The sequence below is a fragment of the Heterocephalus glaber genome, unplaced genomic scaffold, assembly GCF_053883595.1.
Source record: "Heterocephalus glaber isolate CG9 unplaced genomic scaffold, H.glaber_assembly_v1.0 deba00001745, whole genome shotgun sequence".
In the NCBI taxonomy this organism is placed as follows: Eukaryota; Metazoa; Chordata; class Mammalia; order Rodentia; family Bathyergidae; genus Heterocephalus; species Heterocephalus glaber.
Genome location: NW_028258451.1, coordinates 1 through 60,827, shown reverse-complemented (window position 1 = coordinate 60,827; position 60,827 = coordinate 1). Strand labels below are relative to the sequence as shown.

Genomic DNA, 60,827 nt, shown 5'->3' with positions numbered 1-60,827 from the left:
GAACTTGCAGTGATGCTCCTGCCTCAGCCTCCTGAGCGCTGGTATGACAGATGTGCACCACCACTGATCCTTCTACTACACTGTTGAACCCAGTTTTCTGGTATTTTGTGGAGGATTTTGCACATATATTTATCAAGGACATTGGCGATAATTTTCTCATGTTATGCTGTCCATGCCTGGGTTTGTGAAGGTTGCCCCCCTCTGTGAAGGTGACAGCACCACAGTGTGACTCTCAGAAGTGGCAGCTGTATCGGCCCTGGGGGAAAAGAAGACAAAAGAAGTTGCCTATGTGGGTACCTGTGGGCTCGGCATGGTAGAGCACACCTGTTATCCCAGCACTCTAGGAGGCTGAGGCAGGAAGATCACATAGTCAAGCCCAGCCTGGGCAACTTAGAAACTTAGCAAGACTCTGTCTCAAAGTAAAAAAAAAAATCTTTTAAAGAACTGATGCAGCTCAGTGCCAAGGCCCCTTACAGCCCATGCTGTAACTGTCTGCCTGCATCCTTCTATAAAGCTAAATAAATATAGATTACTTACATTGAAGAGTAATCTGATTTCCAACTTGCCAACACAACGAGGATGGTTGAGTGCCATATTTTATTGATTCGGTTTTCTTCAATTTTTCTATTTTTACCAGTACATAATGATTGCATTCCTCGTGGGGAGTCGGAGCACGGACCTAGCACACTCTTTTCACATGCTTAGCATCTCACGGTTAACTGAACACCGTGGTCTGGACATCACATCCGGGCATCATGCATGATTAAATCGGCAGCTCCTCTTTCTTTTCTCAGTGGCACACAAAGTAATAGCTCAAACACAATCAGCCGCATTTTATGTATTCAATGATGTAAGGTGTAAAGGAAGCTACATGTAGTGAGAATGCCTTGAAGAGGTGGTCAGGTTTCATCAAGTGCTCTTTTCATGATCTACCTGCACTGCTATTTGCTCACCTAGTTTATTGCTCCTCATGGCCAGAGTCCTCCAGATGTGTGCTGTCCAATGTGATAGCCATGTGAGGCCCAGTATGGTAGCCACTAGGTCTATCATGTATGGGCGTTAAGTTTTGACTAAAATGTGCTAAAATAGGATACACTTTAAAACTCCATCCTTTAGTCATTCTGTATTTCAGGCGCTCGGTAACTCTATGTTACTCATGGCTGCCATGTTGGATAGTGAGATGCAGGATATATGCATCATCTCTGAAAGGTCTGTTGAGTGGTACTGTACTAGGTTATACCCTTCCTTCTCATAGTGTGCTCCAGGGAGCACCATCATGGGAATTGCCTGGAGCTTATCAGAAAGAAAAAGTTTTGGACCCAGATCGACCAAGTCAAATCCGCATTATCACAAGATCCCCAGATGACTCCATGTGCATTAAAGTTTGAGAAACACCACTCCATGGGGTGCATCTACCCTGTTTAATGACTTGGTTTCCCAGTGGTATGCATCTAGGTTCCCTCCATCACCCAAGCAACAGTGCAGTAATTTCTCCTTCATGCACCACCTAGGCATCTACAGAAGACTCTGGAATAAAGAGACCACTGAACCAACAGCCTGCTTTTAATCAGTTTCACTAAATATTGTCAAGTTTTTGTCTAGAAGAGTTCCTCTGTCCTCACACCCTCAAAGATGCCTTCGCTCATTCATTCAGCAAATATTTGTTGACTCCTCTTGCATGCACCAGACATTGTTCTAGAAACAAAACAGTAAATCATTTCTACTTTCCCTCCAGGAGCTTCTTTTCTTGAGAAGGCAGACAAGAAACAAACAAAATAAGTACAACATAAAATAGGAGAAAGCAAATAAGTACCACAGAGAAAGAATAAAGCAGAGGGTAGAGAATGTCAGAGGAGAGCTGGGATTTTTGGTTAGGTGGTCATGCAACCCAGCAGGCCTGAGTTGTCCAAACCCCACACATTACAAAGAAAGGTGTGGCCCTAACTTGGATTCTGGAAGAGAAACGCTAAGTCTCTGAGATGCCCTGCCTGCTAACAGTGCTGTTGCTTAGTTGGAGACCTCTGGCTGTGCCAGATCATCTATGCTAAAAATGTGACTTAACTGTGGGGACCTAGGGATATGTATACATTTGGCTTCTGGGGGATCCAGAGACTAAGGTGGGTAGCTAGGCCCACGTGACCACCTCCCAAGAGCAATCCTGGACACCAGTCCTTGGGTGGGCTTCCCTGGTTGGCAAGTCTCTCCAGATACACATCGCTGCTGAGAGACTGAAGACCTGCCCCCGTGACTCCACCAAGCTGAGACCACTGGGAGATCACACCTGGCCTTTCCTAGACTTAGCCCACACACCTTTTTTCCTTTGCTAATTTTAATCTATATCCTTTCATTGTAATGAACCAAAACCGTGAGTAGAGCAGTGTTTTTGGAGTTTTGTGAGTCCTTTCAGTGAACCTTTGAACCTGTTCTGGGAAGTCCTGACTACACAGACAAGAAAGTCCTGATAGAGAAGATGACAAGAACAAAAGGAGCCGTGCAAATGCTGAGGAAAGAGCCTCGAGGTGTTGAGAAAGGCAGGTGTGAACGCCCAAGATGGGAGTGTGCCCAGCACAAGACAGAGGGGGGAGAGCAGAGGGTGGGTGGCGGCCTTCCAGGGAGAGAGCCTCGTGGTCCAGGACCTTATACCACAAGGAAACAAGACTTTCATGCTGAGTGATGGGGGAATCACTGTAGGGTGCTAAGGGGAGGCGAGACCTGCTGTGACTTACGTTTTAAAAGGTCACTCCATCTGCTGTGCTAAGAAGAAAGTTCAGGCAGATGGGGACCCAGGTAAGAAACTTGGAATAATCCACCCGAGACATAAGCGTAGCTGAACGAGAACAGAGGGACAAGAATGAGAAACAGGGAAAATTGTCAGATTTTGCATTGATTTTGGAGACAGAGCTAAACAAAGTTTGTAACAAAGTGGATGTGAGCTATAAGAAAAAGGAATTTAAGAGTGACCCCAAGGTTTTGGCCAGAAAATTAAAGGATGGTGTGACCACCTTCTAGAAGACAAAGGCCCTAAGAAGAGCACATCTGCAACATGGAAGGGGTGCAGAACAGGAGTTTGGTATGAACATGGAGATGCTAAGTAGGCAGCTGGATGTTAAATCAAAAGTCCAGGGACAAGGTCTGGCTGGAGACATTAAATATGGGAGTCATCAGCATGGAGGTGGTATTTAAAGCCACGGGCTCAGATGAGATCACCAAGGGAGTGAGTGCAGGCAGAAGAGAGAAGAGGTCCCAAGAACAAGCCCTGGAGTGCTCCACCATGCAGAAACTGGAGAGATGAGGAGAAACCAGCTCCAGATATGCCTGAGGAGCAGCCAGTGAGTGATGAGGAAAACCAGGAGGCCGTATTGTCCCAGAAGACAGGAAAGAAACTCTGAGAAGGACCAGGGAGTGATCCACTTGTTAAACACTGCTGCTGCTAGCCAAGTAAGAGCAACTATGAGAAGCCGGTGTTCGCAGCCAGCAACATGGCAGCCCTGGGGCCCTTAGCAGGAGTACAGTTGGTGGAGCCATAGAGCAGGTGCAGGCAGCAGAGGAGGAGAGGAGCTGCAGGTGGGGAGAGTAGCCCGTGTTCTAGAGAAGGAAAAGCCAAAGGGAGCAGGAAGTGGGCCAGGCGCCGAAGGAGAGCACACAGGCCCAGAGAAAGTGGTGTGGTTGTTTGCAATTGTTGTTCTTTTAATGAAAGCTGGGAGAAATTATAGCATGGTAGAGTGTTAATGGGACACTCACTGAGGGAGAAAAAAACTGATGATACTGGCGAAAGGAAGCTGCTGGCTGGACGTCCTTGTCCTTGAGAGGTAAAGGGCTGGACAGCAGCCTCACGGAGGGCTCCATCTTGTTTGCCTGTGCAGACCTCAGCGAGGGGGAGGAGAGAGGAGGCAGAGAGCACAGGCACAGACCCAGGTGGGTGGCAGATTGGCCTTTCTCATTTCTACTGCGCTGATGAGGGAAGAATGCGGTAGCACTGCTGCATGAGGGGACACAGCTAACCCCGCTCTGAAGCAGAATCCGTGACCATCCACCCCACCAAGGGCCTGGCTTCCGCCTGGGTGTCACGGCCCTTCCGCCTGTGTGTGTTTGTGATTGTGTCTCCACGCACCCCGGCTGGCCTCTCCCACCCAACCTGCCTTCCACTCTCTGTCTTTCCCCTTTTTTGTTTTTCTACATCTCCCCCTCCCTTCATGTTTACGTGGGGAGGGGGCCTCCTCAGGCCTGGGTGTGGGGCCAACTTTCCCGCCCCAGCCCTAACTTCCAACTGGAACTTCCAGTTTCTGCTTAACAAAGAATCCCATTCTGAAGCCAAGCTAGGGCGGGGCCTCTCCAGGAAACTTGGCTGCCTCCATCTCCAATTTTGCTTATTTAACGAGTGCGTCTGTGGCCCTTGGTCCATGCCAGGCCCTCTGTAAGCACCTTCCTATGTCAGTTCATTTCACCCTTCCCCGCCAGTTGGGTGCTGTGGATCCTGCCACTTTACACCTGGGTACGCTGAGGCTCAGGGCGACTCCCTCACCCGAAGTCAGACACCCGAGCCCAGAGTCTGCGCTCTGAAGCACTCCCACCACTGCCTCCTTTCCTAGGCCTTTCTCCTTCTTTCTCCACCCTGCTCTCTGCAAACCTCCATTCATGAGAGAGGACACCTGGGTCTGGTCCAGCTTGTGTGTGACTTTCAGCCGTGGGCTCCTTGCTGCCTTGTTAATCAAGTGAGGGGGAACGGGGAAGGCACCCTGACCTCCTGCCAGCACACACGAGCCACCCAACCTGAGTGTCGCCAACTGTGAGCCCTAACATCAACACTGACCTGGCACTCACCCCTCAGCGAAGGCTAGAGCCAGCCACCCCCAGCCAGGCCCCAGCCCTTCCCAAGTGAGAAAGCGTTTCTGGAAGCCTGAATCCAGGCCACAAGAGGGCACAGGCACCCTGAATTCCCACACAAGCCTGTCACCTCACTTCACCCTGCTTCCTCCCTCTTGTTACCCCACCTGCACCCAGCTCCACTCAGGAGGATGAGCTCAGCATGTGCTCTGGGCCCTGCCCTTCCAGGTGGTGGGAGCCCAGGGTGGGGGAAGGACTGTGGCTTCACCTCGAGAGGAAATCGGTCCCCCCCAGACCTCCACAACACTCAGCCTCTCGTCCAGGCCTTGTCACCCACCGCAGCCGTGTGCATCTCAACCCCAACCCACTCTATCTGAACACGCCCTCACTCGGCACCTTGCCTTGTCTCCAAATCCAGCCCCAGCCTCACAGGACGCCATCCGTGACCTCATCCCCATGTGTCCCGTCTACAGCCCGATCCTCTCCCAGGACAACCCCACTGCCATCTAAAACCCGACCCCACCCCAACCAGCTGCCACCCTCCAACTCACTGCCTTCCCGGGCCACCCCCTGCGACCCCCACGCCTCTGCTCAATTCCTGTGTACACCCAGCTTCTCTGCAGATGTCTTGTCGGGGAGGGAGCTCTCTGACTTTCTGGAGTCTCTGCCTCTCTTTACCTACAACCTTTGAACTATTTTACAACTTCTGCATTGTAGATAGCCGATAGCATGGCAAATAATCCTGGTTCCAAACCACACAAGTGAATTTTGTCAAATGGAAAGACAAGCACTCACCCTGTCCCTGTGTGCAATAAGCCACTTGGACGTGTCTTTGTGAATCCATTTCATATTCCTGATTGCCAGCCTGTATGTGGCGCTTTGCAACATCTTACTGTTAGGCATTTATGACTGAGTCGAAATAAAACCTTTTTTTTTGTTTTGGAACCAGGGATCAAACTCGGGTCCTTGTGCTTGTGAGGCAGGCAGCAGAACCACTGAGCTAAATCCCTGGCCCAGAATAAAACCTTTGACGTGTTTGTTTTGTAGATGTTGGAGCCGGGCGGGTGGACCCTTTTTATACAGCACCTTTTAGCACTAGATTTGACCCCTGCCTGCAGGGCCTAAGGCGCCAGGGCCTCTCCAGTTTTGAGGTGAAGTCTCAACCTCCCCACCCCTGTCCCCCGTTTTCATGATGACATCACTCGCTCTTTCTCTCCCAAGTGGCTTCCTTCCAAATTCTGACCCCACCTCTGGGCTTCTCGAGGCTTAATCCTACCCCCTCCACCCCCTGGGATTAAGTGGGGGCCCCACCCGGCCACAGTTCCAGAAGGGCCTGCTCATCCCCCCAACACCAGCGCTTCCTCCTTCCTCTTCCCCACTCCCACCCAGCCCCTGCCCAAGCCCAGCAGGCTTCTGACAGATGCTCCGCCCGCCCGTGAACTCTCTCAGCCGTCGGACTCTTCCTCAAGGGCTGTTTCTCCTTTACTGGTGTGTCATCCAGGAGCACAGCCCTTGTCCCCAGCGAGCCTGAGGCCAGCAGACACACTCTGCCACAGAGCTAGTTCCGTGCTTGGCCTCATGGGGGCGGGTGGGGGAGTCCTGGATGGCACCAATGTGGGCATCTTTGTGAATTTCAGAAGAAAAAGGGCTGGTGGTAGCTTAGGAATTGGAACCTGGGTGGGCTGGCTTTAATGTTGAGAGATAAACAAGAGATAAATTGACCCCAGGCTGGCAATGAGATTGGAGGTGAGGGGCAGGTGGGCTGAGGGAAGGGGCGTGGCTAAGTGGCAGAGATGCTGTCATGGGGCAGAAAAGGCCCTCGAGGAGCTCCCGTACCTAACAACTGTGCACACTTCGTAGAGGAGGGAGGACCGGGATGGAAACAGGTTGAAATCAGAGATGGCCAAGGAGTTTGGGAAGGAAATGGGTTTTCCCCTTCCCCTCGGTTGGGCCCTCGTGCCCGGAAAGTTCAACACGGGTTCACCTCGGAATGGGCGGGGCCAGGTCTGGGTCCCAGCGCATCCTAGAAGCTCCGCCCCACGCGGAGGGCCGAGCCCAGAGCCGGGGTGCCCGTAGCCAGCCTGCTGAGCCACTGGGGGTGGAGAGGGGGAGCCAGCCACCGGGAAATGCTGAGCGCGCTGGGGGAGGGCGTTGAGGGGTTAAAAGCCATGGGTCGAGGCTGAAGTTGTAAGTAGCTGGCTGCCGAAGTTGTGCGCCGGGACCCCTCCCTCAGGTAGGGTCGCCTGGGGGGGCGGGGCGGGGCGGGGTACTGGAGGGGAAGAAGGGAACGGGGCGTAGAGGAGGGGGCTGAGGGGAGGCAAGGGATCCCCAAGGCGCGAGAGGCACGGGAAGAGAGACCTGCAGAGACCAGAGACGGAGGAGGACGAAGCTCACGGAGTGGCCCGAAACTTAGGGGAGACCCAGGGTCCCCAGAGAGGGGCGAGAGGGTCTGAGCGGAGCATGCAGGGCAGCTTGGAAGTGGCGCATGCACTGTGAACCCCGCTCCTGGTGGGCAGGGGACCAGGGCTCGGCCTCCTTGGGAGAGGGGCAGCCCGCAGGAGCCTGGGGGTGCACGCTGGGACCGCCCCCCCCAAGAATGGAGTTGGGGAAGGGGCAGATTCTAGGGTTAGGGTTTCCACGTGAAACCAGCATGAGTGGAGAGGAAGGCTGAAGACTGGAACTCGCAGGAGCAGCGAATTTCAGACAAGGGGGATCCGGGGTCACAGCCCAACACCCTTCGCCCTCTCCCAGGTCCCGCCCACCCTGTCCCCGGGGCCCCGAACCCGCCATGTGGCCCCTGGCCGCTGCCGTCGCCTGCCTGACCCTGGCCCTGTCAGGAGGTAGGTATGCGCGGGGGCGAGGCGCGGTGCCCACTCGGACAGCGGTGGGAAGGGCCAGGCCGGGCGAGGGGGCGTGGGACCCCGAGCCCCGCCCCCACCCACTCCGCCGGCCAGGCCAGGCCCGCGCGGGCGGCCCGGGAGCCTCCTCCGCTCCCCGTGTGACCTGGTTTTCGGCCTGGGGCCGGCCCAGGGACCCTAGGTCCTTCCCCTCTGACCCTAGGAACGACCGGCTCTGGGCGCCCCCCACAGCATCCCCTCGCACGGTCCCCCCTCCCTCCGGCCAGGGGCTCAGAGGAACAGGAGGGCTGGTGCCAGTCTTTGAGCAAATGACTTCAGCTTCCTTGTGCCTCTGAGTTTTCGTCCGGAAAATGGGACGGATGTGTGGTCACCACCGAGGGCTCCTGTGCTTGGGGAAATGGGGACACGGAGGTTGGACCTTAGCTTCCATTCCGAGACCTTCTAGGTTGCCCTTCCCTTAATCCTGGAGGGGGCCCCACCCAAGCTTTGTCCCCAGAGAGTCCTCTTCCTCCACCGTGAAGGCCTCCTCCCCGGCCTTTGCAGAAGAGTTCTATGGAGACTCCACTCGTGAGGCATTCATTCATTCATTCATTCCATAAACAACTGCTGAGCAGCCAGTGCTGTGCTTGGTGCTGGACAAGCAGAGACACAGTCAACACCCAGTACTTCGCTGGGTGGGATTATTCAAACGATTACTCAAATAATTAGCTAGCAATTAATTGCCACTGGGAGGTAAGAGGAGGGCCCAAGGAGCCACACAGAAGCCCAGACACCATGGCGATGCCCAGCCTGAAGACCTCCCAAGGCCTTTGCTCTGGAGCGCAGGCCTGGAGGAGGGGTTCTCCAGGTGCCTGGCACCCAGACCTTCCTGGCCTGCGGGTGAGGTGGCTCCTCTCCCTTGTTGACACTCCCAGGACTCACACTCACGCTCCTTCTGGGTGCGGCACCCCAGGATTAGAGCCCCACATGCTACGTCTTGTGAGATCCTCAGCAGTGATGAGGTAGGTCCACTCTGGCCCACTTTCAAGCTGGAAAGCCCAAGACTCAGAGAGAGAGGAGAGGGTCCTGCCCCACAGACATGGGCCGTGCTGGGCTGGGACGGGGACCAGGTTGTACACCCTGTCCAGATCCCAGACTTCCGGAGCCGCTCACTGTGCTCATCACTTGTGGCTTAATGAGCTTCTTAACCTCAGTTCTTATTACAAAGTGAAGTTGGCGAGGCAGTGGTGGCGCAGACCTGTAATCCTAACACTGTGAGGCTGAAGCAGAAGGATCACAAATTCATACCCAGACCGCGCAGCTTAGCAGTTTAGGGAGATCCTGTCTCAAAGTAAAAATGCAAACAAAAGAGCTGGTGATGAAGTTCAGTATGAAGGCCCTGGGCTCAATCCCCAGGGATGCAAAAATTAAATAGAAAGATGATAGATGATGAGATGGATAGATAGATAGATAGCTAGATAGATGATAGATGATAGATGGTAAGGGGGACCCTGCACAATGAAAACAAAACAATATGTTCATTGGGCTGAGTCACCTGAACTTGCAGCTGGTGACCTCTCTGACCTCTCTAAAGTAGCTACCGCAGATGATTCAACTTTGTGAAGGCCAGGTTGTCTGCTGAGGGCTTCTGCTTTTAAAAGTGAGCTCAGGGAGGACCAGAGAGGATAGAACTCAGAGATGATTGGCATCACCACGAGATGTTTACGCGCGAGAACTGGACAGCGGCTCCCTTTCTGAGTTTGCAGTGTAGTGTCACTTATACCTCATGTCCCACCTAAAATGATCGCCTGCCCCCTCTTCATGACTCCTGATCCTAACTTTAAAAGCCATGGAACCAGTTGCAGTGCTCAGCTGTGGGTGGAGGAGGTCCCGGGGAGGAGGGACTCGGGTTCATCACTAGTAAGGACTTCCCTCTTGCAGAGAACCAGGCCTGTGCTGGCTGCTGCATTGCAGGTTTGAACCACAGGTCTTACTGAGTCCTGTAACCACCTTGAGCGTGAAGAACTGGCCCCTTGGCCCTCTGCTCCCACAGTTCTCACACTGGTTCAGCTAACTGTGGGCCAAAATTATCCAGAAGGACGCTGCATCTGTACTGAACTTGCAGACTTTTATGTCACGATTCCCTAAACAGTATAGTAGAACAACTATTTGCATCACATTTTGCATTTTGTTAAGTATAAGTCCTCTGGAGATAACTTGTCCTACAGAGGAAGGTTGCATAGGTGATGTGTAAATGCTTCACAGGTTTATGTAAGGGACTTGAGAGTCTCTGGATTTCCCATGCACACGGAGGGACAACTGTACTCTTCTTACTTGACAGCTGGGGAAACTGAGGCTGGTGACCTCAGGTACAAGGCTGCATGGTAAGACACCAGCCAATTCAGGACTAGATTTTCTGTCCCACTGCTATGCAGGCAATGCTGAGTACAATGTACGGCACACATACGGTTGTTTATTGAGCACTGAGCATGTGCCAGGTGCTGTGCTAGGTCTGCAGGATGGGGCTCTGAACAAAATAATTAGGGCACCTGTTGTCTGGAGCTCGCAGTCAAAGTGGGGAGATTTTTTTTAAGGAAACATAAAGGGGAACAAATAATAGTGATTACTATGCTGATGAAAGTCGGTTGGGGGTGTCATGAGGTGTTCCTGGGACCCAGGGGTGGGGGCAACATAGACCAAGTGACGAAGAGGACCTCTCTGAAGAGGTGACATTTGACCTGAGCTCCCAGAATCAAGGAGGACCCAGGTGCGTGGCTTTAGATGCTGGGTGCCGTGCAGTAGAACCCTCACATGTCTCTGTCTGGACTGCCAGGCATGGCAGCCACTGGGCACCCAGGACACTCGAGCATTTGAAATGTGGCTGACATCACTGAAGAACTGCGTTTTTAATTTAACTTAACATTGTTTTAGCTAATTTAAAAATTAAAGAGCTATGTATGGCTAGTGGCTACCCTATAGGCCAGCAAACAGCGAGAAGTCCAAGGGTCTGGTGTGTTTGAAGAGCAGGTGCATGAGGCTGGAACAGAGTGAGCCAGAGGACAGAGGCAGGGGAGGTGGACAGAGGCTGCCAGGTGATGCAGGGTCCTGCGAACTTCAGAAAGGCTTCAGGGTTTTGTTTCACAGGGAGTCAAGCCTGGCAAAGATATTGTCTAACCGTCTGGTTTGAAAATTCTTTAGGCTGCTTTGAGAAGCCTGGATTGAAGGGATGTGAAAGTGAAAGCATTTAGGTTGCCATTGCAGTCATTCAGACTGGGGAAGACAGGACATGGGCCAAGATGGTGGCAGGGAGCCAGAGAGCACTGTATACTTAGCAGCTAAAACCAACAGGACTTGTTGGTCATGAGTGACTAGGAAAGAGGGGAAGCAGAGATGGTTCTTAACCTTAGGGCTGAACTCCAGGGTGGAGAGACTGAAAGGAGTAGTTTAGGTTGAGAAAAATCAAATTAGGGACACAAAATTTGAAGATACATGGAAGACATTCAAGTTGACAGGGTTTGAGTTTTCAGCTTTAAAAAAGAATTCAGAACTAGAGATGTGAATTTGAGCATAGTTGGACTTTAGGTGGTATTTAGAGCCATAGAGGCACCTGTAAAACATGGATGGATGGATGGATGGATGGATGGATGGATGGATGGATGGATGGATAAATGGATGGGTGGATGGATGGATGGATGGATGGATGGATAAATGGATGGGTGGATGGATGGATGGATAAATGGATGGGTGGATGGATGTATGGATAAATGGATGGGTGGATGGATGGATGGATGGATGGATAAATGGATGGGTGGATGGATGGATGGATGGATGGATAAATGGATGGGTGGATGGATGGATGGATAAATGGATGGGTGGATGGATGGATGGGTGGATGGGTGGATGGATGTATGGATAAATGGATGGGTGGATGGATGGATGGATGGATGGATAAATGGATGGGTGGATGGATGGATAAATACATGGATGGATGGATGGATAAATGGATGGATGGATGGATAAATGGATGGATAGATGGGTGAGTGGGTGGGTGGGTGGATGGAGGCTTCCAGGTGGATATGAAGGTCTGTCTCGCTTCCATCTCCTGAAGTCCATTTCCATGATAGAGTGATAGAGAAAATGCAGGAGGAAGAAAGTCAGGCTTCTGCTTCCTATCACCAACGTCTTCATTGCCTGAACTCCTCTTACAGTCCACATTGGAGAGTTTGGCACTTCTATAGGAAAGAAAAAAATGTTTTTCCTGACTCATCTCTACTGAACAGAAAATGCCAGCTCCCAGACACCTCCAAATGAGTCATCAGCTCCTTGTCACCCAGACCCATGGTGTGACCCTTTCTCCAAGCACAGGGACTATAACTCTAGCCTCCTCCTCACCCTGGGCCTGATTCTCTAACAGTTTCTCTTCTTCACCAGGCATCTCCCAGGAGTATCCTAAGATTCTGAATGGCACCAATGGGACCAGTGGGTTTCTACCTGGTGGCTACACCTGCCTGCCCCACTCCCAGCCCTGGCAGGCAGCCCTGCTGGTGAGAAGGCGGCTCCTCTGTGGGGGAGTCCTGGTCCACCCGAAGTGGGTCCTCACTGCTGCACACTGCATGAAAGCGTACGTGGGGTCTTGGAGTGTGGGGTAGGGATGAGTGGGCACTGGGTGGGTGAAGTTGGCCCAAAGGAGGAGACTGAGCTAGGGCTGGGGTTGGGCGTCGGGTTAAGAATGAGGTTTGGGGTAGGCAAAGGGGAAATATTGGAATAGAGTCAAAGAAGGTCCAATGGGACTGGAGCTGAGGGTGGGAAGAGAGATAGTTGGAGAAAAGGCCCACGGGATGAGACGGAGGTTGGATTAGGATGAGGAAGAGGCCGGGCCCAGGAGGGCTGGAGAGAGGCTGACTTCCCCTAACCCTCCTTCCCGCCCCGCAGCGGGTACACAGTTCACCTAGGCAAGCACGTCCTGGGGCGCGTGGAGACCCGCGAGCAGGTGAGGGAGGTGGCCCGCTCTGTCCCCCACCCCGAATACCAGGTCAGCCCCACCCACCTGAACCACGACAACGACATCATGCTTCTGGAGCTGGCGAGCCCGGTCCAGCTGACAGGCCACATCCGCACCCTGCCCCTTTCCCGCAGTGACTGCCTGCCCCCCGGGACCTGCTGTCGGGTGTCGGGCTGGGGCACCACCACCAGCCCCCAGGGTAGGTGACGAGCTCCCCACAGCGCCCGAGGTCTCGGGGTGGGGAGGAGTGCGTGGAGGAGGATCCCCTGGTAGACAAAGATGCAAGCCTATGTGAAGGGACGGGTGTCCCATACACGCCTAGATACACATCTATGAATACCTAAATATAACTATATCATCTAATGTCTGTTGATAGTGAGACATATAAATATATGATTATGAGTTATATAAATTATTTTATAAATCATATATTTAAAATATTATAAATCATAAGTCACATATTGAAATCGATTATATAGATTATATAAGAATATTATGTCATCTATAGTGTGTGTATAATAGTAAACAGCATTCAAGTATATAGTTTATAGTACACTTAAACTATAAATACTACAAAACAATTTAATACACTAATGAACGTGTGTTTACTAAGGTGATGAAATGTAAGTCTATCCTTCGTGTGAGCTCTGTGTGCCTTGGACACCTGCACACCAACAAGGGCACTTTGCATCTCCATAGCAACCACTCCCTTCCCCAACCTCTTTCCCCATCCTCTGCCCCAAGCCACCTCCCCAGGACACTTCCTCTTGCTCTGCTGTCTCCAGTTCTCCACCTCTCGCCATCCCGCCTTCTTCCTGTTCCTCCTCACTCCCCCTCCAGTTTTCGCCCTCTGCCTCTGGCTCCCTTCACTCCTCATTCTCCTTCTCGTCCCCGCCCCGGCCTGGCCCTCCCCTCCCCCTCCCCACTTTGCTCCTGCCTTTCCCTCCGCCTCTCCCTATTCCTTTCTTTTCCATCACTTTGCCCACTTACATGACTCGTCTCTTCCCCTCTCCTCCTTGTCACTGCTTTATCTCTTCATTTCCACCCTATAACCCACCCAGGACAGACATGCTCAGACCTCTCTCTCCTCCCCAGTGAGTTACCCCAAAACCCTGCAGTGTGCGAACATCCCACTACGCTCAGACGAGGAGTGCCGTCGGGTCTACCCGGGGAAGATCACTGCTAACATGCTGTGTGCTGGCTCCAAAGAGGGGGGAAAAGACTCCTGCGAGGTGAGACTGGAAGTTATGGGCTTTCACAGCTGGGACAGGAAGCCTGAGTGGGAGGGGGGATTTGCTCCAGGCTTTGGGGAAACCAATCTATAAGTGGGGGGGGGGGTTCTAGCATAAGGTATGCAGACAAAAAAGGGAGTTCCCAGGGATGGCAAATATAATTCATCTTGAGCTTCAGCTTTGACTGAGTGGCTGCCCATATCTCTGTGTTGAGAGGCCTGAAGGTTGGGATTCTTTTAGTTGCAAGTGATGGAAACCCACTTCCAACTGTCATAAGTAAAACACAGCAACAAACACCCTGGCAGACGTGATGTTAATGAAAATCCAGACGTGATGGCTTCAGGTACAGAGGGATCCAGGTGTACAGGTCATGTTTTAGGAACTCTGTCTCTTTCTAACTCTCAGTTTTTCTCCTCTGTTTGGGCTCTATTCTCAACCAGGCTCTTCAGCAGCAGGTCAGGGCTTAACCGCTACCCTGTAAGCAATGCTACTGGAAAGAGAGAACATCTCTTTCCTAATAGTTGACAAAAACGTCTTGGGCATGATTCTCACTAGGCTGATCTGAGTCATGCATATTGAACCATCACTCTGGCCTGAGCTGTGGGAATCTGAGACCCAAGATGAACCACGGGACTGTGGGAACCAGAGTAGCCAGACCAACTGCATGGATTGAGAGGGCCGAGAAGTAGTTCCCCAAACGGAAAACTCAGGAGGCCATTTACTAAAGTAAAGGAAATGGCTTCTGAGTTTTGGTTTAGTGAGAAAGAGCATGATCATGAGTGAAGGATCTGTGCCGTGCTCGATTAGCGATGTCTGCTCAGGCCAGGGAGAAGCGAAGAGCATGTGTATTACACACACAGCCTGTGTGCAGTGTGTTGACTCAATAGCTAGATGGCACAAAGGAGCTGTCAAATCAGAACAGGCCCAGCTGGTGGGGAGCTGGGGGTGTAAGCTGGGATTTGGTGCCCGGAAACCAAGATGGGTATAAATTGTCACCACTTCAATGAGACTAAGGAATGGAGAACAATAGAGAGACCTGGATGTCAGCCCCGATCCCAACGTCTCTCTGGATCTAGCTTCGCTGTTCTGTTCCTCTTTTCCTGTTTCTCTCTGTGGTTCCTCTTATCTGTTTCTCAGTGTCTCTGCTGCTCTTTCACACTACTTCTGTGTCTGGCTCAACCTTTCCGACTCTCCATCTCTCTGACTGTTCCTGTCTGCATGTGTCTCTCTCCATCCTTCACTCTCTCCCCCATCTCTGCCTTTATCCAGCCCCAGCAAAGACCCCATCTCTCTCTCTCCCCCTCAGGGTGACTCCGGGGGCCCCCTGGTATGCAATGGCACACTCCATGGCATCATCTCCTGGGGAGACTTCCCATGTGGACAGCCCAACCGACCTGGCGTCTACACTCGAGTCTCCAAATATGTCTCGTGGATCCATGAAACAATCAAAAAACACAAAACCCAGGAGCAGAAATGGACAAAGGGCGCACAATAAAAGCTGGGTTGATTTACCTACCTTCCTGCTCCCGCCACGTCCCCCTCACTTTGCTGAGCCCTTCTCTGCCCTCCCCTGAGTGTCCTACTGAGACCCTGATCCGTGATCGCAGCATGTTCAGTCTTAGCAATCTTCCATGTTCCAAAAGCACTCAACCATCCTCCTGTCGTCTCCCAGGTGTTGCAACCTAAAAGGCCCCAGTTACCTGAGTGTCCCAACCCAGACAATGGCCTAGGTCCCCCAGCCACCCACCGTGGCCATCACAAACCCAGATGGACATCTGCATTTCCTGACTTTGCCAACAACCTCAAATCCTCCCATCGGCTATGGCAAGCATCTTCTCTCTTTTGGTTTTCATCTTTTGGTGACACTGGGGATTTGGATCCAGGGCCTTTGTGCTTGCTAAGCAAATGCTCTGCCACTGAGCTAAACCTCAGAAATATTCCAGTCTGAATAGACCTTCCTTGATGACATCTGAAAACACTCCATGTATTTATTCACTGCCAATATTCTAGGTCTCGCACGATTCCCATGATAATTCATCGTGAAAATCTCTTGTGCCCAGAATCCTCTCCCCACCAACATCCTGCGCACCTTTGAGTGATTTATCACGGCTAACTTTGGGTCTTCAGAATGGTTCAGTGGCACAGCACCTGCCTCATAAGTGCAAGGTCCTGAGTTCAATCCCTGGTACAGGAAAAAATAATGGTTCATTCTCCCACTGTACTGAGTCCGATAGACATCTCGATCCCACCTACCTCCCACATTCCCTCTCTCCAAGTCCCATTCCCACTAACCATTGATGTCACTCTAGTCTTGCAGTAACAGGGTTCAGTATCCCAAGCCCCTGTATTGAACCAGTATTCTGTCCTATATCTCTCAGTCTTGTATCTCTCCCATGAACATCCTTGTCCACTGTTTCTTGCTATTATCTCTTTGCCCATCACCCCAAACATAGTAGCTAAGTACTTAGCTACTGGAGTCCCTGCTGGATGCAAATCCTTGCTTTGGAGAAGTCATCAGACTCAGAGCCTCTTTCCTTTCTCATCTGTAAAATGGGCCCACAATTTTCCTCATAGCTTTATTACAAGGATAAACATAAAGCACTCACTATCATTATTATTTACCTGGCTCTCTGTAAAATACTACATGCAGATGTGGATAACAAACCCTCCGATTTGCCGACTGTTCAAGGAAGTTTCACGCCTTTATTCTCAGCCAACATTTGTTCAAGCTGGCCGTGCGTGGCACCTTCTTGGGTATTTATTTATTCAACAAATATTGCTAACTAGCATTAGCCAGGCACTGTAGTAGATGCAGGTAATGTGCAGTGAATTAAACAGAAAAAATGTCTGTCCTCGTAGAACTGATGTTCGTTTTGGAGAGAAACCATGAAAACAAAGAATAAAGAGATAGGTTGTCAGGCGGTGCCATCAGCTGTGACGGGGCCACTCCTCTGGTGCTGTCCCTGGCAGAGTCACGTTTCTGCCCTTCCCTCCTTAATCCTCTTGCAAAGCTGAGGTCCCCTCCCTTTTGTCCAACATTATAAACCCTAAAGAGAGCCCCACCTCCGCGATGAAGGTGTTAACTGCTAGATCTTTCTCAGATTGACAGGAGCCAGAGCATCTGATGGCCTTCCTGACACCGCTCCAGTCTTCGGCTTAGTGAACATGTCTGGGAACTCAGGAGGTTGAGGTCGCTTGCTGCGTCCCTGAAAAGAAAAAGGGAGACGTGTGCCACAGAGGACAGAGACCTCACCGGGCACCTGGCCTTCTGGCCCTGCGCCTCTTTCCCTCCCTACAGAAGCCCTTTGTGCCCCTGACCAACCCGCCCCTAGGCAGGGCTTTGAAAAATGGCTTCTCCATCTTCTTCAAGGCCGGCTTCGAATGAAGCTAATTTCATTCCATCAGCTCTTGTCTCCAGGGTATCAAGCAGTGAGCAGCCCGGACTTAACAAAGTCATAAAAGGAAAGGGGGAGGATGAGGGGTGGGAGCAGGAATGAAGGAGAAGGGACATTAGGTTGGGGAGGGGACTGGCAGTGTTATTTTAAACCAACCAGACACTCACAGAAGATGACTAAAGATAGTATTTAAAGAAAGGAGCCAGCTGCATGTTAGCAGATCATCATCCCAAGCAGCTAGTATAACAAGCGCAAAGGGCCTGGGGCAGGAACCTGTTTGGTGTGTTTGAGGATCAATGAAGACGCTTGTGTAGCTGCAGCTGTGTGAGCCAGCCAAGCCGGGAAGAGAGGGTGGGAGCTGATAGGAGAGGGCGTGGAGCCAGCTGCGATCTGATCTGACCAACAGGAAGGATGGACCTGCCATTTACTAGAATGGGAAAAAACAGGTTTGGGGGAAAGAGAGCCGTAGTTTTTAAATTGAAAATAAACTCGATCCTTGGGGAAATTCCAGAAAATAAAACCACAAATTAACCGCAGAGCATGTCGGTTTCTCTGTGGTGTGACAGTAGTGAGCATGCTCATTCCCCTGGAGGACATAAACGAGGTTTTGTGTTAAAGATCCAGGGGGAGGAGGTTTTGCAGGGAATGGACACATTGTAGGAATGAGGTCCCGGCTGCTGGCTGCTCAGAGGCCAATAATTGGGAGTAGATTGGGAAGAGTCAGGTTCTCTCAAGGGCTGGCGCCGAGAAGATGCAGGGCGTCCATCTCCAGGGGTGCCTCCTGGGGCACTGGGGCTCAGGGCTTTTAGGGAGGTACAGGGAGCTAGTGGGCAGAGAGGTCCCATGCTGGGTGGGTCCTCCTCGTACAGGGTGTGTATCTCCTTTCTCCCAGGGTTACTTCCTCTATTTTCTTAGAACAAATATACCACTTTTCTGCAAATTGGATCTCACAGCAATTCACATGCCCCGTATTAGTTGATGCACACAACTAAAGGCTGAGGAGAGATGTTATAGAGGTCATTCACCCACGTTCTGGGTTCTGGAAATCCAAAGAAAGATTGTTTACCAGTTAACACCGTAGGTGAAGCATCTTTTCAGAATGTAGAACGCTGGGAAAAGGAGAGGGTGCTGTAAGACAGTGGACCCTTGACTTACAAACTCGATCGGTTCCCAAGGGAGGGTTGGTTGTAAGTCAATGCCGCTGAGATCTGGATATTTACCTGGGTACTTGCTATAGATAGCAAGAGGCAGATGAGTCTTCCATTAACCTAGTTAACCCAAGTTGTTCATATGTCAGGCCAGTCTTAACTTGAGGGTCCACTGTAATTGGAAAAGGGTCAGGAAAGCAAAATAACCCTGGGGAAGGGCAAAGGGAGGGGGAAGTGAAAGTAACTCCAGCAAGGACTTCCCCCAAAAGAGCAGCCCTGGTAGGGTCAGCGGGGACTTCTGAGGGGAAAGACCTGGAGGCTGGAAGGGATCAGGATGGTAAGACGTGGGGTAGGTGCCTCTGCAGCGGAGACAAGGGGCAAGTCCCAGAGGTGAGCCTGTTGTGCGATCTGAGGGAACACAGAGCAAGGATGGGGTGCCGGGTAGGGAGTGTGGGGTGTTGAAATAGGAGGCTAGGCCACGGCCGCGTGGCTGGGGCAGTTGGGCAGGACCTGCCAATTGAGAAGACTCGGTAACCATGGGCACAGAGCAGCACGAGGGATGGGCTGAGCCCTGTACGCGGTACCAACCTTCTGATACGAGAACACCTGGAACCTGGCACCTGATAGCCATCTTGTGACACGAGAAGAAGCCGAGCCTGGTGCCTGATGCCAATCTTCTAGCTTGAGAGCAAGTGGGACCGCCTGGATCAACTGTCAGGGGACACAAAAGGGCCGCAGCCAGTGACTGCAGCGCCCGCCCGTTCTGCTTGCAGGACGTAGCTTCTCTCTTCCCTTCACAGCTCTCTTCTCCTTGAGCACTTCTTTTGTGCTTCTTCCCTTTCCTTCCTCTTCTTTCTGCTTCCAGATAAACCGTAACGTTTTGCCTTCGCCAGTTGTCCCAACCAGGGCATTGAAGGGGAGGGTAAGAACCCAGAAACACTGCTGGCCCCTACTCCGCCCGTAACAATGTTACCATGAACTAGTCGGTCCATGGTTCCTAACTCGCTCCGATAAACCCGCTCTCCCCTGTATGAGCAGAGCCACAAGGATGTATGGCCTTTGTCCTTGGCCCCTGAAGCGGTCCCTGAAGAGCCTCCCAGCATAAAGGTAAAGGTCAGTCTGTTTTCTCTACAAGCCCTTTCCAGTGCCCCTGAATGCATGTTATTCTTTCTTCATATATATTTAGCAGTACGGGGGACTGAATGCAGGGCTTTTCCACTGGGCTACATCCTCAGCTCTTTTCTTTCTTTCTTTCTTTTTTGAGGCAGGGTCTTGCTGTGTAGCTCAAGCTATCCTTGAGCTCACTACGTAGCCTAGGCTGGCCTTGAACTCACAGCAATCCTCCTGCCTCAGCCTCCCAAGTGCTGGTGGTGAAGCCCAACCAACCTCCATTGCTGCTTGACAAAGTTCCAGCCGGGGGAAAGAAAGGGTGGAACACATCGTACCCTCGTGTTTTATTTTTTCTTGCCATAATTGTTACTCTGATCACAGGAGTCATTGTGTTTGTGACTAACAACAAACTCTCCATGAGGCTAATTGGCAATGATATACTGAAATCTGATCTGGCTCACAAGTCCCAAATTCCTGTTTCTCTTAGTTCTATTGCCACATCCACTCCTAAAGAAACCTCTCCTAAAACCCCCTCTGTTTCCCCCACTACTATGACTCCCCCTCTTATTGCTGACATTCTTTTTACTAAAGGGGTCTTATGAAGAGATGAAAGGACAGACTTTAGATGTAAGAAATAGTGGGAAATGGGAAATAGAAAGAACGTTAAGACAGGTAAATGCATTAAGGAGACTAGTTACTCAATATTTCTCAAAGTGTTGTAAATATCTCCTGCTCATAGACTATGAACCCAAATGACATTTAGTTAAGATGAATAGAGGTATAGAAAAATAGAGAGCTAATAGCAAACTATATTAACCATTGTGCAGTTTCTCAAGGGCCAGCTGGCGACCACAAGTTTGACACCTAGTTGATTAAATCTTGCTTGTACTCCCACTGATATAAAGATTTTGATTAAGTTACTTTCTGTTCTGCTTAGGTGTGGGTAAATAAAGGGACAATTGTAATTTTTAAATATGTATTCGTGATGTTCAATGAAATGAAACAGCTTAGAGGAATTGTACTTTGTTTAACAAAAAATAACCTTTACTTCAATAGAAATTGCTAAGGCAACTTAAAATGTAAACATGTTCCGCCCAATGCCTCCCAGCTATTGGTTAAAGATATAAAAATAAATCAGACCCTGAGACTTGTCAGAAGGAACCTGAACATTGCTTGTGAAGGTTCTTTTCTCATCGCCGGCCCAGGACATCTCCCCTTCCTACCCTACATCGACATCGACTGCAGCTGGTCTGCGGCATGCTGGGATTACAGGCATGCATCACCATACCTGGCTTCAGCTCTTTTCTTACTTTTATTTTTTTATTTTATTTCTCCAAGGATTGAACTCAGGACCTCGCACTTTTGAGGCAGGCGGTGTCACCACTGAGCTAAATCCCCTGCCCTGTTTTTAATTTTTTTGAGAAATCATCTCTCTAAGTTACCCAGGCTGGATTCAAACATGATCCTCCTGCCTCAGCCTTCCACAGTGCTGAGATTACAAGTGTGTGCTACTACACCCGGCTCTGAATGTATATTAACAAAGTGATTGTTTGGAAAGTCCCTAGAAAACCAGTTGGGGAAGGCTGGTTGCCAGGGGAGCCAGTGACTGCTCAGAGGGAGGACTAGGATTCCAGGGAGCAGAGGGGCTGAAGGTAAAGTCAGTCCCCGATGGCTAATGGTTTCATCAATCATTCAAAACAACGACTTTCAATAAAACCTCAAAAGACTGAGTGCAGAGAGCTTGTGGGTAGCTTGGTACATGGAGGCTCCCAGAAAGGTGAACGGGAATACATCCCTGTGCCGGAAAGGGGTGCACCCCAATTCCACCGGGACAGCCAGGGTGTCAGAACCCAACTGAATACGAGGACACCCGGCCGCAGACTGCTCCGGTATTAATTTCTTCCTTGCTGGTGAGGAGAAAACCCCACAACCTTTGGGGCCACAGAAGTCTTCTGTGTTGCTTGTTGTTGAACAGACCAGAGAAGAGACTGAGTCTGTTTTGCCCCTCTATTCAACAGAATGAGATGAGAGGCAAATATGTAAAATGTTTTTAGGCTGTGCTAAGAGGATTCAGTGCATTGGGAGGCCCTGCCTGAGGATTGAGGAACAGGGGGAGAATCCTGCCTGAGATGATGTCACCACGCTGGCTCCCAGGTGAGGGGCGTGGATCAAGAGGTGGGGGTTGGGGAGCTGGGAGATGAACCTGGAGCCTGGAGCAACTAGCTACCAGTGGCAAGGTGAGGGCTCGGGTGGAGCAGTTAAAGAGCTGTGCATAGATTGGAGAAGTTCTGCAATAACATCAAAGAAACTCAGCAACAGAGCCAATTCTCATTGTAGTTGTGTGCTACATTGTCACCTTGAACACTAAATTTAGCAAATACTGATCCATTCATTGCTCCTGGGGGGAAATGCAGAGTTGGGTTTCTGCAAGCCGCAGTGTTTTTGTCAACTGATCAAAGATGGGTCGCGTGAGTATTTTTGTTGAAAAATACCTCATTTCACAGACACTGTTATTCATTCACATTGAACTCACAGCCGAAGTCACTGTGGCTCGGTGTGAATAAAGCTTATCTAATGCATGTATTCTCTGCTGGGCACATCACATTTTTTCTTTTCTTTACTTTTGTATGTGTTTGAAATACATAGTAAATGCACTCTACTCACCGTGGGGAACTGATACATGTTCACACCACGTTTTAATCCCTTTTGCTTCCCCTTCCCCTTCCCACCACCCTATCCCCCGCATCCCAGACAGAACTTCAGCACCGTGCTTGGAGCAGGCGTTAAACAGTCAAATTGCTCCCCCTCAACAGCCCAAAAATGTGGAAACCCGGATATCAAAGAGACCAGATAAAGGACACATGTTTACAGGACAGTAGCTGATAGGAGAAGGCCCATGAAAGCCCCAAGATTATCAGTTCAGGAGAAAACCTAGTGTTTATGGAGTTGGTAACTTTGAAAAGACAGAACTAATGAATAATAGGAATCAACTGTCTCAGGTTGGGGTAAAGGTGAGAGCCAAGGATGAGTATCATCATCCCTGGGTGTTATGGGGGAAGACTGTTACACTGGCCCTCTGTTCCTTCCAGTTCTGCATCCTCAGACTCATCCAATGTCGAGTTAAAAATAATTGGAAAGGCCGGGGATTTAGCTCAGTGGTTTTGCTGCCTGCTGCGTAAGCACAAGGACCCAAGTTCTATCCCTGGTACCAAAAAAATAATAATAATAATAACAATTGGAAAGAAAATTGTGTCTGTACTGAACATGTACAGACTGTTTTCTTATTTTTCCTGTTAGGAAACACCTGTATAAAACCTGTTAGAGATATGGGTATAACTCAATAGTAGACTGCATGGCACACGAGGCCCTGGGTTTGATTTCCAGCACCAAAAACAACACATGCTGTAACACCTACTTACACAGATGAACACTATCAGGTATGCATAAGTCATCTGGATGTGTTTAAGGTACACTGCAGATGTGCACAGCTATACCCTCCTATAGAAAGGACTGCAGCTTGTACAAATTTTGATATCTGCCAGGGTCCTGTGACCAACCCCCTTGGGTAGGGAAAGGTGGCTAATTTAGTGTTCAAAAGAGGGTGGGCCCAGAAAGACCTGGTTTTACCACTTTGTCTTTTGGGATCCTCAATTCCATCACCTCTAATAACAGAACCTGCTGCTTAGGGCTGTCAGGGAGACAGAGTAAAAGACTGGCACTTAACAGCTCTGCACGCAGAGCTCTCTCCTTCCTGGGTCCTCCATGGAGAAGCACACAGCAGAGTAGGGAAGGCATGCAAGTTCTGGGGCCAGGCAGACTAGGTCCGATGCCAGCTCTGTCACTCACTGAATTGGGTCACCTTAGAATCACTTGCTGTTCTTGAGCCTTCACTCCAGTGGGTGTAAGACAGGTACTTAGCACCACCTGGTTTTAACACCCAAAAGCCAAAGGTCAGACTACAAAGGAAAGGGGAGAAAATGGGAGAGGCCATTTTTGAGACTGAGGCATGAGGAAGGACATTTTGAAACTTCAGGAGGACTAATCTAGAGGCCAAGAACTGTTTAATTTGATTATATTGAACGTAAGCATTTGTATTCAACAAATGACTCCATGGACAGAGTAAATTGATGGGGGACAGCCTAGTTAGAAAACATTTGCTGTCTATAATAAATACTGACATGGGGTTGCTATCTTGACTATTTAAGGAAATTCTGCAAATAAATGACAAAAATGAGGAAAAGATGTGAAGATGTGAAGGAGATTTAGAGAGAAAAAAATATCCAAACTACTCATATGAAAAGATGTCATTCGTTATCTAATAATTGCAACTACAAATAGTGTATCACTTTGTATTCATTAGACAGATATTTTAAAACTTTGAAAGTTAAATAAGCCCAGGCATTAGCAGGAGTGCCGAACACCGGAATCCCCATGCCTGGCTAGTGTGACTGTAGATCAGTGTTGTTATTCAGAAAGGTAGCAGGGTGCTTCTTGGCTGACTTCAGTACAGACAATCCCCAGTTTGCAAGGGTTCAAGTTAGACTTTTTCAGTCTTATGATGGTGCAAAAGTGATACAAATCCCATGGAAACCACACTGCGGTTTTCCCAGGCTAGCAGGCAACAGTACGATTGTTTCTATGATGCTGGACAGCTCCTAGGCAGCCCGGGGATCAAGAGGGGAAGTGACATCCCACAGTCTGCTGTGTTGCTGAGCTATGGTGTGCTAAGCACATTCTCAATGTTTCAACTGATGAGGGGTCAATCAGGATGGAGCCCCACTACAAACTGAGCATCTATTGTTGAGCACCTTTGAGCCCAGGAGCCCCACTCCCGGGTGTCTAGGCAGGGACAATGGTTATGCAGGTCACAAAGGGGAAGTAATATGTGACTGTTGCAGTGGGGGAAATCTGAGTGCTCATTCATGGGGGAGCAGATAGGAGAATGTGTTGGAAATCCACCATGGATGATGTCACAGTTAAAAAAACAAACTAGGGCCAGGGATTTAGCTCAGTGGTGCTGCCTCCTGTCTTGCAAGCATAAGGTCCTGAGTTCAATCCCCAGTACCAAAAAAAAAAAAAAAAAAAAAAGAACAAACTAGATGTTCACAGGGCAACATGAATCAAATCATAAAAATTCAGTGCTATGGACTACAACGCGGGAAGAACAGAGCTCCAAGCACTGCTGCTGGCGATGCAAATTGGTCCAACCTCTTCAAGAAAACATTTGGCAACTTCTTATGTAGTTAAACATGCTTCTATCATATGATCCAGCAATTTCACTCCTGGGTGTTTACCCGAGAGAAATGAAAACATATGTCCACACAATGATCTGTACATAAGTGTTCATAGCAGCATTGTTTGTAATCGCCAGAAACTGGAAGCCACCCAGATGTCCAACGACTGGTGAATGGATAAACAAATTGTGGGAGAGCCACGCAACGGAATACTGCTCAGCTGCAGGGAAGAATGAAGTATGGATCGATACTGGCAAAAACATGAGGGAATCTGCAATGCACTGCGCTGGTGAAAGAAGCCAAACATATAACTGAAATGCAAGGCAAAGCCATGGTGGCAAAATACAGATCAGTGGTTGTCTAGGACCAGGGAGGGCAGGGGCTTGTGCAAAGGGGGCACGAGGCAGTGAAAAGACAGGGAGGGAGGAGGAGGGGACTTGTTCATGTCTGGTTACAGAGTTGGTTATATGATTGCATCCAGTTTCCAAGATTCACTATAGTGAGCACCAAGATGGGTAAAAGAATAACTTACTAGAATGAAAAACAACAAGCAGAGTTGAATGACAAAAAAGATAAGAAAGGAAGAGCACTACTGACAAAAAAATACAAGTACATAAAAACACAATACAACTTCTAGGGGCATACAATAAAAGAGGATAAAATAGATCTACAATGTTATGAATCCACTACATACCACCAAATTATACATCTTAAGTGGCTAATCATCTATGAGAACTTCATCTTACTAAAATAAATTGTGACAATAAATGCAATGGCAAAAGATACACAGTAACAAAGATAGTAGCAAAGTACACACGATAACAAAAACAATAGCGAATTAAAAAGCAAACAAGACACGTTAATAAAAATAACTGAAGATATACAATGATAAAGACAATGTCAGAAGGAAATAGGGATAAAAGGAAATAAAATAAGGAAAACAAGAGTCTTACTCTAGTCAGTGATAATGTACCACCAACTAATTTGACTGAGGATCAAGAACTAAATTTAGTAGTAGTAGTAGTAGTAGCAGCAGCAGCAGCAGTAGTAGTAGTAATAGTAGTAGTAGTAGTGTAGTACTGTAATAGTAGTATTTGTAGTACTGTAGTAGCAGTTTTTGGTGGTGCTGGCAGTTAAACCCAGGGCCTTGCACATACTAAGCAAGCTTTTTATTACTAAGCTCTCTCCAGGGCTTTTTAATTTTATTTCCAGACAGGGTCTCACTAAGCTGCCCAGGCTGGCCTCAAACTTGCTATCCTTCCAGGTAGGATTACAAGCGTGCGCCACCGCACCCGGCTTAATAAACATTTTTAAGTTAAAAAAATACCACCGGCTCTAGAGGGTTACTGGGAGGATTAGCAGGATTACTGTGTGGACAGCCCCAAGAACACCTTGTGCAGAGTGAGTGCATAATAAGTGGTAGCTGTCAGCGCGATTGTTATGGTGCTACGTGCTCCTGTCATTGACATAATTGGGATGATGCTATGTCTCCAAGGTCGCAGTGCCACAGCCAGCTGCCTGGAGTGACAGCTGGGGATTTGAGGGAGTAGGAGGCAGCCGCCCAAAGCCTTCCTGTGGAACAGAAAATAATGACAGAGCTGAGCTGGAGATTCTGAGTACCAACAACACCTTAATTCAGAAAACCCGGCCAGGAGGTGAGGCTCCTTGGCTTCCTCCCTCCTCCCTTCCTGAGATTCCTCAGCCACCTGCCCTCCTCTTCCTGTTTTCACCCAGGGGACTTTTTCCTAACAATGGGAGGCTGTGTGGAACAGGTGGAAAGGGCTGGCTCCCAGAGAGGCTTTGTCTGAGGGACATCCGCATGTCCAGGCATGTCCTACTCACTCAGCCCAAGGAGGCCTTGTGCCTCCTTCTCCCGAGGTGCCATGTGGGTGGAATGTGATCGCGCCCACTTTACAGAAGTGTGGATCTAGACTGAGGCAGATTGGCAGCGAGTTGCCCCTCCCCACCCAGGTTGAGAGGGACACATTTCTGAGCATCATCCCCACCAGCAGCCCACTGGGAGGCTTGTGCGAGGGACTAGGTCGGACATTTCAGGCTAGAAGGAACAAAAAGGCCCTGTTTTGCTGGGTGTGGTGGCACACACCTGTAAGCCCAGCATTCTCGGGTACTGAGCCAGAAGCGTTGCAAGTTCGAACACAGCCTAGTCAACTTAGCGACTTAACAAGACCCTGCCTCAAACTATAAAGTTTTGACAAGGGCTGGGGATAGAGCTCTGTGGGAAGGCACTGGGTTCGGTTCCCATATCATAAAGGGAGGGGGGCGTGTTTCCATTCTAAGAGGTCAAGAGGTAAGATGAGAGAAGCCTACAGGTTATGGGATCCTTGAGGAGCCCAGGAACCCGGGTGAGGCTTTCTGGAGGGGCACTGAGCTGGGTCTGGAAGGGCCACGTGGGCTTTCTGCCTGCCCGGAACTGGCCTAGATGGGGAGACTGACACCGCTCCCCGGAGGGTGTTCCATCTCTGGGGCAACCCTACAACCGGCCCGAGGCGGCAGCCAGGACGCTGGGGCGCACCCCCTACTGGGCATGGCTCACTGGCCCTGCTGCTGCAGCGGGGTGGCTGCTCTGAGCCAGCTGCTCGAGGCTGCGTCAGCCAAGACCTTGGAGATGCGGGCACAGGTGTAAGGGGCCTAAGACATGGCGCCCGTAGTTGGAACTTAGGGATGGGGCCCTTAGGTATATGACTTGGCTGGACCCTCTGTCTCATGTGAGTCACGTGTCTGGATGCCACCATCGATGTGGCCCAGGCCACACTGATCTGAGGCTAACAACCTCATGGCCTCACGGACACTGGGTCCCCATCCTGTGCGACACCTGGGGGAGTGTGCTGCTCTGCGAGACACAGGGGCAGCAGGTCATGGTCACTCGTGGAAGGACAGTCACACGGCCACGAGCGGAGGACATGCTCCTAAGTGAGTTGGGCTTTCTTCTGTGGCTGCCTCTATCACAACACAGATCCTAACCCCGAGCTGGGGATGGGGATCCAGTGTCCACACGGCCCCTGATTCCATCCTGATGTAAGCCAGCATCTTCAAACCCAATAGCTGCCATCCGTGGGGGGGGGGGTCTGATCTTGATAAAACCCATCTGATGCTCTTGGGAGGAGAAAAGAGAAGGAGTAAAGCATGAACAATGTAGAAAGAAGCTACATGTACCAAGGACATCCAATAACAACACAATGTTAGACAGGAGGAAAGAGTTCAAGAAGTCTATTGTTCAGTACAATGACTGTAGTTCACAACAGCGCATTGTACACCTGAAAATAGCCGAGCGTAGACTTCTAGCTCTCTCACCACAAAAAAATGACAAGTATGTGAAGTAATGTGTGTGATAATTACCTCGATTTAGCCATCCACAAAGCATGCGTGTTTCAAAACATCACAGAGTATACTGTAAATGCACAATTTTTATTTGTTAATTACAAATTTTTTTAAAGTAAAACAGGGTCAGGGATTTAGCTCAGTGGTACCACTGCCTGCCTTGAAAGCACAAGGTCCCGAGTTCGATCCCCGGTATCAAAATAAATAAATAAAACAAAAACTGGTATGGGAGGAAAGAAAGAAACAAAGAAAGAAAGAAAGAAAGGAAGGAAGGAAGGAAGGAAGGAAGGAAGGGGATGAAAGAGAGAGAGAGAAAGAGCCACTACAACAGACCCACAGTGTGGCCTAACTGAAAATTCAACCTTTCCTAAAAGAATTTATATAACAAGCAGGCGTGTTGGCACACACCTGTAATCCCACACAAGAGGAGGTTCAGACAGGATGGCAAGTTTGAGCTGAGCCTGAGCAAAGTAGGGATTTAGCAAGACTCTATCTCAAAATTTAAAAAGAGCTGGGGATGTCACTCAGTCCAAAGGCCCTGGGTTCAGTCCCTGATACTGCCAAAAAACCCAATTTGTTTTATACAATAAAAATTCAAGGGGGCTGGGGATTTAGCTCAGTGGCACCCCACCTGCCTTGCAAGCACAAGGTCCTGAGTTTGATCCCCAGTACCAAAAAAAAAAAAAAGAAAAAAAATTCAAAATGGAGCCTGGTACAGTGGTAAACATCTGTAAACTCAGCACTCTGAGAAGCCAAGGTAGAAGGATCACCCTCCTGGCCAACTTAATGAGCCTCTGCCTCAAAAAAAAATGTTAAAAGGGCTAAGGAGGTAGCTCAGGGTGAAGGCCCTGTGTTCAATCCCTAGTCACACACACACACACACACACACACACACACACACACACACATGGTTTCTACTGACTGGTTCTGAATTAACTCTTTCTCAAATCTTAAGCAATACAAACCTTAACCAATATGAGGTTCGGGTCACACTTCTATGTGGGGATCCTACTAAATTTAGATGAGGTGCTCCCTGCACTCTCAAGGGAGTTACTGAACATACAGCAGTGGGCAAATGTAACCACTGGGACAATGTAACTACCTGGATCCCCCAAGTCACAGGGCCCATGTCCTAAACACCCCTTGATGCTCCGCCCCAGTGAAAAGCACAGGAAAAGGACACCACAGCTTTGTACTTACTTTGGCTGAACACGATGGGACCCGTTGACCTTCCACCCCTCCACCGGAAGAGCTGAGGTTGTTCAATATCACTGAAAGCAGGGCTTGGAGGACTAAAGCCCATTCAACAAGCCCTACTTAGGACTTGGGTGACCATCCTCACTGCTGCTTACCCATTTCAGCGTCTGTAGCCAGCATCTCCTGTAACACCTCCTACATTGAGGTAAAAGTATAATAAATGTATGGAACAGTTTTATACGACCCACAAGGCTTCAGAGATGAAGATCCTTACTGGGCATGGGCACATGCCTGTGAATCCAGTTATATGGGAGGCTAAGGCAGGCAGATTGCAAGTTCAAGGGTAGCATAGGCAACTTACTGAGACCAGGCTTCCAAATAAAAAAGTAAAAAGGGCCGGGGATGTAGCTTGGGGCTCCCTGGGTTCAATCCTGAGTACTCCAAAAGAAAGAAAAGGGGGCCGGGGATTTAGCTCAGTGGTGCTGTCACTTGCCTTGCATTCGCAAGGTCCAGAGTTCGATCCCCAGTACCCTCCCCAAAAAGAAAGAAAAGTAAGGAAATAGAGAAAGGGAAGGAAAGAAAAAGAAGAAAGGAAGGAAGGAAGAAGGAAGGAGGGAGGGAGGGAGGGAGGGAGAGAGAGAGAGAAAAAGAAAGCAAGCAAGCAAGCAAGAAAGAAAGCCAGCCAGCCAGCCAGCAAGAAAGAAAGACACTAAAGACCCGGGGAAGCAGTATGCGTGTGAGTAGCTGCAGGAAGAATGGACTACACATACAGAAACGTGACCGGACACACAGGGCCTGGCCTGAGGGAAATAAACCGAGAGGGGAGCCCAGCAGCACCAGTTCATTCAGATTCTCCAGCCTCTCTGCATCACTGGGGGGAATGCGGGACACCTGTCCCATGGAGGTCTCCAGGAACAAAGGGAAAGGCTCGGAGAATGGCGTCTCCAGGTTCTAGGACTTGCTTTAGGGAACCAGAACTCTGGTTTCCATGACCTGCCTCAGGAAAAAGAAGGGGAGGGAGAAAGGCAGAAGGGAGCAGCAGAGACCCTTCCTTCCCTGGCCTTCAGTTCAGAGTGAGGCACATGCAGCAAATGCTGCAGCAGTCATGCCTCTGGAAGCAATCGACTGCACGTGAAGCCGTGTGAGTGTGCTCTGCAGTGTGTATACAGGGACAAAACCAACCAACAGTGTGCCCTCCCGACATATCACTGTGGTTGAGCCATGTGTGACTGTTCTCAGTGCACCCACGCTCCATACTTTGGGGTATCGTGTTCTGAGCCCCAACACAGGCGTGCTGCTGACTGTACCCAGCCTTCTCCAGAAGCAGATATGATGCCACGTTGTGGACGTAGAGCTGTGACATCACACTGACAACATACACCCATGTCCACGAGATGCAGCTGCTATGCCCCTTAGGAGGCACGAATACCCACACAGGAGCTGCACACCGGGGATGGGCCAGCTGCGTGTGGGGGCTCATGCCTGTCACCCCAGCACTTTGGGAGGCTGAGGCAGGAGGATCTCAAGGTTGAGCCCAGCCTGGGCAACTGAGTGAGACCCTGTTACAACTAAAGAATGTAAAAAAGGGCTGAGGGTGTAACTGAGTGTGAAGGCCCTGGGTCCAATCCCCAAGTCCTGCAGAACGGGGGGTGGGGGGCAGAATGAGCCTTGGGATACACAGAGTACAAAGCCCCACCTCAGTTGAATTCCTGAAAACTCTTCAGTAACATGAGAACCCCTCCCACCCTTTGACAATGTCAAGAAGCAGCTATTAAGCCCCTAGCACCCACAGTTTAAAACAAACCCAAAACATCGTAGGCCTTGTTGGGTTCTGGAGGCAAAGTGTTCATCATCTACAAATTCTACGCAAGCCCATGTATGCTGTTACTAGAAAACTGGCCCGGCTTGCATGGGGGCTCCAGCGTTTGTCCAAACGGCAACACAACAAGCACCCCACCCATGCCCAGAGACCCCTTCATGATAGTAGCTGTGGGGACCACCCACAGTGGCTATGGTCATCCAGGGTCTGGGCCTGCTGTGCGCAGGAAGAGGCCACTCCAGCTCCCTGTTGGGGCTGTCCTAGAGACACAGCTCAGCACCTGTGACCTCTGTGCCCAGCCGCCCACCTTGCCTGGAGTCCTGCAATCAGCACCTGGCACATGCAGCACGGCTCTGAGACCACCTCAATTCATCATGGAGCCAAACCAGAGCCCCCCGTAGATCACTCCTGCAGGACAGGGTAACCGCCCCATCCTCAGTTCCTGCAGATGCCGGATGCCCCTGGTGCCCCGGCCACCCGGGTTTAACTGAGCAAACAGTGATGGGGGCTGATGGCCGGGACTTCATGGACGACAGCTCCACTCTCTCCAGCACCAGACTTGCCTTTGAGCCACTGCTTTTCACGCATTCCCCAGGACACCCTGATGAAGGGCAGGCTCGGCACACTGGCTGGACCTCGGGCCATCCCTGGGCACCCACTCAGTAGCACCTGCCCATTTCCAAAGATGTCTGAGCCATCACACCTGGTCTGCCTGCTTGGGCCTGGCAGGGGCAGTGCCACAATCCCTCGTGCAGAGTCACCCACCCTGGGGAAATGACATGGGTCCCCGGGCTCGTAGGTGCCCCCATGTTGATCAAGCTCACACACGTCTGCACACACAGAAGCCACGACCTGGAGATGCCCTTCTCCCTGCAGAGTCCCACACGATGCTGAGAGTGACCAGGGCACCCTCCTCTCCTTTGAAGGTGGACTGGTGGCCCCGGACAAGGCACTTGATGGGACAGTCACCTTCCTTGCCGCCCCTGGGCTGTGGGGCTCACAGAGCACACACTGGCTCAGCACAGGTGTCCACACTGGGTTCCGTGACACATAGCACCTGCCGGTCATCAGCCAAGCTCAGGGTGGATTATCAAAAAGAGTTGACCTCCATTTTTTAATATGATCATTTGTTATCATATTAACTCTGATAACTTGTTAAAGTCTTTCCTTCCCTCCTCCCCTTCTTCCTCAAGCTGATAAAACCCTGGTGTGGGCAGGTATGGGAGGCTGGGCGGCTCAGGCAGGAGAGTCTCAAGTTCAAGACTGGCCTGGGCAACTTAGTGAGACTTTGTCTCAAAATTTAAAAATCAAACAAGACCAGGGATGTAGCTCAATGCAAAAGCTCTGGGTTCAATTCCCAGTAGTGGAAAAGGAAGGAAGGAAGGAAGGAAGGAAGGAAGGAAGGAAGGAAGGAAGGAAAACAGAAGGCAAGGGAAGGGAAGGCAAGGAAGGGGAGGGAGGGGAGGGGAGGGGAGGGGAGGGGAGGGGAGAGGAGAGGAGAGGAGAGGAGGAACATTAGTCCCAGGGCCCCTTCAGACCACACACACCCTGGCTTGTGCATGGGAACCTTCACCCCAGCCCCGGCCTCCCTTTCCCTCTGAGGCTGTTTTTGGACCCCGATGGGAAACCTGCCCTGCTCCCCAAGAAAGCCTGGACCTGTGCATCCAAAGCCCTGTCTCGCCTTCTTCGTGAGTGTGGCATCAGCAGCCTCTGTGTCCAAGCGGATGCAGGGTGGGGGTCCTTTGTGTGCCAGGGCGGTGACTGTGGCAGGAGATTGGAAGCCCCCAGGAGGGCAGGGAAGCACATGCAGAGGGGCACTTACTCACACCTCAGAAATGCTTGCCAGAGGCCATGCTGGGAGCGCAGAGAACCCTGACCAGCTGCTTTCCCGGCAGTGGCCAGCCGGTCCCCTCTGTAGGCTCTCGGAGAGGAAAGGCCCTGGCCTGGGCCTGGCAGCCAGGGAGGCTTCCTGGCAGGTGGGGCTCAGAAGGTCTTTGCAAGAGTGGTGAAGATTCATCACGAAAACGCCAAGGAAGGGGCACTGCAATGTGAAGAGAGGCAGGCTCAGGCTCCCGGTTCAAGATATTTGGCATTTCTAGACCCTGGGGGCCAAGTTAGGAGCTGAGATCCAAGAGGGGCTGAATGCAGATCATGCAGGGCCTCAAAGGCCATGCTGAAGGGCCGGGACTTTGACCATGGGATGGGTGGACCACATTTTATGTATCATCAGTTATGGCATCAAATCGACAGATAAAGGGTTTCCTTTGGGGCTGATGAAAATGTTCTGGAAGTAGTGATGATGGTTGCACAACCTTGGGAAATTGTGACTGTGGTGGAAGTCATTGGACTGTAGAGTTCAAATTGGTTAAAATGCAAATTTGTGTGTTATATTAATTGTACGAGGGGAAGGGGGGACAAGAAGGGAGAGAGGCAGGAGAGAGAGAGAGAGAGAGAGAGATCTACTCTATTAAGCACATAGTTTTATCTTGTTTTTTCCAGTGTTTTAGGACCAGGAAATATCCCACTATAAATCTGAATTTCCAGCTTCCCTGAGAAAGCCAGAGGACCTGGCCCCATGGCCCCTATGCCCTCCAGCCGAGCAGCAGGGTGGATTTCATTGCGTATAAATTACACCGCAATAAAGCTGATTCCCAAAAGTTCCTCAGAAAGGGAGAGGTGAGTTAGTTGGTGTCCAGAGCAAATCAAACGCTGAAGCTTTATCGCTGCAAAAACAAACAGACCTAAGACACGAGGAGACAGTGAAAGATGAAAGGGGATGGGGTGAGCCTCTCCTCTCTTCCTGTTTTGCCATCTCTGAAGGCCTCGCTTCCGCTTTCCCTCCTGAGTCCTCCTCTCTCTCTCCCTCCCTTTCTCTCAGATGAGGGGAAAACTCAGAGGAACTGGGAGAGACTTCTGTGGTCCCTTGATATGTGTCCTTTTTCTCTCCTTGTCCTTCCTCTCTGTCTCTCTTCCTTCTCCCTCTCTGCCATTTCTATTTCCCTACGTCTTTCTTCCTCTGTGGGTTTTAAGTAATGGACGCTCTCATGCAAAAAAAAAAAAGCTTTCCCGGAATGAGATGAATCAACCTGGTATTGCCGTGTGCGCGTGCGTGTGCGCGGCCTTCGGGGTGAGAACATTGCGTGGTCCATTTAAACCCCGTCAGAGTCGGGCTTTCACGGAACTCCACCGGGGAACCCTCCCTGCCTCTCCCTGACCACTAAGTCAAATCGCTCCCTTCCTCTTCTTGGGGCTCCCTGTTCTCCGCGTGGGTGCGCCTCGCCCCACTCCCGCAGCCTCTGCTTCCTCCTGCTCCTCCCCGGCCCTGATCGGTCGGGGCTCCCACCCTCCGCTCATGCTGGCTGGAGTGGGGATTAGGACCTAGCTCCAGGCACCCTGAGTCATCACCCCCGCCGGCAGGGCAGCAAGCTGGTCGGAGAGCAGAGGGCTGGGGGTGGGGCTGTGTCTCCCCACCCGGGTCCTTCCTGTCCCCCTCCCTGTGGCGGTGAAGCTCAATTAGAGGCGAAACGCGCTCCTGGGGATCAGAGCGAGCCCCACCATCAGTCCTTCTCATCCCCTTCCCTCCACTCGGAAATCGGTCGGGCCGGGGCAGTGAGAGCTAAAAGCCTCGCCAGCTGGAGCCTGGGGCAGGCAGACAGAAGGAAGAGGACAGGTAGGGCAGCACGTCAGGTGGCAGAGGGGGCAGGTGGGCCGTGGGGGGCCTGGCTAGCACAGGGGCCGGCAGGTAGGTGGACAGAGAGCCGCCGAGAGGTAGGCGGCTGAGCCCACGACTCAGGACCTGGCAGACAGAGACAAGATGAGAAGGAGCAGACGCTGGCATGCAAGGGACAGGTGGGGAAGGGTGAGGCCACCAGAAAGAGGAAGACAGTGCTGAGGTCCTCGAGGACAGGGAGGCAGACCTCTGAGACCCTCACTCTCCCCAGACCCCGAGACAGCCCGCCATGGGGCTCGGCACCTTCCTGCTCCTGTGTGCTCTTGGTGAGTTCTGTGGACAAGGGGAGGCGGGACCCGGGCTGGGTCCCCACCACCACCCCAGCTCGGCTCTGACCCAGACCAGTGCTAGGGATGGGAAAGGGCCTCCCTCTGCCTGTCGGGTCCCCAGCCTCTGTCACTGTTCCCCTCTCTCTGGGGAGCTCTGTGTCTGTCTCTCCCTTTATCTTTCTGTCTGGGCCGCTCTGCTGTTTGCTGTGTCTTTCTCTCTCTATTGCTTTCCCCACCTCTGTACCCCTCCTCCTGCCTCCGCCCCAGTCTTTCTTTTTGTCTGACCCCATGTTTGCCCCTTGTAGGTCTCAGCAGGGCAGACAGAGAGAAGATCTTCCATGGTGTTGAGTGCGTCCCTCACTCACAGCCCTGGCAGGTGGGGCTGTTTTCGGGCAGCAGCCTGCACTGTGGGGGGGTCCTCATCCACCCGAGGTGGGTGCTCCCAGCAGCTCACTGCAGCAGCAGGTAAGGCCTGGGATGGGGGCGTCCTGGGCTGGACAGAGGAGGCGCTGGGGAGGCGTCTCTCACCTGACAGGGCTGAGTGAGGGTGCTGAGGTGCAGAAAGCCAGTCCTACAAGAGAGTCTGAGGGTAGAGCAGGACTCGCACTTCCTCCAGAGTGGGCTTGGGGCAGGTGGAGGCCTGGGAGTTCCCCCGAGGCAGCCCAACTGTGCCTCCCATTTCCTCCTGTGCCTTTCCTTCCCTACATGGTGTCTGTCACCAGCCCCAACCATTCCTGGACCCAGTCTGGACCCAGTCTGGACCCAATCAGGGACTAGAGCTCAGTTCGCTGGGCCACTTTCTAGGTCTGATGCTCTGGGGCGTTTTATGAAGAGAGAGCTGATGCAAAGGGGCAGGGAGGCTTGGGGACAGAGAGACACAGCAGGACAGAGAGGCCATTTCCGCCTCACTCGCTCCATCAGTGTGTGGACCCAGGCAGTGGGCAGGGCAGAGGTCCCCGCCTCCCTCCTGAGCCTCAGTGTGTAAGAGCATCAGAAAGAAGCCCAGCAAGGAGGGGACACCCCAGACGGAAAGAGCAAGGGACAGAGACCCAGAGGCCAGAGGAGAGGCTCATGGAGAGGACGTGGTGGAGAGAGGATGGACACCAGGGTGCAGGGCAGCGGAGAGACCTCTTGCTCAGCCGCTGCCCCTCAGCAGGTACTGGGTGCGCCTGGGGGAACACAGCCTCGGCAGGCTGGACTGGACGGAGCAGTTCCAGCGCAGCGGCCTCTCCGTGACCCACCTTGGCTACCAGGGAGCCCTGCAGAGCCGTGAGCATGACCTCCGGCTCCTGAGGCTGCTCACACCCATCCGCCTGACCTGCAGCGTCCAACCGCTGCCCCTGCCTAGCACTTGCGCGGCCGCTGGCACCAACCGCCACATCTCGGGCTGAGGCACCACCAACTGACCATGGGGTGAGGGACGAGGGTCCGGGTCAGGGTGGGGTAGAGGCGAGGGCAGTACAGTGAGAGGTCCAGAGCCAAGAGAGCTGGAGAGGACAGGTACAGGGTCAGGATCATGGCTTGGGGACCGAGACTGTGGTGGTCAGAAAGGCTAAGGGTGTGGGGATGGAGTGAGAGCCGAGGTCAGAGTGAAGTCGGGCTCGTCAGCCTGCAGCAAAGGTCACCTCTAAATAGGGTCTAGGTCCGAGGTTCCGGGGTTAGAGGTCACTGGAGCCCAAGTCACGGAATTCAGATGCTCCACAAGCTGCTCAGCGTCTGAAGTTAAAAACTGGGATTTTGTCACATGTCTCAAGATTGGAAGCCGTGGAGTCTGGCATGTGGGGCCAGAGGTTCAGGTTCAGGGAATCTGGGGTCAAATAAACTATGATCAGAAGATACTTTGGGGTTGGGACCCAGGAAATGAAGGTTGAGGATCAAGGTTAGGGCGAGGACAAGGACGTGGGGTCAGAAGGCAGAGATGCGTGTGGAACCAGGACACTGAGGCAATGAGATTAAAGCTCAAAGGTCAAGCGAACTGGGCCAAAGGTCACGACGACATCGAGGGGTAACCCTGACACTCAGTGATTTCGGGTAGCCGTGTAGAATGGTGGGGGCGGAAGAACAGGCTGAGATGGGCCTTGCTTGAGAAGAAGGATGTGGCCCCAAAGTGGGGAGCTTTGAGGGACCCTGTAGCACCCAGCTTCTACCCCCAGATCCATTCCCAGACCGACACCAGTGCCTCAACCCCTCTGCTGTCTCCACTGATGCCTGTCAGGCCGCGTTCCCTGGGAGAATCACAGCCAACACGGTGTGCGCAGGTGGTGTTGCCGGGAAGGATGGCTGCCGGGTGAGTGCGTGTGGCCGGGGCCTGGCTACCCAGACAGGAAGTGAAGCAGGCAGCGGGGAAGCGGAGGCCGGAAGCAGGAGGGAAGCTGACGGAAGATGAGCAGGGGACAGGGCAGAGAGAGAGAGTGAGAAAGGAGGAGAGGCTCCGCATAAGGGTGGAGGGAGACGGAGCATGGAAGGGAGGACCAGGGACGGAGGACAGAAGGAAGGAGACAGAGAGGGAAAGGCAGAGAAGGAAAGGCGGGTAGGGGCGCAAAGCGGGGCAGGGGAGAGACAGAAGGGCGGGGGACAGAGGATGGAGGGGTAAAGAGCTGTCCAGGACTCGGAGCTCACACGGGGGCTCCTGCTTCTAGTCTTCTGCACACCATCCCAGGTTGAGAGATTTGGAGACAGTGACAGAAAAGGCCAGCGGACTCTGGGTCCCCTAGAGGAGGCCAGGGACATAACGGCTGTCCTTAAGAGAACCCCATGCCCTCATGGAATCTCGTCCTCCTCCTCTGGGATTGGTCATTGGTGATGTGTGCGCTCCCTCCATCGGCCTCAACCGCTGTCCTTGAGAGAACTCTCTACGTTTATAAAGTCCTGCCCTCCAACCCTTGGATTGGTTAAAGTTGATGGTGCTCTCTCCCTTCATTGGTCAGAGCCCCAGTCGTTGCCTGGCAGAACCTGCTTCCCTTTACCTTAGAGTCCTGCCCTCTTTTGCTGGGATTGGCCCCTAGGGATGTATGTTCTTTTCTGTTGGCTGGCCATTGCCATTGGCCTTTGGGAAGGAAGCTTGGCTGTGCTCTGCTGCCAAGACCAGACTTGCAGCCATTGTCCTCAAGGCCTAGGAATGCCAAAGGGCACAGGGACAGGACCTCTCCCTTATTCATGCAATTCTCCTTTTCCTCTGTCTTCCAGCGAGACTCTGGGGGCCTGCTGGTGTGTGGGGGAGTCCTTCAGGGTCTGGTGTCCTGGGGGTCTGTGGGGCCTTGTGGGCAAAAAGGCATCCCAGGGGTCTACACCTTTGTTTGCAAATACGTGGACTGGATCCGGATGATCATGAGGAACAACTGACCGGCTTCCTCCATCTTCACCCTTCAACGTGGGGGACCCTCAGCAGGAGCCTCCTCCCTACCATGCCCACTCTCACTCTTGTTGGTTTGGGGAACCTCTTGGAACACTCCTTCCAGCCAGCCCTCCTGAGCCCCAAGAGTGGGATGGGAAGTCTGTGTGGAATAAATGTATGTAACTGAAGGAGGAGCCACACCTGTCTGCTTGATGTCCCTGTGTTGTGTGTGTGTGTGCCCCTGACTCCCCTGCCTGGAGGTATAGAAACAGACCTCAGATGGGGCAGGAGTTTTCCCTAAGGGATCCCCTGGGAATGGAGAAGGGAAAATCACTACGACGAGAAAAACAAGGGCCACTTTTCTCCACCAGCCACGATAGAAACAGCACCAGAGGACATAAGCCTTTCAGTGGCCTGCAAAGAACCTGAAGGAGGACAAAGGAAATTGTGGCCTCCAAAATACTACATGCAAACTGCAGAGCCAAAATGCATACCCATTAATGAGATGTCTATAAAAACCACCTTCTGTGCTATCCAGCTGCAGATCAGCTTTTTTTTTTTTTTTTTTTTTGGTACCGGGGATCGAACTCCGGTCCTTGCGCTTGCACAGCAGGTGGCAAAACCACTGAGCTAAATCCCCGGCCCCAGGTCAGCTCTGTTGAGTACACACAGTTCCTGTGGAGGTCAGACTTCTCACATCCGTGATGACCTGGGGCGGGATGCAGCCCTGGGAAACAAGAGAACCCAGCCTGTGTCTGTTCTTTTTTGGGGCAATACTGGGGATTGAACCCATGGTCTTTGCACTGAGCTACATTCCCAGCCCCTTTATTTATTTATTGTGTGTGTGTGTGACAGAGTCTCGCTAAATCACTAATTGCCCAGGCTGGGTTTGAACTTGTAATCCCCCTGCCTTGGCCTCCCAGATTGCTAGGATTACAGGTGTCCACCGCGCCCAGCTTCAGTCAGGTCACAAAAGCGAGGAGGAAATATCTTCCTCTGGAGGGGCGAGGGATAATCCCCACAGCACAGGAAGCCGCTGCGCTGGGCTCCTTCCTGGAATCCTCATGCCACCTCTCACCCCACCCCAAGGCAGGGCTGTCACCCCCATGCAGCAGATGAAGAAACTGAGCCTCACAGGGGTGGAGGCCCTCATCCCACGTCACAGTGGTAGGAAGAGGCAGAACCAGGGTTTGAGGCCAGGGTTGGCTGCTGTCAGGACCTGGGCCTACCCCGCCTTGTTGCACATCTGGTTAGGGGAGAGAGGAGAGGAGGATCAGGAAGAGATCTGGCTGCAAACAAACCCACGGTGGGAATTTGAAGCCGGGTTTCACAGATGAGGAAACCGAGGTGGCTCACGGGCTGGAAGTCATCAGACCCAAGCTACACAGCATCAAGTAAGTGCCTGCGCTGGCTCTGGACAGACAGCCAGCATCGGAGGCCTGGGCCGGGGCGGGGGAGCGGGGTGCAGGGGGAAGGTCACAAACGAGTGAGGCCCCAGAGGTGCCTGGGACTGGCGCACCTGCAGCGGCTCCTCTCCCTCCCCAGGCCTTGGCTCCCACAGGCCCCGACCTGCCTCCCCCCCCAGTCCTGCCCCCTCGCCTGGCAGGAGCCCCACCTCTGTGACACCCCAGTTCCCCCCAGTCTTTGGAAAGGTGAAGGGAGGTATCCAGAGGAGGCCAGGCACTCCGGGCTGTGAGCAGCGGGGGTAGGAAGACACACACACACACACACACACACACACACACACACACACACACGGAAGGAGAGAGATCCGAGACCGAGCCCCGAGCCGAGAGAAACACCAAGACAGAAAGCGCTAGAGAAGAGGACGTGCGAGGAGCTGAGCCAGACCAAGGAGGACACACAGGGACAGAGCCCCAACAGGAAGAGGAAGGCCGCGCGCGCACACACATGCACGCGCAGAATCACAGGACGGCAGAGAGCGACACAGACAGGACAGGTCCAGGGAAGGGCGCACACGGGAGGGACACGGAGGCACAGAGGGGGCTTGGAGAGGCGACAGAGGCAGGCGGGCAGCGCCCCAGGAGGCCCCACACCCCGCCCCTGCCTGCCCGTCTGCCTGGTGCCTGGCGCTCCGACCCAGCCTGCCGAAGCTGCCACCGCCGGGCCCCCAGAGCCTGTGAGTGAGTTGGGGAGGGAAGGGAAGGCCCCTCGTGGAGCCTGCCGGCCGAGGCCCATCTTCCTCTGCCTCAGCTCCTCCTCCTCAGCCTCCCTTGGCTCCAGCCTCCTCAGCTTGGGGGGAAGCTCTTGCGCTCCCTCTCTCCCTCTCTCTGCATCTCTCATTTCCAATCTTGCTGCCCCCAACCTGGATGACCTCTGACCCCACCCTCAGTTGCTAAATACAGCCCTTCCTTCCCCTACGCCCCCACCCCGGCTGGCCAGGGCAGCTGAGGACACCGGGCCTCCCCGGGGCCAGCCCCGCCCAGCGCTGTCCGGCTACCTGCCAAAGACACAGGGATTCCACGAGGGAGGGGCAGGACATTGTCCCACACGAGTCCCCTGCTTCACTGGTGGGAAGCAGCCTGAAAGGCTCCATCACGTCACCCTGCTCTAGGGACAAGAAGGATGGGGTGCTCCCAAGCGGGGCCTGGCTCCCCTTGTCCTCCCAAACCCACGCAGGGGAGCGGAAAGAGGAACATTCTCTATGATGCGCTAGGCTGCCCCACATACGCTGCCCCCCGCCAGCCTCCTCCCCAAAGTGTCCACAGCTCCTTGGCTGACCGGAAGCCCCTCCAAGACCACCGTGGAGCCCAAAGACTTCATTAGGGCCTGGGAGCCTGGTGTGTTGAGAAGGAAAGGGCTTTTTTCTCCCTGGGGGAAGCAGGCAGGGGTGAGGAGAGGCAGGCAGAGCAGGTAAGGGAGAGAGCGAGGTCAGAAGGCGGCCGGGATCTCCCCTCAAAGTGACTAGGCCCCTGTCTCCCTCCTTGTTCCCAGAGCCCTGCCCTGTTCCCCTCCAGGCCATGAGGATTCTCTGGCTGATCACGCTTGCTCTGGTGACAGGTACGGAGGTGCTGGGGACACAGGGGCTTCTCTCAGAAATCGCTAGGGTTCCCAGAGGGACTGGACGCCCCTGGCTACAACGGGTGTGAACCCTTCAGATGCCAGAACAATGCAGGGAGGTCCGGGTGGTCCCAGAGGCGTGGCCAGAGGCGCTGGGAGGGGCGTGAGCACTCGGCACTGGGGCAGCGCTCCTGGCCCACGTGTGGCAATCCTGGTGCAACACCAGATGGTGACCCAGACCACTGCCCTCTCTGCCCTACGCTCATTTCTGGGGATTCCCCACCTACCTCTTCCCGTGCCTGAGCCCCCCTTCCACCCGACCCTCCAGGGCACGTAGGGGGAGAGACCCGGATCATCAAAGGTTACCCGTGCCTGCCTCACTCCCAGCCCTGGCAAGTGGCCCTGTTCCAGAAGACACGACTGCTGTGCGGGGCGACCCTCATCGGCCCCCAATGGCTCCTGACCGCAGCCCACTGCCGCAAGCCGTGGGTGCGGGGGCTGGGCGGGGCTAGGAGGCGGGGCTGGCGGTGGGGTGGTGCTAGCCAGGGCTGGGGCTGCAGGAGGAGGAGCGGCTGAAGCCGGCTGGGGATTGGGGGGGACACAGGATGGAAAGGGGCTCCGTGGGAAACAGGCCGGAAGTGGCACGAAGCCCCTTCATTCCTGAAGATGTCTCTCACGCCCCTCCGCATCTCCCCCACCTCTCCACCTCTGATTGCCCTCTCTCTCTCTGCAGCCATTACCGGGTCCTCCTGGGGGAGCACAACTTGAATCGGGAGGATGGCTGTGAGCAGAGGCAGACGGCCACCGAGTCCTTCCCCCACCCCGACTTCAACAACAGCCTCCCCAACAAGGACCACCGCAACGACATCATGCTCGTGAAGCTGCCCAGGCCGGCCGTCATCACCCAGGCCGTGCGACCCCTCTCCCTGCCTTCGCACTGTGTCACCGCTGGCACCAACTGCCTCATTTCCGGCTGGGGCACCACATCCAGCCCCCAGTGTAGGGGAACACGGAAGGGGTGGGAGGGAAGGAAGGTTATGAGGATGGAGGAACTTCCAGAGACGTCAGCCCCAGGGATACAAGGAGAGCTCCCTGGGCTGGGGAGGGTGGAGACTCAAGTTTGGGCGGAGGAGCGCACAGATGTGAGATGTAATCCCAGATCTGGACCTTGGGCAAGTGCTTCACCTCCATGAAGCTGTGTTCTTCTCTATAAAATGAGAATAATCACATCCACCTGTCAGGGTTGGATTAGCAATGAGGAGTGAGGAGTTTACTCAATGGCGTTATTGTTGCTGTTGTTCCAGACAGATGAGCTGGCTGCAGACAGAAAGGACCGGGTTCTCCTAGGTGCTGGGCGATAGCACAGCGGGCCCCGGGGGCAGGGAAGCTGGGGGCTCCCTCCCACGCCCCCCTGTTTCCACAGTGCATCTGCCCCACACCTTGCGGTGCACCAACATCTCCATCATGAAGCACGAGGAGTGTGAGCGTGCCTACCCCGGCAACATCACAGACACCATGGTGTGCGCCAGCGTGCGGCAAGAGGGCAAGGACTCCTGTCAGGTCAGCGGGCAGGGCCTGGGTCCAGAACCTCAGTGGCACCTTCAGCGACGTCCACAGTTCATCCCAACCCAACTCCATCCCCCGCAGCTAAATCCATGTCCATCCCCAGTTGCCATTTCTGACCCGGGCAAAACCCCTGGCCTTCCCCCCACCCCCGGCTGCAGCCCAGCCTTCCCCAAACCTGCGTTGGACCGACCCCCACCCCTACTCCCCAAGCTCCTCCCCACCTCTGCTCACACCGAGGTGCGGCGCCCTCTGCTCTGACTGGTTCTCTCTCTCCTCGTGCCCAGGGTGACTCTGGGGGCCCTCTGGTCTGTAACCAGTCTCTCCAAGGCATTATCTCCTGGGGCCAGGACCCATGTGCAGTTTCCAGAAAGCCCGGTGTCTACACAAAAGTCTGCAAATATGTGGACTGGATTCAGAAGATTATGCACAACAATTAGCAGCACCCGCTTGCACGGTCAAAATCTCAATGTTTGGAAGTCTGCACGTTCTTATAAGAAACCCTAAGTCACGATCCTATTATGTCATTTCTTTGGGGCTGCCTTCACTTATGTGAGGTTCTACAGCTTTCTAGTAAGCTTGGGGTTTGGAATCAGAATCCTGAATTCAAATCCTGACTTGGACTAACTTGTCACTCTGGAAATGATCATAACTATTTTGTCTCCTATTTTATCCCAGTCCCCAAACCATTCTTGACAAAGATGAGATTTAATAAATATTTGAAGAACAAATGAATCTACTGAGTCCTCAGTATGTTCTGGATCCTGGTTCCAAGGGCTTTTAAATACATCAACCAACTTAATCCTCACTAAACCCTATGGGGCCAGTACTATTATTATACCATTTTACAGATGAAGAAACCAAGATGTGGAGAAGTGAAGTCACTTGGCCATGCTCACTGAGCCAGTGAGTGAAAGAGCAAGGATTTGAACACACTTTTTGATATTCCCTGATCGAGGCTCAGTTTCCTTTATGTGTACACTCATGCCTGCAAAATTATGATGGTATAGAAAGTCATTCCCCACACAGGAAGACCTTGAAAAAACCAGCTGTCCATGTTATTTCCCAGCCTCTGTGATAGGCAGTTCATTGAGGCCTGTGCTGGCCAATATGGTCACTTCTAGCCACATGTGGCTATTTAAACTTCACACATTTCAAATGCTCCAGAGCCATGTGTCAGATGGCACACATGGAACACCACCACTGTCGTGGTGTTTGATTGAACAGGACCAAGCTAGGCAACCTCGAGCCTTAATTTTCGACAGACACGATGTCCCACAAAAAATCCAGAACTTGGGATCTTTTCTTTTCCACTGATCCACTCACCTTGCTGGAGAGGAGTTAAGGGCCCAGCGCTGGCATTAGGGCTTTCAGATTTTTAGGTGGATTTGCTGTGCAACCTCTTGTGAGTCACTGTCCTCCCTGAGCTCGCCACTCCTCACTTGAAATGAGAGTTGGTCAAGTTGAGGTTGATGCCCCTTGCAGACCAGGGTTCCTGTGATTCATAGGCCTGTGTGTCGCTCAGAGATACCTAGATAGCAATGAGATGGCCACACATGGTATGATGCAGAGCCACAACCAGAAACATGCAAGAGGGCCAGTTCCTGGGACATAGGAAATGAGCCCACTGCTCCAGCCTGGCAGGGGGAGGTGGGAGATAAGGACACAGAGCATCACCAGCCTGCCTCCTCTCCTTGGCCCCCTTCTACCACTGTGCACCTCTTTTCCAGCAACATCTTAGCCTTGGCTTCTTTCTGCCTCCCCAATTATCAGTCTCCCTTTCCCAGCTAGGCGCTGTTCCTCCCGCCCTCCTCCAGGCTCCCTCCCTCCTTGCCTTCCGCATTCTCACTCAGCCACACGAAGCATGCATTTCCCTGTTTATTTCCTCCCTCTCGCTCTTATCGCCTACCATCCCACCATCCAGGCTCCTTGGGGATCCATACCTTCCCACACACACACCTGGGAGGACTTGAGAGGGGAAGCCCCAGTTATCCAGCTCCAAAAAGGGTGTTTGGGGCACTGGGAGAAGCCTGTATTCCAGGGCCCCTCCCAGGGCAGGAATCTGGGGCCTAGGTTGGATGCCAGCCCCACCCACGACATAATTAGGGAGAGAGAAAGGGAGGGAGTGAACCCCAGGGGGGAGGGAGGGGAAGCTTCCGGGATCTGCAGGGTTAAAAGCGAAGGTCTGGCCAGGGGTCTCTCGGGCAGAGGATTCCGGCGGCCCACACTGCGCGGAGAGGGGCAGAGGCACCTCTCCGAGTCTCCTCCCTCCCTCCTATCGGCAACTTCCAGGTGAAAGGGGATGCACTCCACCCCACCTGGGGCGAAGGGGGAGGATGGGTGGGGACCCTCAGGCCACCCCTGGGAGAAACCCTGTTTGAGCTTCGATTTCCTTATCTGGGGGTTGGGAAAGTCCCCCAGCTGTGAGGTTTGGGAAGAGGGTTCCACTGGCTCAGAGCCTCGGTCCCCACTCCATCTGCTGGCGCGCGGTGCGGTTAGCAGGAAGGCCAGACGGAAGCCAGTGAAGCGTCATTAGGGTATTTGCACCCATCAGGGCTGTTCTGGCCCATTGTCGCTGCAGTGTTCCCCTGCAGTTTAATCAGGATCCCCGCGAGCTGGAGTGGCCCTGGAGGATCAGGCGAGGGTCATCTCTTTTAACCCGCCTCCTGCGCCCCAGTTCAGATCCTGGCTATGAGACCCCCACTCCTCCACCTTTCCGCCCCCTCTGGCGCCCGGGCCCTGGTGAAGCTGCTGCTTCCGCTACTGATGGCGCAACTCTGGGGTGAGCCGGGACACGGGGGCAGCGGGAGGTGCCGAGATCGGGGTGCTGAAGGTTCTACTACCAACCGTGTCACACCTATCTTTCCCCCTGCAACCCCAGCGTTCCGGAGTAGGGCGTCCCGCGTCTCCCGTGCCTCTCTTCTAGCTTCATCCCTGGGCGCACTGCCCCATTCCAGCCCCATCTTCTTTACACCTCCAGGATCGCGACTCCTCTTCTCTCCCCGCTAAATTCTTTCTCCCTCTTTTTATTACGCTTCATTCTGTCCCTGCCCCTTCTTACTCTGCCCTATTTTATTCCAAGTCTTACCGCGCGCCCTCTCCCCTTTTCCAATCCCGCTTGGTTATTCCCACCCTTTCCCTCCCACTGCGTTGGATTCTGGCCACGCCCCCTAACCCTACAGTTGGGTTCTAACCACGCCTTCACATCAACTCCCAGAGTTCTATCCCGCCCCTTATTACCCCCGTGCGTTCTGACCACGCCCCTTTACCACCCCTCTGTGTTCTCGCCCCGCCCCTCACCAGTCTGCCCGTTCTATCTCCGCCCCCTCACCCCTCCTCCGCCTTCTATCTCCGCCCCCTTAGTTCCCCACTCACTTCGCAAACTGCGTGCTGCCCTGCCCCTCCCCACCCACCCGGTTCCGTCTCTCTCTGCTCTGTCCCGCCTCTTGGCACTTTCACGCCTCTCTCCCCCCCCCCCTTACGCTCTCTTGAAACGGTTCCCGTACTTCTTTCCTGGCTTCACCCGCACGCCGTCCACTCCAGTGGCCCAGACCCCAACTCGGCCTTTGCCCAGCCTGTTCTAATCCCTGCCCGCTCCTCGGTCTTTCTCTAGTAGCGGAGGCCCTGCTTCCCGGAAACGACACGGGCTTGGACCGTGCGGCCCTCGGCGGCCCGTGCGCTCGCGGTTCGCAGCCCTGGCAGGTCTCCCTCTTCAACGGCCTCAAGTTCCACTGCGCGGGGGTCCTGGTGGATCCCAGCTGGGTGCTCACGGCCGCACACTGCTGGAACAACAAGTAGGGGGCGCTCCTCCAGGATGCCACGGAGGGAGCGGGGTTGGCAGCCCGGGAAAGGCGGGAAGGGCCGGGGCACTGGCACTCTCCCAACTCCGGGTGGCGTTGGTAGAGCAGGACTTCCCCTAACCCTGACCTTAACCCTAGCGGTAGGAGGAGAGTCGGGGCTTGGGCTTTGCCGCTAGGGGGCGGTGTGGCCCTCGCATTTCTGGGCCCTCCGTGCGTTTAGGCCTTTCCCTATAGGTTCCATTTAGCGGTAGGTAGGTGTATGCAACCAACAGAAGGCAGAGTTGGCTGTGGTCGAGAATTTAAAACTAAAAGAAAATGTGTGCCTCAGAAGTCCCCACTGGGGAGAAAGGGCAGGGCATCACAGAAAGAGCAAAGAGTGAGCTCACCCAAGAGCCCTCAGCCCTCAATTCCAGCAGAAGCTGGGAGCTCACACAGGATCCCTCGTCCCCACATCCAGGACTCCCTTCTCTAGCACCCTCCTCCCTCAGCCCTTCCTCGGGCCCCTCTCAGCTCACTCTGCCCAGGACTCTGCACGAATGTTCCATCCTCTCCTGTGGCTCTTCTTTCCCCAGGCCTCTGTGGGCTCGAGTTGGGGATGACCACCTGCTGCTTCTCCAGGGGGAGCAGCTCCGCCGGACTGTTCAGGCCTTTATCTACCCCAAGTACCTGCGGGGCTCAGGCCCCATCCTGCCCGGGCGGACAGATGAGCACGACATCATGCTGTTGAAGCTAGGCAGGCCCGCCGTGCTGGGGCATCACGCCCAGACCCTGCGGCTGCCCTACACCTGCGCCGTCCCGGGAGACAGCTGCCAGGTGGCTGGCTGGGGAACCACGAGCACCCGAAGAGGCAAGACTGGGGCCCTGGACGCCTGGGTCTGAGGGAGGAGGTCGGGGGCCTGGGGTACGCAGCCTTGCATCTGCCCTCCTGCATCCCAGAGGATGGCGTTGGGCCCAGGGGTGACCTGGCATCTTCTCCCCTCAGTGAAGTACAACAGGAGTCTGAGCTGCTCCAGGGTCACTCTTCTGAGCCCCGTGGAGTGCGAGGTCTTCTACCCTGGAGTGCTCACCCACAGCATGATTTGTGCCGGGCTGGACCAAGGCCAGGACCCTTGCCAGGTAGAGATGAGCTAGGATGCGGCTCGGACTCATGGAGGGAGAACAGGGAGAGTGGGAAAGAGACGCCTGGCTCTGGCCTGGCTCGCCCGCCCTGTCCCTCCCCATCCCCAAACCCAATCCTCGGCCTGTCCTCAACCCCTTCCCACCGTGAAGCTGTTCAGAAACCCGCGTGCCTGCACGCCCGTGTCTCCTGCCGCTCTGCATCCTGAACCTGCCGGGAGCCCCAGTCCCAATACTACCCACCACACCTCCATTCTTCTACCCCACCCCAGAGCACCCAGCGTCACAGCTCGTTTTTAACCACCCTGCCCCAGCCCTCCTGTGCCCGCCCCCCTGCTTCCCTCTCAGTGCCTCAGACCCCAAAGCGGCAGGGCTCACACTGCTGTCTCCTCTTCCTCCCATCCAGAGTGACTCTGGTGGCCCTCTGGTGTGTGAGGAGACCCTGCAAGGCATCCTTTCCTGGGGTGTTTACCCCTGTGGCTCTGTCCAGCACCCCGCTGTCTACACCCAGGTCTGCAAATACACCAGCTGGATCCAGAGAGTCATCCGCTCCAACTGACCTGGAGCCCTCCATGCCTGCACCTCGGTCGCCCTCAGTCCGTGCTCTCCCCTCACCCCCTGCCCTCTCCTCTTCACTGCTCACACCCGAGCCCAAGAGCAGAAAGCAGTGGCAGAATGTTGTTACAGTAAGGAAGCTGGTTTAGTCATCCAGCCTCTGAGATGCAGTCAGGGTCACCCTGCTAGGCTTCTTGGACCACTCCCTGCTGTAGGACCTGGCCCAAGCCCAGTACCCGCGCTGGGCCTTGTTTTCCTCACCTGCAAAATGGGGACAGTGAAGTGCCAATGCCTCAGACATGTTTCGAGGAGATAATGATGTAATGTGCATGTGAAATTTTCTGGTCATTGTCATGTAATTCAGTGACCTGTGAGCGCTGACTAAACATTACCCATCCTCCTGAACACTTCCTGGTTCAAGCATGATGATTGTAACTGGAATGAAGTGCACAGGGGTGGTCTCCAACCCTGTCGCTGGCGAGATTCATATTCCCCACGCCCCTTCCAAGCCTCAGGAAGCTCCTTTTAATGATTTCCTCCTTTCCTCCCACCGTTCCCCATTTCTGAGTCCACCCGACACCATTTCCTCCTGCCTTAGTACAGCGAGGCTGGCCCGAGTCACCTGGCACATTCTCTACCTCAGGAGGCCACAGGAACTCAGGGGAACCCACCCTGCCTCCAAACCAGGGGCTGAGCCCCAGTCGCCGTGTCCACACCCAGAAGCCTCCCTCTGAAGTTCAGGGGAAACCTTTGGTTGGCTTGTTCTTAACTGACTTTGAGATTTTGTCGCGAAAGCTCAGGAGTGTTTTCCTCTCACAGAAATCATCTGTGCACATGTTTCCATCCGGGGCTGGGGCTGGAGCAGGGTGGGGGTGTCACACACAGAATCCAGGCAAAGGTAGGAGACAATGAGTCTCCGCTAAGCTGGACACAGGCACTGCCCAAAGCTTCCCGACAGCTCAGCCTGTCTTTGTTCCCCCTTCAGTCAGCAACTTCTCAAGCACCTGCTCTATACCAGCCCCGGGGCTGCACGCTGGAGACCTGGCAGAGACCACAGCAGAGCCCGAGATGGCCATCGAGGTCCAAGCACAGGGTTCAGCATACATCTCCCTTCCCTCTGGTTGGCTCAGCCCCATCAAGCCCCTGAGCACACCCAGAAAATGTCAGCCTGGTCCGTCAGGCGAGCTGTCACCCAGGGACCAGAAGCAATGTAGGTGGGAACTCCCCGGGGACTCATGGCTAAAGGCCCGTCACCGAAGCTGCCACCATGTGTTATGAGTCATGTCCTCTGCCAACCGACTTCTCCCCTCAGGAAGCTGCTCATCAGGTGCAGGAGACAACGGATAAGCCCTACATGCTTGGCATTCAGCTCTTCTCTCAAAGATGCCTCTTGCATGATGCCCACGCAGCCCGCCCTGGCTGAAGAGTCACAGATCCCCTTTGCTCTGCTAATTTCTTCTGCAAAACCATTATGGCTGATGCTTTCATGTATCTGCTTAGCTCTTGATGGTCTCTGTGAAATCCTCCCATATGCACACACATGAAGGCCGTGAGGACAGGGCTCAGAGGCTTGCTCGCCGTGTTTTCTAAGTGCCTGCCCTAGGTCGGACCCAGGAGCCACTCAGCATGCTGTTGAGTGGACAGGTAACACATGCTGCTCGGCTCTAACCGAGAAGGAGGGGCGAGGTGCACCTCAGAGGGTCTGAAAACTCTGCCTGAAGGACTCAGGGAAGGCTTTTCACACGAGGGGACATTCATGTGTGGTTTTTTGGGGGGTTTTTTTTGGTGCCAGGGATCAAACTCGGGTCCTTGTGCTTGCAAGGCAGGCAGCGAAACCACTGAGCTAAATCCCCGGCCCTCGTGTGTGGTTTTAAAGGACAAGTAGGAGCCAGGCACCAATCGCCTGCCTGTAATCTCGGGGCTCTGGGAAGCCGAGGCAGGAGGGAGGCAAGTTTGAGCCCCGCTTGGCGAACTTAGCAAGATTCAGTCTCATAAGATAAAAAGGGCTGGAGATGGAGCCCTGTGCGACGGGCCTAGGCTCAATCCCCAGTACTGCTAAACCGATCAAGTACATTTTTTAAAATTAAAAAATAAAAGATATGCACGGGTTCACCAGCTAGAGAAAGAAATGCGTTTCTCAGTCATCCCATGACTTTGCATCCATTACCTGAGCTCCCCCTCCATCAGGTGCCCCTCTGCACAATGGGAATAGCTGCTCGATCAGAGTCTCCTGAGGCCAAGTGAGATGCTGCATATGACTGCATATGCATCACCAGGCACAGGGAAACCAGCGAGAAAGGTAGCTGCTGAAATGTTTGCAGGAGTAGTAGATGTGGCACATAGCGTAGGGTACACAGCCAGCCGCTGGTCCCAGGGCATCCCTGGCCTGAGAGGGTGGCACGGCTTGTGTCCTCTGGGGAGGGCAGCTCAGGAGGCAGCAGGGGAGGGGTGGGTCTATGGGACACTGCGCCTGCAGCAGGCACTGCTGTCAGTGCCTCATGTGAGTGAATTCACTGGGCCGCCACGGCCCCAGTTAGCACTGCTACCTAACAGATGGAGAACCTGCAGTCCGGTGACTCACCTGAGGTCACACTCCTCATCTGGGCCCGGACTGAAATGAGATGCAGACTGCCCAGTTCCTGAGGCCATGTTCCCAGCCACGGCACCATCATGTGGGAGCTTTCTTGATAAGGAAGCCAGCAAGCAGTGGAAATCTGGAAGAGGGCTTTGAGCGCCCAGGGGAGCCAAGGATTGGCTTTGCCAGGAGAAATCAGAGAAGACATCTTGGTGAAGGGGCATTTAGGTTGGGTCTTGAAGGATGAGGAGGAGTTTACCAAAAAAAAAAAAAAGCGGAGGCGGGTGGGGGGCTATGGAAAAAGACATTCGCTCATTCAATGAATGTGCTCTGGGGCATTCCAGGAGCCCAGCCCAGAACTGAGTGATCCTGGGGACACAGATGAGTCACACCTGGGCTCGGCTCTCAGGGGCTGCCATCTGCGGAGGAGACACCGGGAAGAGGAAGGGAGGATGGGGTGACAGGAAGGACAGTGTGGGTGAGGGGAGCATGGGCCTCAGGCTCCGGCATCTGTAAGATGCGCAGGGCCCCTGGGTCTTTGGGGGCTGTGCTAGGCGGAAGGGGACAGTCCGATGGGAGGGGCTGACCCGGACGGGCCAGGCCTCTGTGCGAGGGAAGGGGCGGGGGCTGTGTTGCTCGCCTCTCTGGTTCCTCTCACCCCGTCCTCCCAGCTGCCCACCCCCCTCCCTCTAGGAGCCTCCTCGATCCCTCTCCCATCTCTACTTGCTTTCTGGGCGACTCCCTGCACCCCTATATCCCGTGCTGTGAAGCTGGCCGGCCGCACTGCCTCACCCGGAATAAACCTGCCTCCATCCTAGGATCCCATTGCGGATGCTCCTCCTCCTCCTCCTCCAGGCCATGGAAAATTCTGGATCCAGACCCTGAGCCTGAGGTCAGGGAAATGGGGGTGCCCACAGCCTCTCCATGCCCCATTTATCCTTCGGTTCTGGCCCAGCTACAGCGAACTCACCCTGACAGGGGCTCACCTCAGTGAGGGGGCTTCCTTGCTCCCACTTCCCCTCCGGGGCCTCCATCTCAGCCCTGGGGCTTCCCCTCCCTGGCGATGTTTCTCAACCCTGCTTAATCACTGGGGCGGCCTGGAGGAGGAGGAAGCCCAAACCTGGCCACGGGTTCACCATAAAGAAGCCCGCATACCAAGCCTGGAGAGGACCCAGCACGAAGAGGTCATGAAGCTGGGGTTCGCCTGGGCTCTGCTCTCCCTTCTGGCTGGTAAGCCTCGACCCCGCTGCCCCGGCCAGTTCATCTACCCGCCTCTCGGTCCAGCGCCCCTACCCTGGCCTTCTGCACCCTGCCCTCCATGGCCCTCGGTACCCTCCCCTGGGCCCTCCAGGCCTGCTCATCACTGGTCCTTCTGCCCCCACCCCACCCCAGGGCACAGCTGGGCAGACACCCGGGCCATCGGAGCCAAGGAATGTCCCCGAAACTCACAGCCCTGGCAGGCTGGCCTCTTCTTCCTCACCCGGCTCTTCTGTGGGGCAACCCTCATCAGTGACCGCTGGCTGCTCACAGCTGCCCACTGCCGAAAGTCGTGAGTACTGGAGTGGCTGCTCTGGGGGGGCGGGTGTCAGGAGAGGGGGAGGGGAGGGGCTTCCCTGCTAGGGGAAGAAGGAGCCTTAGGCAGGAAAAGCAGAGCCTCCAGGTTTGATGCCACAAATCCAGCTCAGGATTACCAAGGTTAACCTTCCCAAATTCCAAAATTCCAGATCCTAAAATATCTGGTTCCGAGAGTTGTGAGAGAGTCTAAGAGCCTTCTGATTGGAAGTTTAGGCTATTCAAATCCTAGCCTCTGACCCTGAGAAAGCCAGAATCATAGAATCCTAAAATCCAGGGCCCATGAAATCCTAGAATCATAGGTTCATCGAGTATCAAAATAATCTTAGTGGTCCGGGTCAGTGCTGCCCAAGGGAAAATGTAACACCACCCACGATGCAAGCTTATGTTTTCTAGGAGGACTGCAAGTTCGAGCCTAGTCTGGGCAACTTAATTATTACAACTAATTTAATAATAGATTTAACTGGACATACTCAAAATATTATTTCCACATCTTTGTAAATAATTATGAATGTCATAGTTATTTTTCTTTTTCTTTCTTTTTTTATAGTAAGACTTCAAAATCCAGCATGAATTTCATGCATAGGACACGTCTAAATTTGGACTAGCCACATTTTGGGTGTTTGACGGCTGTATGGTTAGTGCAGTCCTAGAATGTTAGTTTCAAAGTGTTCTTGGTTCTCTGAATGTAGACACTTACAGTTCTGGAATCTTTGATTCACAACACTGTCAACTGACAGTGACAGTGTTGAGAGAATTTGAAAAGACAGTTTTCTTAAACATGTAGATTCTGGTGGTTTAATATCCCAGAATTATATAATTCCAGTCTTAAAAACCAGGAAGCTTTAAGTTGGAGAATCATGAAGTATTAAACTGTTTCGATTCTAGACTCTAAAATTTATAAAACCATAGGTTTATTAGATTTCTATAATGGTAAAATTTTAGTCTTGTTGTCCCAGGATATTAGAACTCTAAACTCTTTAAGTATTAGACTTAATGCAGATAACTTTTAAATCTTGGATTTTTTTGAGTCAGAGAAATACAGACTGTTAGAATCTTGGATCCATAAAATTCTCAAACTTGAGCCTCTTGAAATTCAAGAATCACAGAAAGTGGAATGTTAGAATCTTAGAATTCTTAAATCTTAGATTCTGGGCATTCTAATAGAATCATAGAATCCACATGAAACATGAGTCCTTTCTGCATTATCTCTGAATGAGGGCCATCCATACTGTTCTAATATTCTTCCATCTGAGAATACAGCACACGTTAAACAAGATTCTGTGTGGGAATTTCCCATCATGCACAGCTCCATGATCTCTTAACTTCTGCCTGCAGCTCAGGCTAGATGAACAATGCTTAGATTTAGCTCCAAAGACAAAAGAAGGAAGAAGTGATATGGAGATGAAAGAAGTCAGAGGGTAGAACGGGGTGGAGGGGATAACTTCCCCAACCCAGAGCCAAGATCACAAGAGCGTCAGCAGGACAGAGAAAAAAGTAACACCTCATCTCAGGACTTGGGAAACTGAATTCTCAGTCATTAGCCTGGTGCCTAAAGTCAGAGGTCAGAGGCTGGGAAAAAGACATGTAGACCCCCAGAGGGCCCCCAACTGTTCAGAGCAGAATATGTGGGCTGGGACTGAAGCGAGAAGGCCCAAGGTTAGACCTCAGGAAGAAGTGCCTTGGTGGGTGAAGGGTATGATAAATAAAAAAGCCTAAGCTTACAGATGGCCCCCAATGAGGGGATTTTCCATACCCTGTCCCCTTCCATACACACCCCCCCAAAACATCCTGAGTCACTCCCGCAGAAGCCACCAGACTTGTGGGGGCAGGGGTGGGGTTGTTATTGCATGATAGGTGGGGCCCCCACGGGCCCACAAGGTTCCCAGGGGACCCAGGTCACCAGTGAGGCTCCAGACGGGGCCTCGTAGGAGGCTCATTTCGCATGCGTGGTAAGTTAAGAGATGCTTTGCGGAGGAGCTACTAAGGCTGCAGAAAGAAGTCAGAGTGGGGAGCAGGGACCCACAGAGGGTGTGTGGCACCTGGAAGGCCACACACCATCCTGGTGGACAGAAAAAAAGATTGGGGCTGAGAAGTCCCCAAATGCCCACCTCCCCTCAGCGTGACCCCTAAAGTCTGTCCCTGCAGGCGCCTGTGGGTCCGCCTTGGGGAGCACCACCTCTGGCAGTGGGAGGGTCCAGAGCAGCTGTTCCTGGCCAGAGACTTCTTCCCCCACCCCGGGTTCAACAGTGACCTCAGCGCCAATGACCACAACCATGACATCATGCTGATCCGGCTGCCCAGGCGGGCGCGTCTGGGGCCTGCCGTGCAGCCCCTCAACATCAGCAAGACCTGCATCTCCCCAGGCACGAAGTGCCTCATCTCAGGCTGGGGGGCGGTGTCCAGTCCCAAGGGTACGGCCTTGCACCTGACACGCTCCCACTCCCTGTGTCTCAGCCCAGGGCCTGTTCTCTGTTTCCTTCTCCTCGCTCTGTGTCTACCAACATATTTCATCACATCTCAAATGCCGTCAACTTTAAGATGCACCCTTTAGTGAGCTGCTCAAAGTGGGGGAAAAAAAGAAAGGTCCCCTGAACAGTGTGACACCACTGACCAGAAGACACATCCGGACTTTAGAGATGCTTAAATGTGGACATGCGTGAATCTTAGAATTGGAGTAAAGTGCTTCTCTCACAGTCCCACATCAGCAACCTGCTGGGCAACCACTATTCATTTTCAGTGTCTTAAAAAAAGTCTGAGTGGGCTGTTGCTAATACCTAAAACCTGTGCATCTTATGTAAAAGCCAGGTTTCTGGATTCACTTGAAAAAGTCAAAGTTCCTACGATAGCAACCCCCCGGAAGCCAGGACAGACGCCTTCCACCAGATTCAGGTCCACTGCCACTCACTCTCCAGCTGCTGGCTGCCCGCACTGTTTGCCCAGAAAGCCCCTTGGTGCACCTCAGTTCCGCTGTGTGCTGCAGAGTTGCATACGGGTATCCCGTGGGCCTGTCTGTCTCTGCTGAACGCTGCACCGTCTTTGTCTAGACCCGGCGCTTCCGCCTCTGCCTCTCTATCAGCGGTCATCTGTCCGTTTATTGCACTGTCTTCCCTCATTTCTTCACTACCTCCTCTGACTGTCTTTCTCCTTAAGAGGTCTGTTTTCCTCCATGTGAGTCACACCTGTGCCTCTTCTTGTCCCTTGTTCTCTGCATCTTTCTGGTTTTCTCTTGCTTTTCTAGCCCTCTCTTCCATCTCCTGTCCTTCAGCTACTCTTTCGTGCTGTAACTATGTCACCACTTTCTGTCTGTCTCTAGTGTTGTGCCATGGCTCTCTGGGTCCTCCGGGGAAAGGGAGGGTGCGGTGAGGGGGTAGCCGATGTAGGGGGACAGCTGCTGACCCTCTACGACCTTCTCCCCACAGCGCAGTTCCCGCTCACGCTGCAGTGTGCCAACATCAACATCCTGGAGCCCACGCTCTGTCACTGGGCGTATCCGGGCCACATCTCAGACACCATGATCTGTGCAGGCCAGTGGGAAGGGGGCCGGGGCTCCTGCCAGGTGAGACCCCACAGTGAGGAAGGAGGGCCTGCCGGTGGGGGATGCTGGGACTTGGGGGAGGGGAGAGCTGGAGGCCTCGACTCTTGGATCTGAAATAGGAGGGGCCGGGGGTCCAGACGCTGAGTCCTGGGGATGTGAGGCTCTCTGAGCTTTTAGTCCGGGGTCTGAGGGAGAAGAGACTGGAGACCCGGACTCCCAAGTGCTGGGGAGGAGGAAGTGACTGTGTCCAAGGGGTGACTGGAAATACAGTGAGGGTTTGCATTAAAATATTTATTACAGTAGGGCCAGGGATTTAGCTCAGTGGTTCCACCGCCTGCCTCGCAAGCGCAAGGTACTGAGTTCAGTCCCCGGTGCCAAAAAAGAAAACAATTTATTACAGTAAGAGATACATTGCTATTAATCTCCTGCGAAACAGTTCCCCTTGCTTCAAATACACCTATCCCATGGCTCTTGCCACTTTCTAAAGCAGTTCTGGAGGTCCTCAGTTCTGGAGGTCCTCTTTCCTGAGTGTCTTTACAAGATAGGGTCAAAAATAAGGTGAATGCTGCTGCCAAATGCCATCCAAAGAAAGGCAGGCTCATAAAAATGTCACAGCATGTCCTCATCCACCTTATTCACCGGATCTGGCACCATTCGACTTCTGCCTCCTCCCCAAAGTCAAATGACCATGAAAGGTCAATGTTTCGAATTCATTCAGGGCATTGAAGCAGCCAGGAGAGCACAGCTAAAGACACTCATGAAAGAGCAATCCCAGAACTGCTTCAGAAAGCAGCAAGAACCACAGGATAAGTGTGTTGGAAGTCGAAGGGGAGTATTTTGAGGGCGATTAACAGCAATGTGCCTTTTACTTGAAACATTCGATCACACCTCGTAATAGCGTTGAACAGACCGACCTAACAGTTTCTGCTCTTCTCCCGCACACAGGGTGACTCTGGGGGCCCCTTGGTCTGCAATGGGACCCTAGCGGGCGTTGTGTCTGGGGGCGGCGAGCCCTGCTCCAGACCCCAGCGACCCGCCGTCTATACTGGAACATGTCACTATTACGACTGGATTAAGAAAACCATGGAGGAAAACTGAGTCCCTAAGGAGTCACCTCAGGACTCCGGCCGCAATAGTCTCCGTCCTGGACTTCGGGTTGCCTGGGAGACCAAGCTCTGGACACTCAGAATGTACCCCTCGGGGCCGGAGATTTAGCTCAGTGGTTCTGCTGCCTGCCTCGCAAGCACAAGGACCCAAGTTTGATCCCTGGTACCAAAAAAAAAAAAAGAACGTATCCCTGGGGCTCGGTCCCAGAGCATTGGCCACCAGGATATGGCCACGCCCCCTCAAGGCGTACAGCCCGGGGGAGGGGCCCTAGGACGTCACCGAAAACTAGCACCGCCCCCTGGAACGGTCCAACTGCGGCTCCGCCCCGAGGAACACGCCTAGTAAATAGTCCCGCCCCCGAACTTTGCCCAATGGGACTTCTCCTCTGGACGCCACTCCTTTGGCCACGCCTCCTCCACCAGAGTCCCCGCCCCATGACGGCAGGCCTCGGCAGCTCCGCCCACGTGTCAGGGCAGCCAGTGTGGGACCTGCCTCTGCCCCGGGCTTGTCCTGGGTTTGAATCCGACGGGGACTCCAGGGGGAGGAGTTTGGGGGAGGGAGTCGATGCTTTTCCGAGCCAATGAGAGATTTTACAATAAAGCCGCCTTCCTTCGGCCCGCGCAGTGATGGCGAGCGCGAGCGGTGGGCGGTGAAGGGCAGACGAAGGACGTAGTGCCCCCTGGAGCCCGCACGAGTCCCGCCTGACGTCTGTCTCCATCACCCCTATTGCAGCAAGGCCCCTGAACCCTGCCCAGGTTACTCCCGCCACTCCCAGGGCAAGAGGAAACCAGGTCACGGTGCCTCCCAAACCTGCCTTCCCAGATCCCGCACCTCAGGCGGGCGGCCCAGTCCGCCCTCGGAAGACGCCTTTTTCTCATTCCGGTTGCTGACAGCAGCCCCCTCCTCCCCCAAGACCAGGCTCCTCGCCCCTCCTCCCAGAACGGAGGAATTCCCTCTCCCCCTCCTCCCTCAGCCCAGGGCTCCAGACCCCAACCCCTGCCCCCGCCCCGGGGGTCCCGGCCCGGGTCTTCCCGGGGAATCCCAGCTCTGAGCCCTCCTCCCTTACCTCGGAGTCCGGGATTCCATCCCATCCTCCCTCCAGACTGCGGTTCAGCCCCTCCGCCCCTCTGCACGAACTCCCGGGGTTCCCAGAGGCTTCTCCTGCTCGGTGCGGGAGGAGGCGGGGCAGGAGGCGGGGACTGCCGGTTAAAAGGCTGCAGACTCGCGCCCCGGGCCGCAGCACGGAAATACGGGCCTCTTCCGCAGAGTCGGGATCAATAGGTGACCCCGCCCCCGGATTCTGGAAGGTGAGATGGGAGGTGCTCGGACTCAGCCTCAGGCCCAGGGACCCTTCCTTCCTCCCCGGGGCGCAGGACCCCGGCCTCACACCCCACCTCCCTCAATACCAATCAGCCGGACCCCAGCTCCCTCCTCCACTCTCTTCTTGTCCATCTGTCCCAGACGCAGAGCTCCAAACCCAGTTCCCTCCCAGCGTGGCATGTCGGAGACATTCCCCCCGGCCACCGCCACACTTAGATTCTGCAGCTGGGGCTTCTGTCCCCTTCTTCCTCAGACCCAAGAACCTACATCCCCATCTTGCTGCGGCAGGACCCAGAGCAGCTCTGGAAGTTCTGCTCCATCCCTAGCCCCAAACCCGGAGTGCGAAGTCGGGCATCCCCTTCCGGCCTCAGCCCCTCCCTCTGCTGCTCTCAGGCCCCCCTGGGATGCCCCGCCCCCGCCCCGGCCGTGCAGGCCTGATGTGGACGGTCCTGCTGCTGCTGCTGCTGCTGCTGCTGGCCTCTTGGCCAGGTGAGGGGGCAGGGGCTGCACAGAGGAAACGGGCTGCTGGGGAAGCTGTGTGCACCCCTGGGGGCCATGGGGTGCACAGGGTGGCTGGGGAGGGGAGGGGAAGCCTGAGGCTGGGGCTCTCTGAGAGAGGGTGGAGGTGTGGAGCGTGTGTCAGGGAGGCGTGGCAAGAGTACTCCAAGGGGATGCCGCCAGGGTGCGCTGTGGGGCGACTGCCTGCGGGCTCCAGTGTGCGTGTGTGCGTGTGCGCGTGTGTGTGGCCCAGTGTGGCTGCCAGGCCTGAGGGCCGGGGGCAGCAGGGTGAGGAATCATGCAGTTCTGGGGTCTTCTGGGCTCTGGGACTGCCCCCAAAGGTGCTGATCCAACCCTCTCTCTCCTGCTGCAGGCCGAACCGAGGCGCAGGTGAGCAAGGTTCTGCAGGGCAGTGAGTGCGAGCCCCACTCACAGCCGTGGCAGACGGCCTTGTTCCAGGGCGAGCGGCTGCTCTGCGGGGGCGTCCTGGTGGGCACCAGGTGGGTCCTCTCTGCAGCCCACTGTAAAAAAACGTGAGTGGATGTTGGGACGGTGGGGTGCTTGAGAAGAGGGGATTGAGGCCTCAGCTTCCAAAGGAGAAAGCTGGATCCCTGGTCACGGGGAGGAGGCCGGGCCTGGGCCCGGGTCTGAGGGAGGAGGGCTGAGTCCCAGTTGAGGAGGAGGCTGGCTCCCCAGCTCTCCCCTCCATTTCCAGAAAGTACACAGTGCGCCTGGGAGATCACAGCCTGCAGAGTAAGGATGAACCAGAACAAGAAATTTCTGTGGCTCAGTCCATCCAGCACCCCTGCTACAACAGCAGCAACAGTGAAGACCGCAATCACGATCTGATGCTCATCCGACTGAGAAAGCAGGCGTCCCTAGGCCCCAAAGTGCAGCCCATTGACCTGGCGAAGCATTGTGCCAAAGTTGGCCAGAAGTGCACCATCTCAGGCTGGGGCACTGTCACCAGTCCCAGAGGTAGTGAGGGGGCTTGGCCACCACTGGGAGGGACAGGAGGAGCTGCTTGGCCCAGTGGACCCTAAGCCACTGGCAAATCTTGTTCTACCAGGAGAAGACAAAGAAGGGGAAGTGATTGTGATGTTGGGGTTCACCCAGGGTGAGGCCTGGAAGGGCAGCCAGGAGTAGGGAGGGAAGGGAGCAGACGAATAGGCAGGCGGGGCTCCCAGTGTCCCCTTTTGGATGGATAGAGCTGTCCTAAGAGTTCTTTCATTATGCAGGTTTTTTATACACTCTTCTTAACAGACTTAGGATGTATGCACTCCTCAGAGGCTCAGGAAAGACTCCTGAGCACCCTCTTCCCTTGAACCCAGGATCCTGGCCCTGGCCCCTCTTCCTTGTGATCCAAGAGGCCAGCCCCTCCCTCGCTCAGGACTCGGTGGTCCAGGTTCCCAGCTTCCTCCTCTGTCTGGACTTCTGTCGGGAATCCCTTCGGGACTTCATAGAGTCTAGACAACCCCTCTTCTTACTTCACAGTGAAAAAATAAATCAGGGCTCAGCACACAGGCAGTAGGCAGCACACGGTCTGTTCTCCAGACAGCGGCAAAGTCGGGATCCAGTCCCTGCTTGCCCTCCTCCTCCTTGGAATGAGACAGTGTGTTGCTGCTCGAGAAGCAGGTGGATCTCCTGGAACTCCGCCTCTCCTCCTCCCTGGAGCCCCTCCTCATCTCCCAG

General features: G+C 53.6%; 6 protein-coding genes and 1 long non-coding RNA gene across 28 annotated transcripts; 6 read left to right on the top strand and 1 right to left on the bottom strand.

The window, feature by feature from the left end:
- Positions 1-6,878: 6,878 nt before the first annotated feature.
- Positions 6,879-15,411, top strand: Klk13 (kallikrein related peptidase 13). 2 transcript variants are annotated; one of them, XM_087200926.1, is made up of 6 exons: positions 6,879-7,057; positions 7,576-7,664; positions 12,093-12,282; positions 12,798-12,862; positions 13,759-13,895; positions 15,202-15,411. In XM_087200926.1, exons 2-6 carry the CDS (start codon positions 7,613-7,615, stop codon positions 15,388-15,390), a joined length of 633 nt encoding a protein of 210 aa, XP_087057052.1. In that variant the 5' UTR covers positions 6,879-7,057; positions 7,576-7,612; the 3' UTR covers positions 15,391-15,411. The 2 variants fall into 2 exon arrangements, with proteins under 2 accessions (XP_087057052.1, XP_087057051.1); XM_087200925.1 differs by having other exon boundaries at positions 6,880-7,057; positions 12,594-12,862.
- A 1,186-nt stretch (positions 15,412-16,597) lies between these two features.
- LOC147821279 (uncharacterized) lies at positions 16,598-58,517 on the bottom strand. Of its 19 annotated transcripts, none has more exons than XR_015447297.1 (9): positions 58,384-58,517; positions 44,381-44,585; positions 32,964-33,178; positions 29,322-29,513; positions 19,027-19,296; positions 18,511-18,610; positions 18,357-18,418; positions 17,564-17,717; positions 16,598-17,101 (listed from the first exon to the last, which is right to left on the bottom strand). It is a non-coding gene; the product is annotated as an uncharacterized LOC147821279 (long non-coding RNA). The 19 variants fall into 19 exon arrangements; XR_015447294.1 differs by having other exon boundaries at positions 18,357-18,399; XR_015447293.1 differs by having other exon boundaries at positions 18,357-18,610; positions 32,960-33,178.
- Positions 34,166-38,679, top strand: Klk12 (kallikrein related peptidase 12). The gene is given in 6 exon segments (XM_013066415.3): positions 34,166-34,807; positions 35,079-35,133; positions 35,442-35,601; positions 36,290-36,549; positions 37,290-37,423; positions 38,323-38,679. Coding segments are annotated over 5 exon segments (747 nt in total). The 5' UTR covers positions 34,166-34,807; positions 35,079-35,096; the 3' UTR covers positions 38,479-38,679.
- Klk11 (kallikrein related peptidase 11) lies at positions 39,655-43,789 on the top strand. 3 transcript variants are annotated; one of them, XM_087200924.1, is made up of 7 exons: positions 39,665-39,864; positions 40,016-40,610; positions 41,426-41,491; positions 41,820-41,976; positions 42,225-42,490; positions 42,915-43,051; positions 43,342-43,789. In XM_087200924.1, the coding sequence occupies exons 3-7, from the start codon at positions 41,452-41,454 to the stop codon at positions 43,492-43,494; spliced, it is 753 nt and encodes a 250-aa protein (XP_087057050.1). In that variant the 5' UTR covers positions 39,665-39,864; positions 40,016-40,610; positions 41,426-41,451; the 3' UTR covers positions 43,495-43,789. The 3 variants fall into 3 exon arrangements, with proteins under 3 accessions (XP_021101844.1, XP_012921868.2, XP_087057050.1); XM_021246185.2 differs by lacking the exon at positions 40,016-40,610 and having other exon boundaries at positions 39,655-39,864; positions 41,820-41,883; XM_013066414.3 differs by lacking the exon at positions 40,016-40,610 and having other exon boundaries at positions 39,659-39,864.
- Klk10 (kallikrein related peptidase 10) lies at positions 45,257-48,930 on the top strand. The gene is made up of 6 exons (XM_087200927.1): positions 45,257-45,346; positions 45,636-45,836; positions 46,668-46,848; positions 47,427-47,701; positions 47,837-47,970; positions 48,377-48,930. The coding sequence occupies exons 2-6, from the start codon at positions 45,746-45,748 to the stop codon at positions 48,527-48,529; spliced, it is 834 nt and encodes a 277-aa protein (XP_087057053.1). The 5' UTR covers positions 45,257-45,346; positions 45,636-45,745; the 3' UTR covers positions 48,530-48,930.
- LOC101714490 (kallikrein-9) lies at positions 52,185-57,932 on the top strand. Its single transcript, XM_004866771.3, has 5 exons — positions 52,185-52,330; positions 52,493-52,649; positions 54,821-55,086; positions 56,095-56,231; positions 57,156-57,932. The coding sequence occupies exons 1-5, from the start codon at positions 52,288-52,290 to the stop codon at positions 57,306-57,308; spliced, it is 756 nt and encodes a 251-aa protein (XP_004866828.1). The 5' UTR covers positions 52,185-52,287; the 3' UTR covers positions 57,309-57,932.
- Positions 58,518-59,293: 776 nt separating the features above from the next.
- Positions 59,294-60,821, top strand: LOC147821278 (kallikrein-8-like). The gene is made up of 3 exons (XM_087200928.1): positions 59,294-59,423; positions 59,509-59,635; positions 59,851-60,821. The coding sequence occupies exons 1-3, from the start codon at positions 59,309-59,311 to the stop codon at positions 60,176-60,178; spliced, it is 570 nt and encodes a 189-aa protein (XP_087057054.1). The 5' UTR covers positions 59,294-59,308; the 3' UTR covers positions 60,179-60,821.
- Positions 60,822-60,827: the final 6 nt, after the last annotated feature.

Bases quoted from the DNA above. Each gene is read 5' to 3' on its own strand.
- Klk13 (XM_087200925.1), top strand. From the start codon at position 7,613: ATGTGGCCCCTGGCCGCTGCCGTCGCCTGCCTGACCCTGGCCCTGTCA. The intron at 7,665-12,092 runs GTAGGTATGCGC...CTTCTTCACCAG, and splicing joins GACCCTGGCCCTGTCAGGAG to GCATCTCCCAGGAGTATCCT. The intron at 12,283-12,593 runs GTACGTGGGGTC...CCCGCCCCGCAG, and splicing joins GCTGCACACTGCATGAAAGC to CGGGTACACAGTTCACCTAG.
- Klk11 (XM_013066414.3), top strand. From the start codon at position 39,804: ATGAGGAAACCGAGGTGGCTCACGGGCTGGAAGTCATCAGACCCAAGC. The intron at 41,492-41,819 runs GTACGGAGGTGC...CCGACCCTCCAG, and splicing joins CACGCTTGCTCTGGTGACAG to GGCACGTAGGGGGAGAGACC. The intron at 41,977-42,224 runs GTGGGTGCGGGG...CTCTCTCTGCAG, and splicing joins GCAGCCCACTGCCGCAAGCC to CCATTACCGGGTCCTCCTGG.
- Klk10 (XM_087200927.1), top strand. From the start codon at position 45,746: ATGAGACCCCCACTCCTCCACCTTTCCGCCCCCTCTGGCGCCCGGGCC. The intron at 45,837-46,667 runs GTGAGCCGGGAC...GTCTTTCTCTAG, and splicing joins ACTGATGGCGCAACTCTGGG to TAGCGGAGGCCCTGCTTCCC. The intron at 47,971-48,376 runs GTAGAGATGAGC...CCTCCCATCCAG, and splicing joins AAGGCCAGGACCCTTGCCAG to AGTGACTCTGGTGGCCCTCT.
- LOC101714490 (XM_004866771.3), top strand. From the start codon at position 52,288: ATGAAGCTGGGGTTCGCCTGGGCTCTGCTCTCCCTTCTGGCTG. The intron at 52,331-52,492 runs GTAAGCCTCGAC...ACCCCACCCCAG, and splicing joins TCTGCTCTCCCTTCTGGCTG to GGCACAGCTGGGCAGACACC. The intron at 56,232-57,155 runs GTGAGACCCCAC...TCCCGCACACAG, and splicing joins GGGGCCGGGGCTCCTGCCAG to GGTGACTCTGGGGGCCCCTT.
- LOC147821278 (XM_087200928.1), top strand. From the start codon at position 59,309: ATGCCGCCAGGGTGCGCTGTGGGGCGACTGCCTGCGGGCTCCAGTGTG. The intron at 59,424-59,508 runs GTGAGGAATCAT...CTCCTGCTGCAG, and splicing joins TGAGGGCCGGGGGCAGCAGG to GCCGAACCGAGGCGCAGGTG. The intron at 59,636-59,850 runs GTGGGTCCTCTC...CTCCATTTCCAG, and splicing joins GGCGTCCTGGTGGGCACCAG to AAAGTACACAGTGCGCCTGG.